This window comes from Eptesicus fuscus, chromosome 21 (assembly GCF_027574615.1).
Source record: "Eptesicus fuscus isolate TK198812 chromosome 21, DD_ASM_mEF_20220401, whole genome shotgun sequence".
Taxonomy (NCBI): Eukaryota; Metazoa; Chordata; class Mammalia; order Chiroptera; family Vespertilionidae; genus Eptesicus; species Eptesicus fuscus.
Window position 1 is genome coordinate 49,820,337 of NC_072493.1, and position 69,789 is coordinate 49,890,125.

Below are 69,789 nucleotides of genomic sequence, written 5' to 3' on the forward strand. Positions count from 1 at the left end.
TTAGAAGCCAGAGCTCTGGTAGAGACACATGGGGTTGACTTCCAGCTCTGCCTCTATTAACTCTACAATCAGTCAATTTTCATTGTGTCTCAAAGCTTGGATTTCCTCCCCATTAAATCGATATTTAAACCATCTCAGGTTGCAGAGAGAATTAAATGAAACAATAATGAAGGTAAAGCCTTGAATCCAAGGCCTGGCACCTGTAGTAAAACATTCAGTAACTGTTAGGTGCTGAGCTTGACATTGTGTACTGACCGCAGACATACAAACAATGTAGGAAATGTCAATGTGTTGGCCTATGTGTGCTTTTAAATTTTCTTTTTAAATGAGTAGGATAAGATTATGTATATTCTCTCATAGCCTGCTTTTTCTCTTAATAATGTCATATTTTCAGGTTAAAAGAATGATAGCCAGTCTTGAGTGGCTCAGTTTGTTGATCGTAGTGCTATGCACAGAATGTTTGCCAGTTCAGTGCTTATTTGAGGACACCTGCTATGGTAATGAGCGGCATCCCATTAGGGGTCATGTCAGAGGCAGCTAATCTGTATTAGTCTCCTTCTTCTCACTTTAAAAGTCAGTTAAAATGCTTTTACATATATTTATCCATTACATTTGTAGTCTTTAGGAATAATTGAAATATACTGAGGGAGCATTGTAAGCTTTGCAGATTCTGAAATAATGGTTCCAAAGATGAGTTTAGTTTTGTAGACTACACTCCGCAGAAACTTTTGACCAGCCTCTAAAACCTAATGTTGCCAGTTCCCAGTGTCACTTGGATGCCCCAGAACAATATTCACAATGGGCAGTGAGTAATTGGGATAGTAGTGCCCCATGGGAGACTAGATTGCTACATTACCCAAAGGGCCATGCGCTAAGGAAGGCCGGATTCATCCAATGAAAGCCCAGGACAGGAGCCTGATCACTGTGCTCATTGGTTGGATCTTGACGTGGTGGTGAATTTGAGCTTTGCAGTGTGTTCACAGAATCAGAGGCTCCAGAATCATGAGGCCTCAGAGGCAGTGTCCCCGCAGTGTCTGAGGCTGGTTGAGTTACAACAGGCTGGGATTGAGTACTCCGTGCCCCCCAAACTACTTTCTGCTTCCAAATTTCAACCCAGCCTCACCTCATTGGCCTCCAGCCTTGGGTGTGGGTGCCTGTCCCGTCCTGCAGCCCAGGTCTCAGAGCCACCAGAACAGTGAGTTGCTTCAAGGTGCCTCATGGTGTGACTGGTTTGGAGAGGGTGACATTCTGAAAAACCACCTTGTGAGGTCGTGGTGGTGCGACTGAGGAGGGAGGATTGGGGAAAGCTTGGCCTGTTTTATTTCTAAAGGCAACAACAAAGATGAAGCAAGGAGTTTTGTTTGAGGAGTTTTCATTTTCAGGAAGCTGCCACCATCAATGGCTGTGAACCAAAGCGGGACAAAGTGTGAGTTAGGGTTCTAAACTTGTCTCAAAACTTCTTAGACAAAGAACATACTAGAAGAGAGAGGATAGTAGGCCGGGACGGGAAGGAGAAATTCTATGAAAGCCCTGAGGTATGCAGCCACCACCCGGCCCCGGGTCTGGGCCAGGGCCCTGAGGAGCCTGAGCCCCTGGGTCCAGGCCGAGAGTGCAGCCCCTAAGTTTTCTGCACATGCAGAAGGGCTTAGGGGGACTGGGTTGTGGTGCTGATTTCAGGGCCTCACACTCTTGTGTCCTCTGAGGTAGTGGGGTCCTGGAATTATCCAGCCACTCTTCCACACCTGGGACCTGGGGACCTTGATGACACACCAAGCCCAGAATTCTAAGTCCAGGTCTAGTGTCATATGAATGGTTCCTGTTGTTGGCAACCAGTGGAATGGGATGTGAGTGTGTTTTTTTTTCAGGCATAGCGTCCTGTATATGTAACAACTTTGATTGAATACTTTGCTCATTCAGGAACCAGAAAGAGTTTTTTTAAACTAGTAACTGGTAACAAAGGACAGGAATTGTGACATGTTGGAAGTGTGTTCTGCAGGTGATGGGAACAATGGGAGGTTTGGAGCAGTAGGGGCAAGTCATGTGACCGAGGTCTCATTGGACTCTCCATGGCTGTAGCATCATGAATAATATAGATGGGGTGGAGGCGGTAAAAGACTAGGATGGAAGCCGCTGTGTTAGCCTTGGTGAATGTGATGGTAACTGGCCCATGATGGTAGTAGTGGAGCTGAAATATGCAGTTGAATTCTACATTAGTGTTTTAGGTGTGGCCACCTGGGTTACCTAATTTGGAGGTTGAGAGAGAGGTAATAGTCAGGGATGATGTGAAGGTTTGCATTTGGCAGCCTGAGGTATGTAAGGACCATCAGCTGAGATGCAGATATTCCTATTAGAAACTGTAATGTTATTTGGGGATACCAAAACTTCTATGTTTTACCTGTTAGGGTTTCTGACAATTCACGGAACAGTTCATGAGACTCTGAGATTCTGAGGAGCAGTTCAGAATAAAAACTTCTCTAAAATGTTGTTGGGGATGTAGGGACCACGGTGGGGTTGTAGATCATTTTCTTTCTTTTAATTGGAGACCAAAGAGTGAGTCAAACAAGATGAGACTGCAGCTGTTGCCTATTTACTTGTTAAACACACACCAGCATAGTGTTGTGAGCCTTAGTCTGGGGTGTTGTCGTAAGTCTGGCAGATTTGCTGAGTGGCATGAATGGGCATCTGTGAGACTCACTGGGCATTGGATAAGGGTCCTTAGGTGATGGGACATGAGGGCTGAAGGCTGTGACTGGTAAAGGGACATCGGGTGCAGCTGCAGTGGAAATGGCGTCTGTATATCTGAGATCTGATGCGGTTCTCGGTAACTGAGATTGAAGGAAAACAGAATCAGGGAGGTTGCCCTCCATGGCAGAACTCAAGGCTGCTTCAATCAGTGAGTGTGAACACTCACACTTGGTGTAGGACTTAATCCTGTTTGAGTTTTCCAAGCAGTCACTATACCACACATGCTGAGTAATGAGAAGGAAGGCAAGGAGATCACCATGGAGGCTGTGGGATTGCAGGTGTGAGATAGGTGTGGGAGAAAGAGTGATGTGCTCTTGGAGTAGTCATGTGTCTTCATAGTTAAAGAGCCCTGACATTGACATAAGAGGGAATTAAGGTTGAGTCCATCTTTGGTGATGTCTGGAAATATGATATGGGTAATGTCAGATGAATTTCTGTAAAGAGGCCATGTTGTGGTGGTACATTCCTGGTAGAGAGCTTTACGTGCACACCTGCCTTTTGTTGTTGAGGGCTATTACAGTGATCAATAGGAAGGAGGTAGCATACATCAATATTTCTGGGCTTGAAAATATCCATTAGCATGGAGAGGGGAGAAGGGTAAGAGAGATTTACATTACAGAGGTGGTGGGGTAGAATTTTGGAAACGAAGATGATTAGGGAATAAACTGTGGTCATTATGGCACATCTATGATACCTTTGAAGTTGTGCCTTTGGGAATGCAGCTGTGTGAGAGAAGTGTGGTTCAAAGAATTATGTGCAGCACGTAGTGCAAAGTGATGACTTCAGCACCTTGGGATTAGGTTCAAAAGTTTGAACAATGATGCCATAATGTTGTGAAACCCTGAATCGGGAGACAGCAAGCTGATTGCCTGTCAAGCACAGTGTCAAATCATTCACAGTCTCCTTATGCGCTCCATCTCTCCCTGCCTATGTTCATGACACCCACTGTATTGAAAAGGGGTGTGGTCTACATGTGAGTTCCAGAGCAGAGGTATTATCTACAAGATTATTTGCCCTTAATTGTGGGGGAATACACAGCATCAACTAGAACAGAAGGAGAGAATGGCTTTGACTGGACCAAGGCCTGGTATCTTTTCTGAGGTGGGGTGGTGAGGGAGCAGATGGATGTGGACATTAGGGAATTTTATGAACATGAAATCCTAGGAGAAGTGCTCATGATGGACTGAACTGTGCCAATTGTGACAGGAGATGAACTTTGAGGACGTGGCCATCACCTTCTCTGAGGAGGAGTGGGGGCTCCTTGATGAGGCTCAGAGACTTCTCTACTGCAAGATGATGGTAGAAGCTTTTGCCCTGGTCTCATCTGTAGGTAAGAACTTCACATCTCTCCTAGTGTCCTGAGGTGACGTCCTCTCTTCCTTTCTTCTCCGGATGTTGCTTTCACAGCCAAACCATGGGCTGTACCTGTTTTCCCCATTGCCCTGTCAATTGTACTGTGGCTGCGAGTGCTGAGTTTTGAAGAGACCTGAGCAGAGGATTCCATGACATCTCTCACACCCATTGCCTCAAATGGTGCAGGAAGTGTCTGGGAGTCATGATTGTTGCAAAAAGCTTAATGCACCCAAGCTTGTCTATGTCCACATGCATGGCTTCCACTTCTGCACCATTCCTCCAACTAAAGGCTCTTTGTGACTGCCTGTGCCAGGTGATGGTCTTTACTTGCATGAACCATGGGCAGTTCTTGTAAGATCTCCTTCCATTGTTTGTAATATTCTGTTGCCTGAATTCTACTGCATGCTGTCTTACTCAGGTCAGTGTTGGCTAATCACCTCTGTTGTGTTTCAATACAACTCAGAATATTGTTGTTCTATGTGCTTGTACTGTGGAAGGTGCAAGGAGAACCCTGTTTTTTCACAAGGTGAACATACAGGATGACATAGGGTTGCCTGGCCCTCCTGAGTTGCAGCTGGGGGAGGTATGACATAAGGATGGTGTTTAGATCATACCAGGAATGTGTTCATGTCCAACAAGTTTCGGTTGAGGTGCCACTAGCAGAAGCTCTTTTCTACATTTTCATTCCCGTGTTTGACACTTCGCTGACATATCTTTTAATCTGTGCCTTCCTGGGTTCTGGCCACCTTCACCGTCTTCCCTTTTCCATCACCTGTTCCACTGAACTACTCTATACACAGTTTTTTCCTTAGCTTTTTAAAAAAAATATATTTAATTGAATTTGATACAGAGAGAAAGTGAGAAGGATAGAAAAGTTTGAAAAATCAATCAGCTGCCTCCTTCACACACCGTACTGAGGATGTATCTGCAACCTAGGTACATGCCCTTCACTGGAATCTACCTGGAGGTCTTCAGTTCCCAGGCCAATGCTGTATCTACTCAGCCAAACCGGTTAGGGCTGCAGTATTTTTAAATATTGGCAGGTATATGTGCTTTGAGGTTCACAGAAGTGTTTCACTCTATGCTGACATAAGCTTCTCCTTTCTTGAATTTTAGCTGGAATAAGTTGTAGCCAACTTTCTGAACAGTTGGCACATGTCACCATCAGACAAGCCTTGTTGAACACTATTAGCAGACTCTTGAGCAGATGATCCAGGATCTGTTCCATGTGATGCTTGCCATGATTGTTTCATATTTTTTTTGAGGTCTTCCCTGTATGGTGATCTTCAGAGGCCCTGATCTTTAGAGCAGCATCTTATTAATATCTCCTTCAGATATTTTACTGTCTGACAATTTCATGGCAGCAACATGTTATGTGCGACACACTTTTGTAATGAGACTTCTCCCTGTCACCATAGTCGACATTCATTTCATCACCATTTTTCTGTTTTCAGGTTGCGGGCATAAAACGGATGATGAGGAGGTGTGTTCTGAGCAGAGTGTATCAATAGAAGGAGAGTCACAGGTCAGTGTTTCTAAGACAACTCCAGCAACCCAGAGGACCCATCTCTGCGGGAGGTGTTTCTCTGTGTTCAAAGAGATTCTGCACCTGACCGAGTCACAAGCATCAGATTTTGAGCAGAAAGCCTTCTTCTCCAATGCATGTGTGAGAGACTTCGGTTTCAGTGCAAACCCTCATCAGCAACAGGGGGAAGCCAATGGAGAGAAGCTCTGGAAAGGAATTGTGGACAGGGCCTCGTTTGTGACCAGGTTCATCTTCTACTTATCACAGCTGTGTTCCACTAGTAGGGAGGTTGGGGGACACTTCCCAGCCATGTCACGGTTTCTACAGCACCAGGCTCCCCTCAACACTGAGGAGCCACACAGTGGCAGTGAGATTTCAGAGGAATTTCTCAATAGAAAAAGGCATCACCAATGGGATGAATGTGACAAAGCTGAAAGCCCCAACCAGAACCTTGTTCAACATCCGGAGTTCAGCTCTGGAGAAGTGAAATATGAATATAATACATGTGAGAATATTTTCAGATATACCTTTAACCACAATAGACATAGGAGAGTTCACACTGGAGAAAAGTCCTATCCATGTGCTGACTGTGGGAAGTCTGTCAATCAAAGGTCTTCCCTCATTAAACACCACAGAGTTCACACTGGGAAAAAACCTTACAAATGTAGTGAATGTGGAAAATCATTTAGGCGCAATTATGACCTCTTTATCCACAAGAGTGTTCACACTGGAGAAAAACGATTCGAGTGTAGAGAATGTGGGAAATCTTTTCATGGAAATTCTCAACTCACTAAACACAACAGAGTTCACACTGGAGAAAAGCCACATAACTGTAGTGAATGTGGGAAATCATTTAGGCGCAATTATGATCTCTGTATCCACAAGAGAGTTCACACTGGAGAAAAACCATATGAGTGTAGTGACTGTGGGAAGTCCTTCAGCAGTAGCTCGACTCTCATTCGACACCACAGAGTTCACACTGGAGAAAAACCATATGAGTGTATTGACTGTGGGAAGTCCTTCAGCAATAGGTCTAATCTCATTCGACACCACAGAGTTCACACTGGAGAAAAACCTTACAAATGTAGTGAATGTGGAAAATCATTTGGGAGCAATCGAGACCTCTTTACCCACAAGAGAGTTCACACTGGGGAAAAACCATATGAGTGTAGTGACTGTGGGAAGTCCTTCAGCAGTAGCTTGACTCTCATTCAACACCAAAGAGTTCACACTGGAGAAAAACCATATAGCTGTAGTGAATGTGGGAAATCATTTAAGCGCAATTATGAGCTCTGTATCCACAAGAGAGTTCACACTGGAGAAAAACCATATGTGTGTAGTGACTGTGGGAAGTCCTTCAGCAGTAGCTCGACTCTCATTCAACACCACAGAGTTCACACTGGAGAAAAGCCATATAGCTGTAGTGAATGTGGGAAATCATTTAGGCGCAATTATGATCTCTGTATCCACAAGAGAGTTCACACTGGAGAAAAACCTTATGAGTGTAGTGACTGTGGGAAGTCATTCAGCAGTAGCTCGACTCTCATTCAACACCACAGAGTTCACACTGGAGAAAAACCATATAACTGTAGTGAATGTGGGAAATCATTTAGGCGCAATTATGAGCTCTGTATCCACAAGAGAGTTCACACTGGAGAAAAACCATATGAGTGTAGTGACTGTGGGAAGTCCTTCAGCAGTAGCTCGACTCTCATTCAACACCACAGAGTTCACACTGGAGAAAAACCTTACAAATGTTGTGAATGTGGAAAATCATTTCGGCGCAATTGTAACCTCTTTACCCACAAGAGAGTTCACACTGGAGAAAAACCATTCCAGTGTAATCAATGTGGGAAATCTTTTCATGGAAATTCTCAACTCACTAAACACCAGATAGTTCACACTGGAGAAAAACCATATAACTGTAGTGAATGTGGGAAATCATTTAGGCGCAATGTTGAGCTCTGTATCCACAAGAGAGTTCACACTGGAGAAAAACCATATGAGTGTAGTGACTGTGGGAAGTCCTTCAGCAATAGGTCTAATCTCATTCGACACCACAGAGTTCACACTGGAGAAAAACCTTACAAATGTAGTGAATGTGGAAAATCATTTGGGAGCAATCATAACCTCTTTACCCACAAGAGAGTTCACACTGGAGAAAAACCATATGGGTGTAGTGAATGTGGGAAATTTTTTCGGCGCAACAATCACCTCCTTATCCACCAGAGAGATCACACTGGAGAAAAACCTTTTAAGTGTAGTGAATGTGGAAAATCATTCAGGCAAAATTCCAATCTTATGCAACACCAGAAAATGCACACTGGAGAAAAGCCGTATGAGTGTAGTGACTGTGGGAAGTCCTTCAGCAGCAGCTCTACTCTCATTCGACACCACAGAGTTCACACTGGCAAAGGGACTTACGAGTGTATTCAATGTGGGAAATCTTTTTGCTCTAAATCTTTCCTCATTCAACATTTGAGAGTACACACTGGAAAAAAGCTTTAAATGTGCAGGGAATGTTTTACGTTGTCACTCAGAATAACAACCCCAGAGGAGAAAATTTTACCCAATTTACCTGAATGCAAGCCCCTTTATCAGAACATACACTGTGCTAGATGCCTCCTAAGTTTAAGGTATAAGTGACACTTTCAGAAACTATATTGCACTTGATAATCTACTCAGGAATAGAAACTGATGTCAGTAGAATTTGTCTGGAAGATATTTCACCCGTATCCCCTGGCTCACCTGACGAGTGTGAATCTGTCACCACCCCTGCATGTGCTTGAGAAAATTATGAATATTCTGAGCTCCTGGATCAATCTTCATTTCTTTATTTCTGACCAGAGAATTGACCTGATCCAGGTTTTGTCCGGAACCCACTTCATCCACTAAGAAGTGCTACCTCTTTCAGATACATTGTGGGTCTCACATTAGGCTGTGATGAAGTGTTTCAGGTTCCAATTCATCAGCCGGCAAACCTCTGGCTATCCTTTGCTGTGGTTTATGATCTTTATGTAAAAGTGGTTTTTTTGTTCTGTGTGTTTTTTTTTGTACTTTAATTTTGTTGGTTCTATTTTCTCCCTGGGATGATTGAAAGGAATGTTGTGTTCTGTCAGCATGGACAGGTGAATACTATGGTGTGATGTCAAACTTACTGTAACTTTGGAAGGCACAGCTTGATGTCATAAAATCACTCTGTTCAATATTGGTTGATTTTGTATTGCCGACCGAGGCCTTGAGAGAAAGTGTGCATGACTTTGTGGGTCTAATGATCTGTCTGGTGCCTCTTACTGTAGAGGTCAATGGTCGCCCTGAACAGGTGGCCTTTCTTGTGCTCCTGTGAACAAGATGAATTACATTCTCTGTTCACAGTATGTATTATATAAGTATCAGCGATGTTTTATGGAACTACACTCCACGTGCTCTGAAGAGGCCATGTGTCATGATGTATGTGATTTCATAGGCTGGTGTCATTTGTTGTAAGACTCAGAGGTGGAATTAGTTTGGGAGATAAAAACTGTTTTCATATTCATGGCAGACACTGTAGTTAAGCTGGATAAAAGTGCCTCTATTGGACATAAATCCAAATTTTTTCATGTCCTGTGGCTTGTATGATCTGAGAGAACTTCCATCACGAATTCTTGAAGCTGGCATCACTTGCAGAAAAAATAATCTCCTGGCTTTGTGATTTTCTTTGGCCCCTTAGCATATTCATCTCAAGGTTGTTGCCCAACAGGCAAGACCTCAAAGGTAGAGGAAGGTTAACCCTGTAATCAGTCCCAGGATGTGTCTGTTGTAACCAGTCAGCATTCCCGTTGGTTCCAATGGCAATAGTCTTCCCTGCTTGACAGCATTTGCTGCCACTGAGAAAAGGCTGGTCCTCCTAGGAAATGAGAACGGACTTGCAACAAAGGGCACCTTTCTCGTGTGTGCTATTTGGTGAGCCCTGACCTAGAGATAAAGCTGTGAAACTGTCACATGAAAATAAACCACCTGTAACTCACACACAGGGTGGGGACAATAATATGATCACAGTTGTATGTCTGGAAAACACAGAGATTGTTTAAGAAATTATTTTAGAAAATAATTTTATCCATTTTTTGGGAGAGAAAAGGTAGTACCATTGAAGAGAGAGGTAAATATAGATCTGCTGCCTCCTGCACACCACAACTGGAAATCCATTTGGGGATGTTCACTGACCTGGAATCAAACCAGAGACCTCTCCAGGAATGGGATGACACCCAACCAACTGAGGACACTGGCTGGGTCAGAGTATATTCCTGTATTATTATTAATTATTGTGTTATATTCCATACCAATAACTCTATACCTTCTTTTGTCACACCCACTGTTTTCCTACCTTCCTCTTATAATCTCTCTTTCTAACTTTCTTGGCCCTCCATGCACTCAGGAATTTTCCATTCTTTAAATGGAATAGTTCATACTGTTCTTAGTTTAATAGGCACTATTTGATGTGTACATTTTAACAGATACTGGTTTCCTCCATGCCACACAATCATTTGAGATTCCATACAAATGCTTGGGTGAAGAGTTAATTTTTTTTATTGCCGAGTAGTACTGGATTCTGTGAATTACCAGTTTATTAGTTGCTCTTTTTTTTGTTATTTCCAGGTTTGGCGTATTATACATAACTCTTCTGGGAATATTTGCACTCAGTTCTCTATATAGACATATGTTTTGCTTATCACACTGTTGTGTAGGTGAATGTTTTCATTTAAGATATGCAGAACTGTGACCCAAAATGGTCATTCCCTTTGGCTTACACTAACCCACAGTATATAAAAATCACAAATTTTCTGTTAACCTGCAAGGGCAAATAATGGTTAACCTTTTTAAATAGTAACCCCAGAAATGCATATCATGTTAACTTGCTCTATTTTAATTCCATGTACTGAGTAATATTTTACGGTGAACATTTTTATACAATTCTTTGTACTATATTTATCTGCCTTTTAAAATTATCTGCAGAGAATCTTTTTCAAAATGTTTAAATAAATTTATCATTTTAACCAAAGTAGGACTGTTCAGCATTTAAGACATCTGCTTCAACTTCCCACATTCCTCAGTGACTCAAGTGACTCCTTTGCCACATGGAACCATTGGTTTTGAGTACTGAAGGACAATTGTTTTATAGAGTGTGGAGGTGCTGTTTTGGGAGGACTCTAGGCCTTTGAGGATGATGGAGGATCCTTGTTTCCTGGAAATGAATAAATGGGTCGGTGCATATGAGGGATAGTATAGGGGGAAAGTTCCTGGGCTCCTGAGTCCCCTTTGCGAATGAGGAACTGGATAGCCCTAGAGAGCACTGAGGGTCCATTGGGTTCCTAATCCCTGGAGAGCAGGTCACCCCCTTACCCTGGGAAATCTCAGGTGCCACCTAATAGAGGAAGGTGCCTGGGCTGCTGGGACCATGACTCCCGGACCTCCAAACTATGGTCATCTCCTGAGTGTGCATGGCCTCCCGGTAACACTGGGGCCACGAGGCAATACAGGCTCAGTGCTCTCTGCAGTGGGGATGGGGAAAACCTGAAGGGACCACATTTAGCACTGGTTCCTGCACAGGATGAATGGAAAGCACAGGATCACCACGGGTGTTAATGTCAGCGTTTTCCCAATCAGCCCCACCTGATGGCGCACTCACCTGGGCACTGCAAGTGACAAAGAGGCTTGGAGGCAAGGTCGTTACTGATGTGAATTTAATATAGGTGCCAGGATGCGTTCACTCCTCTCCTATTCCCACTCTGCTCTTTTAACATGTGGGTTCCGCAGTGGGGGAAGCGAGACCGCAGGGATTTATTTACCCAGGGTCACAGTCAAAAGTGGGTTCTGAGTTTTCTGCCAATGACATCTGAGCAAACTCCCTTTACTGAAGTTCACTCCAGTAAATATTGGCTTTGGGGCAGCTGGGGGACAAGTCTCGGTGGATGAGGAGGATGTAAAACCATCCTGACTTCCACTGTCATTTCCTACCAATTCCCACTCCTCTCTGGTGCCCCTGCACAGTCCCCCAGAAGAGGCTGGCACCAGGGGGTCACCTTACTGGGGCCCATCAAGTAGGTCAGGTTCTGCTACTGACACCCTGATGTTGGCTGCAGCCAGTGATATGCTTTGACCAATGAAATGTGGTGGGATTCCAGCCTGTCACCTCTAACAGAAGAGTCTGGGACCAGTGAGATGGCCGCCCTCTCTGTCCATCTCTGATAATACCCAGCAGGAACCCACATGTTGGATGCTTCTTTATTCTGCCTTCAGAAGAACCAGGGTGTTCATGTGCTATGAACAAGAAAGATATCTTCTTTACTTTAAGCCACTAAAATTTGGGACTGATTGTAATACATTATAACATCTAGCTGGTCCTAATGGTACCCCATTCCGTATGCTATCCTCTAGGAGGCAGCAGAGCCTAACATTAGAAGCAAGAGCTCTGTTAGAGACACATGGGTTTGACTTCCATCTCTGCTTTTATTAACTCTAAAATCAGTCGATTTTCTTTGTGTCTCAAAGCTTGGATTTCCTCCCCATTAAATCAATGTTTGAACCATCTCAGGTTGCAGAGAGAATTAAATGAAACAATAATGAAGGTAAAGCCTTGAATCCAAGGCCTGGCACCTGTAGTAAAACATTCAGTAACTGTTAGCTGCTGAGCTTGACATTGTGTACTGACCGCAGACATACAAACAATGTCGGAAATGTCAATGTGTTGGCCTATGTGTGCTTTTAAATTTTCTTTTTAAATGAGTAGGATAAGATTATGTATATTCTCTCATAGCCTGCTTTTTCTCTTAATAATGTCATATTTTCAGGTTAAAAGAATGATAGCCAGTCTTGAGTGGCTCAGTTTGTTGATCGTAGTGCTATGCACGGAATGTTTGCCAGTTCAGTGCTTATTTGAGGACACCTGCTATGGTAATGAGCTTCATCCCATTAGGGGTCATGTCAGAGGCAGCTAATCTGTGTTACTCTCCTTCTTCTCACTTTAAAAGTCAGTTAAAATGCTTTTACATATATTTATCCATTACATTTATAGTCTTCAGGAATAATTGAAATATACTTTTCACCTGAGGGAGCATTCTAAGCATTGCAGATTCTGAAATAATTGTTCCAAACAATAGTTTAGTTTTGTAGACTACACTCCGCAGAAACTTTTGACCAGCCTCTAAAACCTAATGTACCCAGTTCCCAGTGTCACTTGGATGCCCCAGAACAATATTCGCAATGGGCAGTGAGTAATTGGGATAGTAGTGCCCCATGGGAGACTAGATTGCTACATTACCCAAAGGGCCATGCGCTAAGGAAGGCTGGATTCATCCAATGAAAGCCCAGGACAGGAGCCTGATCACTGTGCTCATTGGTTGGATCTTGACTTGGTGGTGAATTTGAGCTTTGCAGTGTGTTCACAGAATCAGAGGCTCCAGAATCACGAGGCCTCAGAGGCAGTGTCCCCGCAGTGTCTGAGGCTGGTTGAGTTACAACAGGCTGGGATTGAGTACTCCGTGCCCCCAAACTGCTTTCTGCTTCCAAATTTCAACCCAGCCTCACCTCATTTGGCCTCCAGCCTTGCGTGTGGGTGCCTGTCCCGTCCTGCAGCCCAGGTCTCAGAGCCACCAGAACAGTGAGTTGCTTGAAGGTGCCTCATGGTGTGACTGGTTTGGAGAGCGTGACAGGGTGAAAAGCCACCTTGTAAGGCTGTGGTGGTGCGACTGAGGAGGGAGATTTGGGGAAACCTTGGCCTGTTTTATGGGTAAAGGCAACAAAGAAGATGAAGCTAAGTTTTGTGTGAGGAGTTTTACTTCATTTTCAGGGAGCTGCTGCCATCAATGGCTGTGAACTAAAGTGGGACCAAGTGTGAGTTAGGGTTCTAAATTTTCTCAAAACTGCCCAGATGAAGAACAGACTAGAAGAGAGAGGATAGTATTCAGGGACGGATAGGAGAAATTCTATGAAAGCCCTGAGGGATGCAGGCATCACCCGGCCCTGGTGCTGGGTCAGGGCCCTGAGGAGCCTGAGCCCCTGGGACCAGGCATGGGTGCAGGCCGTAAGTTTTCTGCACATGCAGAAGCGCTTATGGGGACTGGGTTGTGGTGCTGATTTCATGGCCTCACACTCTTGTGTCCTCTGAGGTAGTGGGGTCCTGGAACTATCCAGCCACTCTTCTACACCAGGGACCTGGGGACATTGATGACACACCAAGCCCAGAATTCTAAGTCCAGGTCTGGTGTCATATGAATGGTTCCTTTTGTTGGCAATCAGTAGAATGGGATGTGAGTGTGTTTTTTTTTCAGGCATAGCGTCCTGTATATGTAACAACTTTGATTGAATAGTTTGCTCATTCAGAAACCAGAAAGAGTTGTGTTTTTTTTTTAATTAGTAACTGGTAACAAAGGACAGGAATTGTGACATGTTGGAAGTGTGTTCTGCAGGTGATGGGAACAATGGGAGGTTTGGAGCAGTAGGGGCGAGTCATGTGACCGAGGTCTCATTGGACTCTCCAAGGCTGCAGCATCATGAATAATATAGATGGGGTGGAGGCGGTAAAAGACTAGGATGGAAGCCGCTGTGTTAGCCTTGGTGAATGTGATGGTAACTGGCCCATGATGGTGGTTGTGGAGCTGAAATAAGCAGTTGAATTCTGCATTAGTGTTTTTGGTGTGGCCACCTGGATTACCTAATTTGGAGGTTGAGAGAGAGGTAAGAGTCAGGGATGATGTGAAGGTTTGCATTTGGCAGCTGGAGGTATGTAAGGACCATCAGCTGAGATGCAGATATTCCTATTAGGAACTGTAATGTTATTTGGGGATACCAAAAGTTCAATATTTTACCTGTTAGGGTTTCTGATAATTCAGGGAGCAGTTCATGAGACTGAGATTCTGAGGAGCCGTTCAGAATAAAAACTTTTCTAAAATGTTTTGGGATGTAGGGACCAGGTTGGGGTTGTAGATTATTTTCTTTCTTTTAATTGGAGACCAAAGAGTGAGTCAAACAAGATGAGACTGCAGCTGTTGCCTATTTACTTGTTAAACACACACCAGCATAGTGTTGTGAGCTTTAGTCTGGGGTGTTGTCGTAAGTCTGGCAGATTTGCTGAGTGGCATGAATGGGCATCTGTGAGACTCACTGGGCATGGGCTAAGGGGCCTTAGGTGATGGGACGTGAGGGCTGAAGGCTGTGACTGGTAAAGGGACATCGGGTGCAGCTCCAGTGGAAATGGCGTCTGGATATCTGAGATCTGATGCGGTTCTCAGTAACTGAGTTTGAAGGAAAACAGAATCAGGGAGGTTGGCCTCCATGGCAGAACTCAAGGCTGCTTCAATCAGTGAGTGTGAACACTCACAGTTGGTGTAGGACTTAATCCTGTTTGATTTTTCCAAGCAGTCACTACACCACACATGCTGAGTAATGAGAAGGAAGGCAAGGAGATCACCATGGAGGCTGTGGGATTGCAGGTGTGAGATAGGTGTGGGAGAAAGAGTGATGTGCCCTTGGAGTAGTCATGTGTCTTCATAGTTAAAGAGCCCTGACATTGACATAAGAGGGAATTAAGGTTGAGTCCATCTTTGGTGATGTCTGGAAATATGATATGGGGAATGTCAGATTAATTTCTGTAAAGGAGCCATGTTGTGGTGGTACATTCCTGGTCCAGAGCTTCAGGGAAATTTATGTGCACACCACCTTTTGTTGTTGAGGGCTGTTACAGTGATCAATAGGAAGGAGGTAGCATACATCAATGTTTCTGGGCCTGAAAATATCCATTGGCATGGAGAGTGGACAAGGGTAAGAGAGATTTACATTACAGAGGTGGTGGGGTAGAATTTTGGAAAAGAAGATGATTAGGAAATAAACTGTGGTCATTATGGCACATTTATGTTACCTTTGAAGTTGTGCCTTTGGAAATGCAGCTGTGTGAGAGAAGTGTGGTTCAAAGAATTATGTGCAGCAGGTAGTGCAAAGTGATGACTTCAGCACCTTGGGATTAGGTTCAAAAGTTTGACCAATGAAACCATAATGTTGTGAAACCCTGAATCGGGAGACAACAAGCTGATTGCCTGTCAAACACAGTGTCAAATCTATCAGTCTCCTTATGCACACCATCTCTCCCTGCCTATGTTCATGACACCCACTGTATTGAAAAGGGGTGTGGTCTACATGTGAGTTCCAGAGCAGAGGTATTATCTACAAGATTATTTGCCCTTAATTGTGGGGGAATACACAGCATCAACTAGAACAAAAGGAGAGAATGGCTTTGACTGGACCAAGGCCTGGTATCTTTTCTGAGGTGGGGTGGTGAGGGAGCAGATGGATGTGGACGTTAGGGAATTTTATGAACATAAAATCCTAGGAGAAGTACTCATGATAGACTGAACTGTGCCAATTGTGACAGGAGATGAACTTTGAGGACGTGGCCATCACCTTCTCTGTGGAGGAGTGGCGGCTCCTTGATGAGGCTCAGAGACTTCTCTACTGCAAGATGATGGTAGAAGCTTTTGCCCTGGTCTCATCTGTAGGTAAGACCTTCACATCTCTCCTAGTGTCCTGAGGTGACGTCCTCTCTTCCTTGCTTCCCAGGATGTAGCTTTCACAGCCAAACCATGGGCTGTACCTGTTTTCCCCATTGTCCTGTCAATAGTACTGTGGCTGCGAGTGCTGAGTTCTGGAGAGACCTGAGCAAAGTACTCCATGACATCCCTCACACCCATTGCTCAAATGGTGCAGGAAGTGTCTGGGAGTCATGATTGTTGCAAAAAGCTTAATGGGCCCAAGCTTGTCTATGTCCACATGCATGGCTTCCACTTCTGCACCATTCCTCCAGCTAAAGGCTCTTTGTGACTGCCTGTGCCAGGTGATGGTCTTTACTTGCATGAACCATGGGTGGTTCTTGTAAGACCTCCTTCCATTGTTTGTAATATTCTGTTGCCTGAATTCTACTGCATGCTGTCTTACTCAGGTCAGTGCTGGCTACTCACCTCTTTTGTGTTTCAACACAACTCAGAATATTGTTGTTCTATGTGCTTGTACTGTGGAAGGTGCAAGGGGAACCCTGTTTTTTCATAAGGTGAACATACAGGATGACATAGGGTAACCTGGCCCTCCTCAGTTTCAGCTGGGGGAGGTATGACATAAGGATGGTGTTTAGATCATACCAGGAATGTGTTCATGTCCAACAAGTTTCGGTTGAGGTTCCACTGGCAGCTCTTTTTTCTACCTTTTCATTTCCATGTTTGACACTTCCCTGACATATCTTTTAATCTGTGCCTTCCTGGGTTCTGGCCACCATCACCATATTCCGTTTTCCATCACCTATTCCTCTGAACTACTCTATATGCAGTTTTTTCCTTTCTCTTTTTTTAAAAAATATATTTAACTGAATTTTTTACAGAGAGAAAGTGAGAAGGATAGAAAAGTTAGAAAAATCAATCAGCTGCCTCCCTCACACTCCGTACTGAGGATGTATCTGCAACCAAGGTACATGCCCTTGACCGGAATCTACTTGGAACCCTTCAGTCCCCAGGCCAATGCTGTATCTACTCAGCCAAACCAGTTAGGGCTGCAGTATTTTTAAATATTGGCAGGCATATGTGCTTTGAGGTTCACAGAGTGTTTCACTCTACGCTGACACAAGCTTCTCGTTTCTTGAATTTTAGCTGGAATAAGTTGTAGCCAACTTTCTGAACAGTTGGCGCATGTCACCATCAGACAAACCTTGTTGAACACTATTAGCAGACTCTTGAGCAGATGATCCAGGATCTGTTCCATGTGGTGCTTGCAATGATTGCTTCATGTTTTGTTTGAGGTCTTGCCTGTATGGTGATCTTCAGAGGCCTTGATCTTCAGAGCAGCATCTTATCAATATCTCCTTCAGATATTTTGCTGTCTGACAATTTCATGGCACCAACATGTTATGTGCGACACACTTTTGTAATGAGACTTCTCCCTGTCACCATAGTCGACATTCATTTCATCACCATTTTTCTGTTTTCAGGTTGTGGGCATAAAACGGATGATGAGGAGGTGTGTTCTGAGCAGAGTGTATCAATAGAAGGAGACTCACAGGTCAGTGTTTCTAAGACAACTCCAGCAACCCAGAGGACCCATCTCTGCAGGAGGTGTTTCTCTGTGTTCAAAGAGATTTTGCACCTGACGGAGTCACAAGCATCAGATTTTGAGCAGAAAGCCTTCTTCTCCAATGCATGTGTGAGAGACTTCGGTTTCAGTGCAAACCCTCATCAGCAACAGGGGGAAGTCAGTGGAGAGAAGCTCTGGAAAGTAATTGTGGACAGGGCCTCGTTTGTGACCAGTTTCATCTTCTACTTATCAGAGCTGTGTTCCACCAGTAGGGAGGTTGGGGGACACTTCCCAGCCATGTCAGGGTTTCTCCAGCACCAGGCCACCCTCAACACTGAGGAGCCACACAGTGGTAGTGAGATTTCAGAGGAATTTCTCAATAGAAAAAGGCATCACCAATGGGATGAATGTGACAAAGCTGACAGCCCTAACCAGAACCTTGTTCAACATCAGGACTTCAGCTCTGGAGAAGTGAAATATGAATATAATACATGTGAGAACGTTTTCAGATGTACCTTTAACCACAATAGACATAGGAGAGTTCACACTGGAGAAAAGTCCTATCCATGTGCTGACTGTGGGAAGTCTGTCAATCAAAGGTCTTCCCTCATCAAACACCACAGAGTTCACACTGGGAAAAAACCTTACAAATGTAGTGAATGTGGGAAATCATTTAGGCGCAATGATGAGCTCTTTATCCACAAGAGAGTTCACACTGGAGAAAAGTCATATGAGTGTATTGACTGTGGGAAGTCCTTCAGCAGTAGGTCTAGTCTCCTTCGACACCACAGAGTTCACACTGGAGAAAAACCATATAACTGTCGTGAATGTGGAAAATCATTTGGGAGCAATCAAAACCTCTTTACCCACAAGAGAGTTCACACTGGAGAAAAACCATTCGAGTGTAGTGAATGTGGGAAATCTTTTCATGGAAATTCTCAACTCACTAAACACAAGAGAGTTCACACGGGAGAAAAACCATATAACTGTAGTGAATGTGGGAAATCATTTAGGGGCAATCATGACCTTTTTACCCACATGAGAGTTCACACTGGGGAAAAACCATATGAATGCAGTGACTGTGGGAAGTCCTTCAGCAGTAGCTCTAATCTTCTTCAACACCACAGAATTCACACTGGAGAAAAACCATATAACTGTAGTGAATGTGGGAAATCATTTAGGCGCATTAATGAGCTCTGTATCCACAAGAGAGTTCACACTGGAGAAAAACCATTTGAGTGTATTGACTGTGGGAAGTCCTTCAGCAATAGGTCTAATCTCATTCAACACCACAGAGTTCACACTGGAGAAAAACCATATAACTGTAGTGAATGTGGGAAATCATTTAGGCGCAATTATGAGCTCTGTATCCACAAGAGAGTTCACACTGGAGAAAAACAATATGAGTGTATTGACTGTGGGAAGTCCTTCAGCAATAGGTCTAATCTCCTTCGACACCACAGAGTTCACACTGGAGAAAAACCTTACAAATGTAGTGAGTGCGGAAAATCATTTGGGAGCAATCAAGACCTCTTTACCCATAAGAGAGTTCACACTGGAGAAAAACCATATGGGTGTAGTGAATGTGGGAAATTTTTTCGGCGCAACAATCACCTCCTTATCCACCAGAGAGTTCACACTGGAGAAAAACCTTATAAGTGTAGTGAATGTGGAAAATCATTCAGGCAAAATTCCAATCTCATGCAACACCAGAGAATGCACACTGGAGAAAAGCCGTATGAGTGTAGTGACTGTGGGAAGTCCTTCAGCAGCAGCTCTACTCTCATTCGACACCACAGAGTTCACACTGGCAAAGGGACTTATGAGTGTATTCAATGTGGGAAATCTTTTTGCTCTAAATCTTTCCTCATTCAACATTTGAGAGTACACACTGGAAAAAAACTTTAAATGTGCAGGGAATGTTTTACGTTCTCACTCAGAATAACAACCCCAGAGGAGAAAATTTTACCCAATTTACCTGAATGCAAACCCCTTTATCAGAACATACACTGTGCTAGATGCCTCCTAAGTTTAAGGTATAAGTGACACTTTCAGAAACTAGATTGCACTTGCTAGTCTTCTCAGAAATAGAAACTGATGTCAGTAGAAGAAATTGTCTGGAAGATATTTCACCCATATCCCCTGGCTCACCTGACGAGTGTGAATCTGTCACCACCCCTGCATGTGCTTGAGAAAATGATGAATATTCTGAGCTCCTGGATGAATCTTCATTCCTTTATTTCTGACCAGAGAATTGACCTGATCCAGGTTTTGTCCGGAACCCACTTCATCCACTAAGAAGTGCTACCTCTTTCAGATACATTGTGGGTCTCACATTAGGCTGTGATGAAGTGTTTCAGGTTCCAATTCATCAGACTGCAAACCTCTGGCTATCCTTTGCTGTGGTTTATGATCTCTGTGTCACGGTGTGTGTTTTTGTGTGTGTGTGTGTTTTTTTTTTGTACTTTAATTTTGTTGGTTCTATTTTCTCCCTGGGATGATTGAAAGGAAAGTTGTGTTCTGTCAGCATGGACAGGTTAATACTATGGTGTGATCTCAAACTTAATGTACTTTGGAAGGCACAGCTTGATGTCATAAAATCACTCTGTTCTATATTGGTTGATTTTGTATTGCCGACCGAGGCCTTGAGAGAAAGTGTGCATGACTTTGTGGGTCTAATGTGCTGTCTGGTGCCTCTTATTGTAGAGGTCAATGGTCGCCCTGAACAGGTGGCCTTTATTGTGCTCCTGTGAACAATATGAATTACATTCTCTGTTCACAGTATGTATTACATAAGTATAAGCGATGTTTTATGGAACTACACTCCACGTGCTCTGAAGAGGCCATGTGTCATGATGTATGTGATTTCATAGGCTGGTGTCCTTTGTTGTAAGACTCAGAGGTGGAATTAGTTTGGGAGATAAAAACTGTTTTCATATTCATGGCAGACACTGTTGTTAAGCTGGATAAAAGTGCCTCTATTGGACATAAATCCAAATTTTTTCATGTCCTGTGGCTTGTATGATCTGAGAGAACTTCCATCACGACTTCTTGAAGCTGGCATCACTAGCAGACAAAATAACCTCGTGGTTTTGTGATTTTCTTTGGCCCCTTAGAATATTCATCTCAAGGTTGTTGCCCAACAGGCAGGACCTCAAAGCTAGAGGAAGGTTAACCCTGTAATCAGTCCCAGGATGTGTCTGTTGTAACCAGTCAGCATTCCTGTTGATTCCAGTGCCAATAGTCTTCCCTGCTTGACAGCATTTGCAGCCACTGAGACAAGGCTGTTCCTCCCAGAAGATGAGAACTGACATGCAACAAAGTGCACCTTTCTCATGTGTGCTATTTGGTGAGCCCTGACCTAGAGATAAAGCTGTGAAACTGTCACATGTGACTTAAACCACCTGTAACTTACACACAGGGTGGGGCAATAATGTGATCACAGTTGTATGTCTGGAAAATACAGAGATTGTTTAAGAAATTATTTTAGAAAATAATTTTATTCATTTTTTGGGAGAGAAAAGGTAGGACCATTGAAGAGAGAGGTAAACATAGATCTGCTGCCTCCTGCACGCCACAACTGGAAATCCATTTGGGGATGTTCACTGACCTGGAATCAAACCAGAGACCTCTCCAGGAATGGGATGAAGCCCAACCAACTGAGGACACTGGCTGGGTCAGAGTATATTCCTTTATTATTATCAATTATTGTGATATATTCCATACCAATAACTCTATACCTTCTTTTGTCACACCCACTGTTTTCCTACCTTCCTCTTATAATCTCTCTTTTTGCCTTTCTTGGCTCTCCATGCACTCAGGAATTTTCCATTCTTTAAATGGAATAGTTCATACTTTTCATAGTTTAATAGGCACTATTTGATGTGTACATTTTAACAGATACTGGTTTCCTCCATGCCACACAATCATTTGAGATTCCATACAAATGCTTGGGTGAAGAGTTAATTTTTTTTATTGCTGAGTAGTACTGGATTCTGTGAATTACCATTTTATTAGTTGCTCTGTTTTTTGTTATTTCCAGGTTTGGCATATTATACATAACTCTTCTGGGAATATTTGCACTCAGTTCTCTATATAGACATATGTTTTGCTTATCACACTGTTGTGTAGGTGAATGTTTTCATTTAAGATATGCAGAACTGTGACCCAAAATGGTCATTCTCTTTGGCTTACACTAACCCACAGTATATAAAAATTACAAATTTTCTGTTACACTGCAAGGGCAAATAATGGTTAACCTTTTTAAATAGTAACCCCAGAAATGCATATCATGTTAACTTGCTCTACTTTTAATTCCATCTACTGAGTAATATTTTATGGTGAACATTTTTTATACAATTCTTTGTACTGTATTTATCTGCCTTTTAAAATTATGTGCTGAGAATCTTTTTCAAATTGTTTAAATAAATTTATCATTTTAACCGAAGGAGGACTGTGCAGCATTTAAGACATCTGCTTCAACTTCCCACATTCCTCAGTGACTCAAGTGACTACTTTGCCACATGGAACCATTGGTTTTGAGTACTGAAGGACAATTGTTTTATAGAGTGTGGAGGTGCTGTTTTGGGAGGACTCTAGGCCTTTGAGGATGATGGAGGATCCTGGTTTCCTGGAAATGAATAAATGGGTCGGTGCATATGAGGGATAGTATAGGGGGAAAGTTCCTGGGCTCCTGAGTCCCCTTTGCGAATGAGGAACTGGAAAGCCCTGGAGAGCACTGAGGGTCCATTGGGTTCCTAATCCCTGGAGAGCAGGTCACCCCCTTACCCTGGGAAATCTCAGCTGCCACCTAATAGAGGAAGGTGCCTGGACTGCTGGGACCATGACTCCCGGACCTCCAATCTATGGTCATCTACTGAGTGTGCATGGCCTCCCGGTAACACTGGGGCCACGAGTCAATACAGGCTCAGTGCTCTCTGCAGTGGGGATGGGGAAAACCTGAAGGGACCACATTTAGCACCGGTTCCTGCACAGGATGAATGCACAGGATCACCACGGTTGTTAATGTCAGCGTTTTCCCAATCAGCCCCACCTGATGGCGCACTCACCTGGGCACTGCAAATGACAAAGAGGCTTGGAGGCAAGGTCGTTACTGATGTGAATTTAATATAGGTGCCAGGATTCGTTCACTCCTGTCCTCTTCCCAATATGCTCTTTTAACATGTGGGTTCCGCAATGGGGGAAGCGAGACAGCAGGGATTTATTTACCCTGGGTCACAGTCAGAAGTGGGTTCTGAGTTTTCTGCCAATGACATCTGACCAAATTCCCTTCACTGAAGTTCACTCCAGTAAATATTGGCTTTGTGGAAGCTGGAGGACAAAGTCTCGGTGGATGAGGAGGATGCAAACCATCCTAACTTCCACTGTCATTCCCTACCAATTCCCACTCCTCTCTGGTGCCCCTGCACAGTCCCCCAAAAGAGGCTGGCACCACGGGGTCACCTTACTGGGGCCCATCAAGTAGGTCAGGTTCTGCTACTGACACCCTGATGTTGGGTGCAACCAGTGATATGCTTTGACCAATGAGATGTGGTGGGATTCCACCCTGTCACCTCTAACAGAAGAGTCTGGGACCAGTGAGATGGCCGCCCTCTCTGTCCATCTCTGAGAACACCCAGCAGGAACCTACATGTTCAAAGCTTCTTTATGCTGCTTCCAGAAGAACCAGGGTGTTCATGTGCTATGAACAAGAAAGATATCTTCTTTACTTTAAGCCACTAAAATTTGGGACTGATTGTAACACATTGTAACATCTAGCTGGTCCTAATGGTACCCCATCCCGTATGCTACCCTCTAGTAGGCAGCAGAGCCTAACATTAGAAGCCAGAACTCTTCTAGAGACACATGGGTTTGACTTCCAGCTCTGCCTTTATTAACTCTCCAATCAGTCAATTTTCATTGTGTCTCAAAGCTTGGATTTCCTCCCCATTAAATGGATGTTTGAACCATCTCAGGTTTCAGAGAGAATTAAATGAAACAATAATGAAGGTAAAGCCTTGAATCCAAGGCCTGGCACCTGTAGTAAAACATTCAGTAACTGTTAGCTGCTGAGCTTGATATTGTGTACTGACCGCAGACATACAAACAATGTAGGAAATGTCAATGTGTTGGCCTATGTGCGCTTTTAAATTTTCTCTTTATATGAGTAGGATAAGATTATGTATATTCTCTCATAGCCTGCTTTTTCTCTTAATAATGTCATATTTTCAGGTTAAAAGAATGATAGCCAGTCTTGAGTGGCTCAGTTTGTTGATCGTAGTGCTATGCACGGAATGTTTGCCAGTTCAGTGCTTATTTGAGGACACCTGCTATGGTAATGAGCTGCATCCCATAAGGGGTCATGTCAGAGGCAGCTAATCTGTATTACTCTCCTTCTTCTCACTTTAAAAGTCAGTTAAAATGCTTTTACATATATTTATCCATTGCATTTGTAGTCTTCAGGAATAATTGAAATATACTTTTCACCTGAGGGAGCATTCTAAGCATTACAGACTCTGAAATAATGGTTCCAAACAAGAGTTTAGTTTTGTAGACTACACTCCCCAGAAACTTTTGACCAGCCTCTAAAACCTAATGTTGCCAGGTCCCAGTGTCACTTGGATGTCCCAGAACAATATTCTCAATGGGCAGTGAGTAAATGGGATCGTAGTGCCCCATGGGAGACTAGATTGCTACATTACCCAAAGGGCCATGCGCTAAGGAAGGCTGGATTCATCCAATGAAATCCCAGGTCAGGAGCCTGATCACTGTGCTCATTGGTTGGATCTTGACTTGGTGGTGAATTTGACCTTTGCAGTGTGTTCACAGAATCAGAGGCTCCAGAATCACGAGGCCTCAGAGGCAGTGTCCCCGCAGTGTCTGAGACTGGTTGAGTTACAACAGGCTGCGATTGAGTACTCCGTGCCCCCCAAACTATTTTCTGCTTCCAAATTTCAACCCAGCCTCACCTCATTGGGCCTCCAGCCTTGGATGTGGCTGCCTGTCCACATTGTGGACAGCCCAGGTCTCAGAGCCACCAGAACAGTGAGTTGCTTGAAGGTGCCTCATGGTGTGACTGGGTTGGAGAGGGTGACAGGCTGAAAAGCCACCTTGTGAGGCCGTGGTGGTGCGACTGAGGAGGGAGATTTGGGGAAACCTTGGCCTGTTTTATGCGTAAAGGCAACAAAGAAGCTGAAGCTTAGTTTTGTGTGAGGAGTTTTACTTCATTTTCAGGAAGCTGCTGCCATCAATGGCTGTGAACTAAAGTGGGACCAAGTGTGAGTTAGGGTTCTAAAGTTTCTCAAAACTGCCCAGACAAAGAACAGACTAGAAGAGAGAGGATATCAGGCAGGGACGGGAAGGAGAAATTCTATGAAAGCCCTGAGGGATGCAGGCATCACCCAGCTCTGGGGCTGGGCCAGGGCCCTGAGGAGCCTGAGCCGGTGGTTCCAGGCTGTGCGTGCAAGGCCTAAGTTTTCTGCACATGCAGAAGCGCTTAGGGGGACTGGATTGCGGTGCTGATTTCAGGGCCTCACACTCTTGTGTCCTCTGAGGTTGTGGGGTCCTGGAACTATCCAGCCCCTCTTCTACACCTGGGACTTGGGGACCTTGGTGACACACAAAGTCCAGAATTCTAAGTCCAGGTCTAGTGTCATATGAATGGTTCCTTTTGTTGGCAACCAGTGGAATGGGATGTGAGTGTGTGTTTTTTTTGTTTTTTTTCAGACATAGCATCCTGTATATGTAACAACTTTGATTGAATACTTTGCTCATTCAGGAACCAGAAAGAGTTTTGTTTTTTTTTTAATTAGTAACTGGTAACAAAGGACAGGAATTGTGACATGTTGGAAGTGTGTTCTGCAGGTGATGGGAGCAGTGGGAGGTGTAGAGCAGTAGGCGCAAGTCATGTGACCGAGGTCTCATTGGACTCTCCATGGCTGCAGCATCATGAATAATATAGATGGGGTGGAGGTGGTAAAAGGCTTGGATGGAATCCGCTGTGTTAGCCTTGGTGAATGTGATGGTAACTGGCCCATGATGGTGGCTGTGGTGGTGAAATAAGCTTTGGATTCTGGATTGGAGTTTGAGGTGTGGCCACCTGGATTTCTAATTTGGAGGTTGAGAGAGAGGTAATAGTCAGGGATGATGTGAAGGTTTGCATTTGGCAGCTGGAGGTATGTAAGGACCATCAGCTGAGATGCAGATATTCCTATTAGGAACTGTAATGTTATTTGGGGATACCAAAACTTCTATATTTTACCTGTTAGGGTTTCTGATAATTCAGGGAGCAGTTCATGAGACTCTGAAATTCTGAGGAGCAGTTCAGAATAAAAACTTCTCTAAAATGTTGTTGGGAATGTAGGGACCAGGTTGGGGTTGTAGATTACTTTCTTTCTTTTAATTGGAGACCAAAGAGTGAGTCTAACAAGATGAGACTGCAGCTGTTGCCTATTTACTTGTTAAACACACACCAGCATAGTGTTGTGAGCCTTAGTCTGGGGTGTTGTCGTAAGTCTGGCAGATTTGCTGAGTGGCATGAATGGGCATCTGTGAGACTCACTGCGCATGGGCTAAGGGGCCTTAGGTGATGGGACGTGAGGGCTGAAGGCTGTGACTGGTAAAGGGACATCGGGTGCAGCTCCAGTGGAAATGGCGTCTGTATATCTGAGATCTGATGTGGTTCTCGGTAACTGAGGTTGAAGGAAAACAGAATCAGGGAGGTTGGCCTCCATGGCAGAACTCAAGGCTGCTTCAATCAGTGAGTGTGAACACTCACAGTTGGTGTAGGACTTAATCCTGTTTGATTTTTCCAAGCAGTCACTACACCACAAATGCTGAGTAATGAGAAGGAAGGCAAGGAGATCACCATGGAGACTGTGGGATTGCAGGTGTGAGATAGGTGTGGGAGAAAGAGTGATGTGCCCTTGGAGTAGTCATGTGTCTTCATAGTTAAAGAGCCCTGACATTGACATAAGAGGGAATTAAGGTTGAGTCCATCTTTGGTGATGTCTGGAAATATGATATGGGGAATATCAGATGAATTTCTGTAAAGAGGCCATGTTGTGGTGGTACATTCCTGGTCTAGAGCTTCAGGGAAATTTATGTGCACAGCACCTTTTGTTGTTGAGGGCTGTTACAGTGATCAATAGGAAGGAGGTAGGCTACATCAATGTTTCTGGGCTTGAAAATATCCATTGGCATGGAGAGTGGAGAAGGGTAAGAGAGATTTACATTACAGAGGTGGTGGGGTAGAATTTTGGAAAAGAAGATGATTAGGAAATAAACTGTGGTCATTATGGCACATTTATGTTACCTTTGAAGTTGTGCCTTTGGGAATGCAGCTGTGTGAGAGAAGTGTGGTTCAAAGAATTATGTCCAGCAGGTAGTGCAAAGTGATGACTTCAGCATCTTGGGATTAGGTTCAAAAGTTTGATCAATGATACCATAATAATGTGAAACTCTGAATCGGGAGACAACAAGCTGATTGCCTGTCAAGCACAGTGTCAAATCATTCACAGTCTCCTTATGCACACCATCTCTCCCTGCCTATGTTCATGACACCCACTGTATTGAAGAGGGGTGTGGTCTACATGTGAGTTCCAGAGCAGAGGTATTATCTACAAGATTATTTGCCCTTAATTGTGGGGGAATACACAGCATCAACTGGAACAGAAGGAGAGAATGACTTTGATTGGACCAAGGCCTGGTATCTTTTCTGATGTGGGGAGTCTAGGGAGCAGATGGATGTGGACATTGGGGAGTGTTATGAACATAAAATCCTAGGAGAGAAACTCATGATGGACTGAACTGTGCCAATTGTGACAGGAGATGAACTTTGAGGACGTGGCCATCACCTTCTCTGAGGAGGAGTGGCGGCTCCTTGATGAGGCTCAGAGACTTCTCTACTGCAAGATGATGGTAGAAGCTTTTGCTCTGGTCTCATCTGTAGGTAAGACCTTTACATCTCTCCTAGTGTCCTGAGGTGACGTCCTCTCTTCCTTTCTTCTCCGGATGTAGCTTTCACAGCCAGACCATGGGCTGTACCTGTTTTCCCCATTGTCCTGTCAATAGTACTGTGGCTGCGAGTGCTGAGTTCTGGAGAGACCTGAGCAAAGTACTCCATGACATCCCTCACACCCATTGCTCAAATGGTGCAGGAAGTGTCTGGGAGTCATGATTGTTGCAAAAAGCTTAATGGGCCCAAGCTTATCTATGTCCACATGCATGGCTTCCACTTCTGCACCATTCCTCCAGCTAAAGGCTCTTTGTGACTGCCTGTGCCAGGTGATGGTCTTTAGTTGCATGAACAATGGGTGGTTGTTGTAAGACCTCCTTGCATTGTTTATAATATTCTGTTCCCTGAATACTACTGCATGCTGTCTTACTCAGGTCAGTGCTGGCTACTCACCTCTGTTGTGTTTCAATACAACTCAGAATATTGTTGTTCTATATGCTTGTACTGTGGAAGGTGCAAGGAGAACGCTGTTTTTTCACAAGGTGAACATACAGGATGACATAGGGTTTCCTGGCCCTCCTGAGTTGCAGCTGGGGGAGGTATGACATAAGGATGGTGTTTAGATCATACCAGGAATGTGTTCATGTCCAACAAGTTTCGGTTGAGGTTCCACTGGCAGCAGCTCTTTTCTACCTTTTCATTCCCATGTTTGACACTTCCCTGACTTATCTTTTAATCTGTGCCTTCCTGGGTTCTGGCCACCTTCACCGTCTTCCCTTTTCCATCACCTGTTCCTCTGAACTACTCTATATGCAGTTTTTTCCTTTCTCTTTTTTAAAAAATATATTTAATTGAATTTTTTACAAAGAGAAAGTGAGAAGGATAGAAAAGTTAGAAAAATCAATCAGGTGCCTCCTTCGCACCCCGTAATGAGGATATATCTGCAACCAAGGTACATGCCCTTGACCGGAATCTACCTGGAGCCCTTCAGTTCCCAGGCCAATTCTGTATCTACTCAGCCAAACCAGTTAGGGCTGCAGTATTTTTAAATATTGGCAGGCATATGTGCTATGAGGTTCACAGAAGTGTTTCACTCTACGCTGACACAAGCTTCTCATTTCTTGAATTTTAGCTGGAATAAGTTGTAGCCAACTTTCTGAACAGTTGGCGCATGTCACCATCAGACAAGCCTTGTTGAACACTATTAGCAAACTATTGAGCAGATGATCCAGGATCTGTTTCATGTGATGCTTGCCATGATTGTTTCATATTTTGTTTGAGGTCTTCCCTGTATGGTGATCTTCAGAGGCCCTGATCTTCAGAGCAGCATCTTATCAATATCTCCTTCAGATATTTTGCTGTCTGACAATTTCATGGCACCAACATGTTATGTGCGACACACTTTTGTAATGAGACTTCTCCCTGTTACCATAGTCGACATTCATTTCATCACCATTTTTCTGTTTTCAGGTTGTGGGCATAAAACGGATGATGAGGAGGTGTGTTCTGAGCAGAGTGTACCAATAGAAGGAGAGTCACAGGTCAGTGTTTCTAAGACAACTCCAGCAACCCAGAGGACCCATCTCTGCGGGAGGTGTTTCTCTGTGTTCAAAGAGATTTTGCACCTGACGGAGTCTCAAGCATCAGATTTTGAGCAGAAAGCCTTCTTCTCCAATGCATGTGTGAGAGACTTCTGTTTCAGTGCAAACCCTCATCAGCAACAGGGGGAAGCCAGTGGAGAGAAGCTCTGGAAAGTAATCGTGGACAGGTCCTCGTTTGTGACCAGGTTCATCTTCTACTTAGCAGAGATGTGTTCCACCACTAGGGAGGTTGGGGGACACTTCCCAGCCATGTCAGGGTTTCTCCAGCACCAGGCTCCCCTCAACACTGAGGAGCCACAGAGTGGCAGTGAGATTTCAGAGGAATTTCTCAATAGAAAAAGGCATCACCAATGGGATGAATGTGACAAAGCTGACAGCCCCAACCAGAACCTTGTTCAACATCAGGACTTCAGCTCTGGAGAAGTGAAATATGAATGTAATACATGTGAGAATGTTTTCAGATATAAATTTAACCACAATAGACATAGGAGAGTTGACACTGGAGAAAAGTCCTATCCATGTGCTGACTGTGGGAAGTCTGTCAATCAAAGGTCTTCCCTCATTAAACACTGCAGAGTTCACACTGGGAAAAAACCTTACAAATGTAGTGAATGTGGAAAATCATTTAGGCGCAATTATGACCTCTTTATCCACAAGAGTGTTCACACTGGAGAAAAACGATTCGAGTGTAGTGAATGTGGGAAATCTTTTCATGGAAATTCTCAACTCACTAAACACAACAGAGTTCACACTGGAGAAAAGCCATATAACTGTAGTGAATGTGGGAAATCATTTAGGCACAATTATGATCTCAGTATCCACAAGAGAGTTCACACTGGAGAAATACCATATGAGTGTAGTGACTGTGGGAAGTCCTTCAGCAGTAGCTCGACTCTCATTCGACACCACAGAGTTCACACTGGAGAAAAACCATATGAGTGTATTGACTGTGGGAAGTCCTTCAGCAATAGGTCTAATCTCATTCGACACCACAGAGTTCACACTGGAGAAAAACCTTACAAATGTAGTGAATGTGGAAAATCATTTAGGAGCAATCAAAACCTCTTTACCCACAAGAGAGTTCACACTGGGGAAAAACCATATGAGTGTAGTGACTGTGGGAAATCCTTCAGCAGTAGCTCGACTCTCATTCAACACCACAGAGTTCACACTGGAGAAAAACCATATAACTGTAGTGAATGTGAAAAATCATTTAGGCGCAATTATCAGCTCTGTATCCACAAGAGAGTTCACACTGGAGAAAAACTATATGAGTGTAGTGACTGTGGGAAGTACTTCAGCAGTAGCTCGACTCTCATTCAACACCACAGAGTTCACACTGGAGAAAAACCATATAACTGTAGTGAATGTGGGAAATCATTTAGGCGCAATTATGAGCTCTGTATCCACAAGAGAGTTCACACTGGAGAAAAACCATTCCAGTGTAGTGATTGTGGGAAATCTTTTCATGGAAATTCTCAACTCACTAAACACAAGAGAGTTCACACTGGAGAGAAACCATATAACTGTAGTGAATGTAGGAAATCATTTAGGCGCAATGATGAGCTCTTTATCCACAAGAGAGTTCACACTGGAGAAAAACCATATGCGTGTATTGACTGTGGGAAGTCCTTCAGCAATAGGTCTAATCTCATTCGACACCACAGAGTTCACACTGGAGAAAAACCTTACAAATGTAGTGAATGTGGAAAATCATTTGGGAGCAATCGAGACCTCTTTACCCACAAGAGAGTTCACACTGGAGAAAAACCATATAACTGTAGTGAATGTGGGAAATCATTTAGGCGCAATTATGAGCTCTGTATCCACAAGAGAGTTCACACTGGAGAAAAACCTTATAGGTGTAGTGAATGTGGAAAATCATTCAGGCAAAATTCCAATCTCATGCAACACCAGAGAATGCACACTGGAGAAAAGCCGTATGAGTGTAGTGACTGTGGGAAGTCCTTCTGCAGCAGCTCGACTCTCATTCAACACCACAGAGTTCACACCGGAGAAAAACCATATGAGTGTAGTGATTGCGGGAAGTCCTTCAGTAATAGCTCTAACCTCACTGTACACCACAGAGTTCACACTGGAGAAAAACCTTATGAGTGTAGTCAATGTGGGAAATCTTTTAGGCGGAAAAGTCACCTCATTATCCACCACAAAGTTCATATTGAAAAAAAAGCCATATGAAAGTAGTGATTGTGGGAATTGCTTCCAAGATAACTCTACCCTAATAAAACACTACAGAATTTACACTGGAGGAAAACCCTATGAGTGTAGTGAATGTGGGTAGTCCTTTCATGAAAGTTCTCACGTCACTAAACACTACAGAGTACAAACTGTACAAAAACCTTATGAGTGTATTGAATGTGGGAAATTCTTCCATGGAGGTCTTTCCTCACTAAACACCACAGAGTTCACACTGGAGAAAAACCTTATCAATGTAGTGATTGTGAGAAGTGCTTCAGTCAAAAATCTAGCTTCATTAATCACTACAGAATTCACACTGGAGAAAAACATTATGAGTGCAGTTAATATGGGAAGTCCTTTCATGATAGTTCTAACCTAACACAACAGAGTTCACAGTAGAGAAAAACCTTATGAGTGTAGTGAATTTGGAAAATGTTTTAGGCGCAACCATCACCTCCTTATTCACCAGAGAGTTCACAATGTAGAAAAAGCATATGAGTGTAGTGACTGTAGGAAGTCCTTTGGCACAATCTCTATTATCATTCAACACCACAGAGTTCACACTGGAAAAGGGCCTCATGGGTGTATTGAATGTGGGAACTCTTTTCGCTACAAATCTTTCCTTATTCAACACTTGAGAGTACACACTGGAGAAAAGCTTTAAATGGGCAGGGAATGTTTTACTTTCTCACTCAAAATTACAACACCAAAGGAGAAGGTTTTACCCCCATTTACCTGAATGCAAACCCCTTTATCAGAACATACACTCTGCTAGATGCCTCCTAAGTTTCAGGTATAAGTGACACTTTCAAAAACTGGATGCCACTTGCTAATGTACTCGGGACTACAACCGGATTTATCTCAGTGGAAGGATTTGTCTGGAAGATATTTCACCCATACCACCTAGCTCACCTGAAGAGTGTGCATCCGTCACAACCCCTGCATGCTCTGGGGTTGTGCTTGAGAAAATTATGAATATTCTGAGCTCTTGGGTGAATCTTTATCCTTTATTTCTGACCAGAGATTGACCTGACCCAGGTTTTGTCCAGAGCCCACTTCCTCCACCAAGAAATGCTACCTCTTTCAGGGATATTGTGGGTCTCACATTAGGCTGTGATGAAATGTTTCAGGTTCTAATTCTTCAACCTGCAAACCTCTTACTGTCTTCTGCTCTGGTTTTTGATCTTTATATAAATGAGGTTTTTTTCTTTTGTACTTTTATTTTGTTGGTTCTATTATCTCCCTGGGATGATTGAATGGACGTTGTGTTCTGTCAGCATGGACATGTGAACAATATGATGTGATCTCAAACTTTCTGTGCTTTGGAAGGCACAGCTTGATGGCAGAAAATCACTCTTTGTTCAATATTGGCTGATTTTGTATTGCTGACTGACGCCTTGAGAGAAATGTTGTGTGACTTTGTGGGTCTAAAGTGCTGTCTGGTGCCTCTTTTATTGTAGAGGCCAATGGTCGCTTGAACATGTGGCCTTCATTGTCCTCCTGTGAACAATATGAATTATATTCTCTGTCACAGTATGTATTACATAAGTGTCAGCAATGTTTAGGGGAACTAGTCTCCACCTGCTCCAAAGAGGCCATGTTCCACGATGTATGAGGTTTCATAGGCTGGTGTCATTTGTTGTCAGACTCTGAGGTGGAATGAGTTTGGGACATAAACACTGTTTTCATAGTCATGGTAGACACTGCAGTTTAACTTCAAAAAAAGTGCTTCTTTGGACCTAAATTCAAATTATTTCATGTCCTGTGGCTTGTAGGGTCTGTGAGAACTTTCTGAGGACCTCCATCACTATGTCCTGTAGCTGACGTCACTAGCAGACAAAATAATCTCATGGTTTTGTGCATTTCCCTGGCCCCTTAGGATGTTCATCTCAATGTTGTTGCTCAGCAGGCAATACCTCAAAGCCAGAGGAAGGGTAATACTGTAATCAGTACCAGGACATGTCTTTTGTAACCAGTCAGCATTCCTGTTGGTTCCAATGGCAATAGTCTTCCCTACTTGACAAGATTTGCTAGTACTGTGGTATTTGGTGAGCCCTGACCTAGAAATAAAGCTTCAAAACTGTCACATGTAAATAAGCCCACAAGTTACTCATACACAGGGTGGAGCAACAATAGGCTTACAGTTGTATATTTGGAAAACACAGAAATTATTTTTTAAAAAAACTATTTTAGAAAATAATTTTAGTCATTTTTGGGGAGAGAGAGTAAGAGAGTGGAAGAGAGAGGTAAACATAGATCTTCTGCCTCCTGCAAGCCACAACTGGAAATCCATTTGGGGATGTTCACTGACCTGGAATCAAACCAGAGAGCTGTCCAGGAATGGGTGACACTCAACCAACTGAGGAAACTGGACGGGGCAGAATTTATTCCTGTTTATTATTAATTAATGTATTGTTTTCCTTACCAACAACTCTAAACCTTCCTTTGCCACAACCTCTGTTTTCCTACCGCCCTCTTATAATCTCTCTTTCTGCCTTTCTTGGCCCTCCATGCACTCAGGGATTTTTCATCTTTTACAATAGAATAGTTCATATTGTACATAATTTTATACTATTTGATGTGTACTTTTTAACAAATACTGGTTTCCTCCATGCCACAGAATCTTTTTGAGATTCAATACAAATGCCTGTGTGAAGAGTTAATTTTTTTTATTGCCGAGTAGTACTAGATTCTGTGAATTATCAGTTTATTAGTAACTCTATGTTTTTTGTTATTTCCAGGTTTGGGTATTATACATAACTCTTCTGGGAATATTTGCATTCAGTTCTCTATATAGACATATGTTTTGCTTATCATACTGTTGTGTAGGTAAATGTTTACATTGAAGATATGCAGAACTGTGACCTAAAATGGTCATTCCCTTTGCCTTACCACAAATCCACAGTATATAAAAAATTTCAAATTTTCTACTATGCTGCAAAGACATACAATGGTTAATCATTTAAAATAGTAACCCCAGAAATGCAGATAATATTATCTTGCTCTTGTTTTAATTCCATCTACCGAGGAATATTTTATGGTGAACATTTTTTATACATTTCTTTGCACTGTATTTATCTGCTTTGTTAAAATGTCTGCTGAGAATCTTTTTCAAATTGTTTAAATAAATTTATGATTTTAACCGAAGGAGGACTGTGCAGCATTTAAAACATCTGCTTAAGTTTCCCTCATTCCTCAGTGACTCAAGTGACTCCATTGCCATATGGAACCATCGGTTTTGAATCCTGAAGGGAAATTGTTTTACTCATTTTTAATGCTATGTACCACTGAGGCAAAATTATAACATATACATAGAAAATTTAATCTTCATTGTGAAAGTTCAGAGCCACTCTTAAGTCTAAGCATTTATTAATATGTTAAGTGAAGTGTAGGTTTGTAGTATTTGTCAATTTTCCTGGCATAAATACTCTCACCATGGTCCGTTTTAAACTGCCAAAGAGATAGCAGTGAATATGCACATGATAAGATATTTCAGTAGCTCATCCTTGTATTTTATTTCCAAAATACTGATACAGTTGCAAAAAAAATATCCTCCAGAACTTCCATAATAACACAGAAAAACCTTTGGAACCCCTCAATTTTTAAACCTTTTTTAAATTTTCATTTAAGTACAATTCATTGAAATCATAAATTCAAAAATATTTGTATTGATTTCAGGGAATAAGGGAGAGGAAGAGAGAGAGAAACATCAATGATGAGAGATAATCACTGATAGGCTTCTTCCTGTACCTCCCCTCTCCCTGGGAATTGAGTCTGCAACCCATGTATGTGCCCTGACCATGAATAGCACCATGTCCTCCTGGTTCATAGGTTGGTGGTCAACCACTGAGTCACACCAGCTGGGCTATAGTATTTGCAAAAAGAAATTTTAATATTTGTATTTTTTATTGTTGATAGTATTACATATGTCCCCCATTTCCCCCTTATATATATTCTTTGGTGGGTCTGTCAGTATGGACCAGGTAAGCAGACCTCCAGGCCCATCTCCTCCTCCAGCACCACTTGTGGGGCCTCAACACCAACACTCACCAAGGTCATTGGCTGGGATGAGGCCTCCTCTGGGCCTTTGAAAAAACTACATTACCCAGAAAGCACTGCCCCAGAGGTACAGGTGGTAAAGAGCATTTTGGTGGCTGCACATCCGGTTAGGGTGGGACTTCCGGTATTTACCTGGCGCAGGTTTTGGCTTCCTTCAACGGTCATGCAGGGTTCAGCGCGCCGGTTGGGCGTTGGTCGCGCGTAAGAGGAGCCGTGGGAGGCCGCGTCCCGCCGGGCAGGGGTGTCTGAGGCGGGTTGACCCCCAACCGGCGGGATTGGGGTCCCCGTGCCCCCCGCCTCCTCTCCGCGGACAGAGCTCCCTCAGCGTCACCCCATCGGCCCTCCCGCCTCGGGGCCGGCGCCGCTCAGCCCCGCAGCCCAGGCCGCAGCGCCCAGAGCAGTGAGTGCCCGTGGGGGGCGCAGGGGGAGGGGAGGGCGACGGGCTGCGGTGCCGCCGGGGAGGCCGTGGGGGCTGAGCCGGGAGGGGGAGAGCCAGGCCTGTGTGTGTCTAAAGGCGACAGAGAGGAGGAGCGGCGGCTCCGGGAGGAGGGTCCCTTCCTCCTCCGGGGACGGGCTGGGGGCTGTGAACACAGAGGGACGCGGCCTGAGATGCGGCTCTAACGTCCCCACAACTGCCCAGAGGAGGAGCCGACCACAGGGGAGAGGACAGCAGGGAGGGGGACCCTGTGACCACAGCCCCCCAGCAGGAGTGCGCCCTGAGGACCCCCTGAGGGGTGCAGGCCTCTCCTGGTCACGTGACCTCGGGCCTGAGCCCCGGGTCCTGGCGGTGGGTGCCGGGCCCTCCACAGACCTTCAGTTCCACAGGTTCCTGCAGGTGCAGAGCCGCTCAGGGGGCTGGGCTGTGGGGCTGATGTCAGGGCCTCACACTATCGGGGCCTCTGAGGTAGGGGGGTCCTGGGACTGTCCAGCCCCTCCTCCTGCCCCGGGACCTGCAGACACTCAGCCCCGAGTCCTGAGGCCACGACTAGGGCTTTAGGAAGTGGATTCTGGTTTTGGGAACGGGTGGAGTGAGATGTGGGGGATCCTCCCAGGCACAGGGACCAGAATGGGCAAAGGCTGGGAGTGAAGACTGAGCTGGCTCAGGAACGAACAAGTATTCTTTTAAAAATATATAGTTTTATTGACTTTAGACATAGAAAGGGACAGGGAGAGAGACAGAAAGATAATCCATGAGCGAGAAACAAGGATCGATCAGTTGCAGGCATGTGACCTGACCACGACTGTTGCCTGTAAACTCTCAGTGCATCATGGGTCCGTGCTCAAGCAACTGAGACACATCAGCCGGGGCTATAGATCAGTTTAATATAGGGAATCATGGGCCCTAGCTGGTTGGGCTCAGTGGATAGAGTTCGGCCTGTGGACTGAACGATCCCAGGTTCGGTTTTAGTCAAGGGCACATGCCGGGGTTGTGGGCTGGATCCCCAGTAGGGGGGCGTGCAGGAGGCAGCCAATCAGAGATTCTCATTGATGTTTCTCTCTCCCTTCCTCTGAAATCAATAAAAATTTATTTAAAAATATTTAGGGAATCATGATCAGGATGATAATGGTCATAGTAGCTCACATGGGACAGTGTGGGCCTAAGTACTGGCTTACCTGCTGGGGCCCCTGTTGTGGGAGGTGGGTGTCACAACACAGCAAAGGGACAGAGTGGTCGTGTACAGTGTTGGGGGATAATGGTTTCCCAGCGGCCAAGGCTTTAAAAGATGAGTGGACATGAGATGAATTGGAGGCTGAAGAGTAAATCCAACAAGAGGAGACTAGGGCTGGTACATATTCTCTAAACATTCACCAGGGTTTTGCTGTGACCCTGGGTGTGGCCTGGGGGTTGCAGTCAGTCTTGTGGGTGAGCTAGAGGCTTGAGTGCTCATCTGTGAGACTCACTGGGGTTGGTCCACAGGGCCATTGGGGCTGGGACTTGAGTGACGGGTAAGTGGAGAGATATTGGCTGTGACTGCTAAAGGGACATCAAGTGCAGCAGGGGAGGTGCGCTGTGGATATCTGAGATCTGATTGTGGTTCTTTTGTGTGTTTTTAAAAATTCTTTGTTGTTGAAAGTATTATATATGTCTCCTTTTTCCCTATTGACTTCTCCCGCCCACTCTCACCCTCGGCACAGGCCTCACCCCCCCACTATCTGTGCCCATTGGTTATGATTATATGCTTCCATACAAGTACTTTGAATGGTCTCTTTCCCCCCCTCCCCTTCTTTACATCTGAGGTTTGACTGTCTGTTCAATGCTTCCATGTCCCTGGATCTATTTTTGTTCATCTGTTTATGTTGATCGTTATATTCTACAAATGAGTGAGATCATATAATACTTAATCTTTCTCTGATTGGCTTATTTCCTTCAGGTCCACCTATGCTGTTGCAAATGGTAAAAGTTCTTTCTTTTTTATAGCAGCGTAGTGTTCCATTGTGTATGTGTACCACAGTTTTTTTAATCCACTCATCTGCTGATGGGCACTTACGCAGTTTCCAAATCTTAGCTATGGTAAATTGTGCTGCTATGAACATAGGGATTTATATATCCTTTCTGACTGTTGTTTCTGAATTTTTGGGATATATTCCTAGAAGTGGAATTACTGGGTCAAATGCAATTTCAATGTTTAATTCTTTGAGGAAACTCCATACTGTTCTCCACAGTGGCTGCACAAGTCTGCATTCCCACCAGCAGTGCACGAGGGTTCCTTTTTCTCTGCATCCTCACCAGCACTTGTCGTTTGTTGATTTGTTGATGATAGCCATTCTGACAGGTGTGAAATGATATCTCATTGTCATTTTGATTTGCCTCTCTAGGATGATTAGTGACTTTGGGCATTTTTTCATATGTCTCTTGGCCTTCTGTATGTCCACTTTGAAAGTATCTATTTAGGTCTTTGCCCATTTTTGACTGGATTGTTTATCTTCCTTTTGTTAAGTTGTATGAGTTCCCTATAAATTTTGGAGATTAAATCCTTATTGGATGTAACATTGGCAAATATATTCTCCCATTCAGTGGGCTCTCTTGTTGTTTTGTTGATGGTTTCTTTTGCTGTACAGAAGCTTTATATTTTGATGTAGTCCCATTTGTTTATTTTCTCTTTAATTTCCATTGTCCTAGGAGATGTATCTTTAAACATATTGCTACGAGAGTTGTCGGAGATTTTGTTGCCTATGGATTCTTCTAAGATTTTTATGGTTTCCTATCTTATGTTTAAGTCCTTTATCCATTTTGAGTTTACCTTTGTGTATGGTGTAAGTTTGGTGGTCTAGTTTCATTTTTTTTGCATGTATCTGTCCAATTTTCCAAATACCATTTATTGAAGAGACTGTCTTGACTCCATTGTATGTTCATGCCTCCTTTGTCAAATATTAATTGAGCATAGTGGTTTGGGTAGATATCTGGGTTGTCTATTCTATTCCCTTGGTCTATATGTCTGTTCTTGTGCCAGTACCAGGCTGTTTTGAGAACAATGGCTTTGTAATACAGCTTGAAATCTGCATTACTTTGTTCTTCTTTCTCAGGATTGCTGCAGCTATTCGGGGTCTTTTTTTATTCCAGATGAATTTTTGGAGAGTTCTTTCTAGGTCTGTGAAATATGCTGTTGGTATTTTAATGGGAAATGCATTGAATCTATAGATTGCTTTGGGTAGTATGGACATTTTAATGATGTTGATTCTACCAATCCATGAACATGGTATGTTCTTCCATCTGTTTACGTCTTCCTCTATCTCTTTTTTCAGTGTCCTGTAGTTTTCTGCGTATAGGTCTTTTACTTCCTTAGTTAAGATTATTCCTAGGTATCCCAATTTTTTTGGTGCGATTGTAAGTGGAATTGATTTTTTAGTCTCTTTGTCTGTAAGTTCACTATTGGTATATAGAAATGCCATAGATTTCTTGGCATTAATTTTGTATCCTTCTACATTGCCAAATTCATTTATTAAGTCTAATAGTTTTTTTATGGAGGCTTTAGGGTTTTTTATGTACAATATCATGTCATCTGCAAAGAAGGACAGCTTTACTTCTTCTTTTCCAATTTGGATGCCTTTTATTTCTTCTTCTTATCTAATTGCAATGGCTAATACTTCCAGTACTATGTTGAACAGGAGTGGTGAGAGTGGGCATCCCTGTCTTGTTCCTGTTCTTAGGGGAAATGATTTTAGTTTTTGCCCATTGAGTATGATGCTGGCTGTGGGTTTATCATATATGGCTTTTATTATGTTGAGGTATGATCCTTCTATTCCCACCTTGCTGAGAATTTTTATCAAGAAAAGGTGTTGGATTTTGTAAAATGCTTTTTCTGCATCAATTGATATGACTATGTGATTTTTCTCCCTCAATTTGTTAATGTGATGTATCACGTTTATTGATTTGCGGATATTACACCATCCTTACATCCCTGGGATAAATCCTACTTAGTCATGGTGTATGATCTTTCTGATGTACTACTGGAGCCGATTTGCTAGAATTTTGTTGAGGATTTTGGCATCTATGTTCATGAGGAATATTGGCCTGTAATTCTCTATCATTGTGTTATCTTTACCTGGTTTTGGTATTAGGGTGATGCTGGCTTCATAGAATGAGCTTGGAAGTGTTCCTTCCTCTTGAATTTTTTTGGAATAGTCTAAGGAGGATAGGTTTTAGTTCTTCCTTGAATGTTTGGTAAAACTCCTCTGTGAAGCTGTCTGGCCCCAGGCTTTTGTTTGCTGGAAGCTTTTTGATGACTGCTTCAATTTCTTCCATAGCTACTGGCCTGTTGAGCTGTTTATATTCTTCCTGATTGAGTTTTGGATGGTTGTATTTTTCTAGGAATATGTCCATTTCCTTCAGGTTTTCCATTTTGTTGGAATAGAGTTGTTCATAGTATATATTAACAATCCTTTGTATTTCTGTGGGGTCTGTTATTATTTCTCCTCTTTCATTTCTGATTTTGTTTATTTGGGTCCCCTCTCTCTCTGCTTCTTGGTGAGCCTGGTTAGAGTTTCATCAATCTTGTTTATCCTTTCAAAGAACCAGCTCTTGGTTTTGTTGATCTTTTGTATTGTGTTTTGTGTGTGTGTGTGTGTGTGTGTGTGTGTGTGTGTGTGTGGAGGGGGGGTTTTGTGTTTTTGTTTTGTGTTTTTTTTTTGGTGTCTATGTCATTTATCTCCACTCTGATCTTTATTATTTCCTTCCTTCTGCTTACACTGGGATTTTCTTGTTGCTCTCTTTCTAACTCTTTGAGTTGTAGGGTTAGGTAATTTATTACCATTGTTTCTTGTTTTTTGTTTTTTTTTTTCAGTAGGTTTGTAGAGCTATGAACTTTCCTCTCAGGACTGCTTTCACTGTGTCCCATAGATTTTGGATTGTTGTGTTTTCATTGTTGTTTGTTGCCGTGATGTTTTTTATTTCTTCTTTGATCTCTCTGTTAACCCAGTCATTGTTTAATAGTATGCTATTTAGTCTCCATGTGTTTGATTTTGTTGGATTCTTTTTATTGTAGTTGATTTCCAGTTTTATGCCATTGTGATCTGAGAAGATGCTTGATAGGATTTCTGTCTTCTTGAATTTGAAGAGAATTTGCCTGTGACCCAATATATGATCTGTCTTTGAAAATGACCCATGTGCACTTGAAAAGGATATATATTCTGTGGCTTTGGGGTGAAATATTCTGAAGATGTCAAATAATTTCACCTGGTCTAGTGAGTCATTTAGGACTGATGTTTCTTTGCTGATTTTTTGTTTCGAGGATTTGTCCAATGGTGATAGTGGGGTATTAAAGTCTCCAACTATGATTGTATTGCTATCAATCTCTCCCTTGATATCCTCCAGGAGTTTTTTTTATGTATTTGGGTGCTCCTGTATTCGGTGCATATATGTTTACCAGAGTTATTTCTTCTTGTAGGGTTGCTCCCTTTAGTATTATGAAGTGACCTTCCTTATCTCTTTTTATGTCCTTCACTTTGGCACCTAATTTGTCAGATATAAGCATTTCTACCCCAGCTTTTTTTTTTTTTTTCATTTGCCTGAAAAACCTTTTTCCATCCCTTCACCATCAGTCTGTGTGCATCTTTCTTTCTGAGGTGGGTTTCCTGCAGACAGCTGATATATGGGACATGTTTTCTTATCCAATCAGTTACCCTATGTCTTTTGATTGGAGCACTTAGTCTGTTTACATTTAAAGTTATTATTGATAGGTACTTGTTTGTCGCCATTTTTATTCTTTACCCGTGTGTTCCTTCTTTGCTTCCTATTTCTTCTTTTTACAGCAGACCCTTTAGCATTTCTTGCATTGCTGGTTTGGTGGTAATAAACTCCTTTAGTCCTTTTTTGTCTGTGAAGCTCCTGATTTCACCCTCAATTTTGATTGATAGCCTTGCTAGGTACAGTATTCTTTGGTTCAGACCCTTCCTTTGCATGACTTTGTTTGCCAATTTAATTATAATGTGCCTTGGCATTGGTCTTTTGGGGTTCATTTTGTTTGGGACTCTGTGAGCTTCTTGGATTTGTGTGGGTTTGTTCTTCCTTATATCAGGGAAGTTTTCTGTCATTATTTCTTTAAACAGGTTTTCTATTCCTTGCTCAGTTTCCTCTCCTCTGGCACCCCTATTATGCGGATGTTGTTTTGTTTCTTGTCGTCTCAAAGTTCCCTTAGGCCAGTGATGGCGAACCTGTGACACGCATGTCAGCACTGACACGCGTAGCCATTTCTGATGACACGCGGCCACTGAGGTGGCCGCATGCCAAAGATGAAACATTTGCTGCTCCTGAGGATGAAACATTTGCAAAATAATGTTTTTTCCTCAAAGTGACACACTACCCGAGTTTTGCTCAGTTTTTTGGTGAAGTTTGACACACCAAGCTCAAAAGGTTGCCCATCACTGCCTTAGGCTCTCCTTCTGCTTTTCAATTTTTTTTCTAGAAGCTGCTCTACTTGGGTAATTTTTTCCTATCTTGTCTTTTGTTCACTGATGTGGTCCTCTGGTTCTTTTATTCTACAGTTGATGCTTCCTATTGAGTTCTTTATAGCAGCGATGTCATTTTTCATTTCTTCTTTGTTATTCTTCATTTCCTCTTGGTTTTTACACATATTGTTGCATTTGTCTTCCATTCTTTTCATCCACCTTATGACCAATTTTCTGATATCTTTCTCTGACAGATTGCTTGCCTCCATTTCACTTACTTCCTTTTCTGTTGATGCCTGCTTTTCTTTCATATGTGGGCTGTTTCTTTGTCTCCCTAGATCTCTCTTTTCTGGGTTTCTGGATATGTAGTGCGCTCTCTCCTGTGTTGATTTAAAGGCACAAAATGCAACACAACAAGGCACAATGCACGAGGCACTGAACACAAATGTATTCACAATATTAATAACCACAAATAAAGGTGACCACCAGAGAAAGGCGAATTAGAGGATCAGAAAGAAAGAAGAGAAAAAAACGGAGTGTAAAAATGAAATTGGGAAAAGCGGGGGTGGGGGGAGTAAGAGAGAAAAGAAAGAGCATAAGAAAGAAGAAGGGGAAAAAACTATATATATAGGGAGAAAACTCCAATAGAACAGCCACTAATCCCAACAAATGCTAGCAACAAATACCTAGAGATGAATGTAAACTACAAACTAATATCAAGTGAGGCAAGGGAAACAGAAGCAAAAAACAAACAAAAACAAAACGAAAAAACAAAAAGAAAAGGCAAAACAATCTCACAAACAAGCATAAAAACCCCGATATGATCAATAATCAAGCAAACAACAACAGAAGTACAGAGAGGGAAAAAATTTTGGATAGTGAAGAAAGAGAAGAGAGAGGTGAGTATGGACTTGGAGCAGGGGATTGGAAATTAGATATATAACTAAGATGACATTTTTTTCTATTTTTTAAAAACAATCAGAAGTTTATTAACATGTATACTTCGTGTATACATGGGAGATACCTAGGGGGAAAATGAGTAAGTCCCTGAAGTGGCCTAAAACACCCACTTTAATACCACCTTCTGCTAAAGACGGGAGAAAGTGAGGGGCCACCAGGAACAGCAGGTAAACACGGGCACGGGCTGTTAGCTCTCAAGGGCACCTTTTCCACTGAAGACCCTTTAGCATTTCTTGCATTACAGCAGATTAGTCATCCTTTTCCTGTTACAAAGAGGGGGGCACCCTTACAAATGGAGATTTCCTTTATAATATAAATCTCCCTTACAAAAGGGTAACTTGTACTCTGTTCTCAGAGCTTCTCCTGTTTCTCAAAACAATCAGCTTAAAATAACCCTTATGTCCAAAAGGCATATTTGGGGTTGGCATATTCTGTTGCCCTTGTCCCTTAGAAGGTAGCGAAAGCAGACGTGATGAAGAGCAATAAGACCAGGGGACCCGGTTTTGGGCTTGGCACTCATGGAGATGAGAAACACCATGGGGTCAGAACTGGAGAAAGATGAGGAAGCTCAATTTTGAACAGTGTCTGAGGTGTCCGTGAGCCATTTGTAAAAAGTTGCATCTACAGGAGGCAGGTCTGGAATTTAAGGGGCTGAGCCGAAAAGTACAAGTGTAAATGGGGTGGGTGAGAGTGCCCAGGGACCCGAGATAGAGTTAGGGTAAGGTGCCAGGGAAAACGATTTTGGTTTTCAGCATAGCCAGGAGGGTCGGCCCAGCTCACGTCCGAGCCCTTTCCGCCCCTCCTCGGCCCCGACCACAGAGCTCTGCGCCGGGCTGACCGGGTGCTTCCCCACTAAGTGCTTCCCGCGCCCCGCTCGCCAAGCATGGTGGGAGCGGAAGCCTGCTCAGAGGACCAAGCGTGTCTGGAGATGTAGTTTAGGAGAGGCCCAGCATTCCTCGGGAGACCTGGCCTTTGGTCACTTTAAGGGCAGGTCCAGAGAGCGGCGATGCTCCCGGGGCAGGGTTCCCCTCCAGCCGCAGCACGTAGCACCTTGGGCCGCATCTCCTCTTCGCAGAGCGTGGCCTCCACGATCTGCTCCACCGGGATGAGTGGCTCCCTCCGGTTTTGCTCTTCCAGGCACTCAGCTCTGCTAGGGCCAGCAGGGCCAATCTCAGCTCCCGCACCACTGGGGCTGCTACCTCGGCCACAGGCCTGTCCGGTGCCAAGCTCCCGGCTGCCAGGACGAGATCAGCCTCATCCACGCAGAGCTTGTCACTGCGCAGCAGGAGCAGCAGCACGGGTGCTGACAGCTCCAGGAAGCCACGGGTCCGAAGTGCCTCCTGGCTGTGGGCCTCTATGGAGGCTATGCAACGCTCCTGCAATGGTCCCAGGCCAAAGGTTACAGGCGCCTCACAAACCTGCAGGGCCTCACAAACCTGCTCCACGTCCAGCACCTTCACCACCAACTCCAGACATAGCTCTCTCAGTTCCTCCAGCCCATACTCCACAGCTGCTGTCAGCACCTCCACACAGAATGGCGGTGTAGCTTGACACTGTTGGTATACAAGAACTCCAGCACTGCCAGGAAGGCCTCAGCTGGTACTGTGCTTAGCACCACTGGGCCAGGCACCCCGGGGCCTGGCTCTGGGCCCAGAAGTCGCTGGAAAAAGTTGCATCTACAGGCCAGCAAGCACCGATGGGCAAACACCTCCTGCCGCTCTTGACCAACCACAAAGCGAACATCACTGTATAGGCGATAGTTGACAAGGCTTCAGAGTGCTTTGGAAAAGGGCTCAGCTTCCCCACGCACCAGTCCAGGGGTCTCCATGGAGTCTAGGATGAAATTTTAACGGGGTAAAAACAAGGAATAGGAAGATTTAAAGCAGGTATAGGGTAAGAGAAACAGGACAACAAAAGGGGAAAAGTGAGGAAGAGTGTTGGCATAAAGGTAAAGTTGAGATAGAGGAAAATGTTGCTAAAGGTAACATGAAAATAGCATGTAGAACACTAATCTCAAAGTAAAATAAAGAGAAAATAAAATTACCTTTTTAAAAAAAAGGTAAAATAGTAGTAGTAGTAATGCTGATTGAAAATAAAAATGTAATAAGAAAGTAAAATCAAGTAAGGAAAAAAAATTAGTTTCTTAAGTAAAAGATGAAAAAAAATGTGCAGTAGTGAAGGTCATTCACTTCCTCTCCTGTTCTGTTTGGCACGCCTGTTTCCCAGTCAGGACAGTATTGAAGTTCCCTGCGTTCCACTGCTCCTCAGTGTTGTAGGCCACAGTCCTGATTTTCAAGCAGAGAGTACGTCTTTATTTCTTATACTCCTTTATTTGTGTTTACACAGGAGTCAATTTGTGAATCAACCCCTGGGTGGCAGTGTTTCTGGATTGACCTCTGGGTCTATAGGTTCTCTAGCTAGTGTTTAGATTTTGTTTTCCCTGTGGCACTTAATACTGGTTTGGGGGACTGGTTTACCCCAGAGCTAGTGCTCTGATGGTTATTCCCCGCTCTGATCCCCAGGTTCCACAAAAACAACTTTCCCCTGCAGTCTCTTTGAATGTCCCAAATTGGGTGACCTTATGTATTGGGCTTAGTAATCAAAAGCAAGGATTTAAACAGAGAGAAAAAAAGAGAGAGAGAAAAGAGCCAGAGTAAGTGCACAAACTCCGGCACTGCGTGCAAGTCTGTGCAGTCTTTTTTCTCCTTGGGTCGAAGCAGCCAGCATAGTTTTAAAATTTTTAGGGTATCCTTTTGCGCCCAGTTCATCTACGGTTTGCTTTTTTGAGTTCCCTTTGGTTAGCAGCTCTGCAGATCCCCTTCCACATTCGCGGATCACGCCAGCCCCAATGGCCACGGATTTTTCTGGTCACAGACATCCCCAGGTCATCCAACTCCTGAGTGCAAGTTTTTCTCTCCTGCCTGGACCACAGACCTCACTTATCCCAGGAAAAATCTGACCTTTCTGTGAGGAGGTGCAGAGCTCCTCTGAATCCATGTGCTCGCGCCACTTGGAAACCAGTGTTCTTGAATTTGCAGCTGTTTGCTGGGTGTTGTAGTTTTAGATTTTCAGGCTTCCCATTCAAGATGGCTCAGTCTCTGTGTCAGAGCTGGTCGCTCCAGGATGAAACTCATGAGCAGTGCGGGCTGCCCAGTCAGGGGTACCCCGCCCGTCCAGCCCCCACAGTCTTCTGTAGTATAGCTGTCCCTCAACTCACCAACAAACACTCCCTGTGTGACCACACACTCCCCTTTGTCCTCGCACTCACACACTGTCTTGCAGTCTGCCCTCCCATCGGCAGCCATCTCCCTCTAAACTTCTGGGTATTGGGGTTTACGACGAAAATATAAGCCTAGGAGAGAAGCTAATCAAGGACTGAACTGTCTCCCTTACGACAGGATATGGACTTTGAGGACGTGGCCATCACCTTCTCCCAGGAGGAGTGGGGGCTCCTTGTTGAGGCTCAGAGACTTCTGTACTGCGAGGTGATGCTGGAAGTGTTTGCACTTGTCTCATCTGTAGGTAAAGCTTCACATTGTCCCAGTGTCCTGAGGTGATTCCCTCTCTTCCTTTATTCAAAAAACAGCTTTCCTTCTCGCACAGCCAGACCATGGGATCTTCCATTTTATCCCATTATCCTGTCAAATGTGCTGTGGCTGAGAGTGCTGAGTGTGTGGGGAGCTCGGGAAAAGGACTCCATGAGTATCCCTTGAACCCATAGCCTCTGATAGGGCAGGGAGTGTCTGGGGGTCAGGATTGTTGCAAACAGCTTAATGGGAGGGTGTCTATGTCCACATCCATGGCTTCCACTTCTGCACCATTCCTCCAGCTACAGGCTTTTTGTGACTGACTGTGCCAGGTTATGGTATTTTCTTGCATGAAACATAAGTGGTTCTTGAAAGACCTCCTTCCATTGTTTGTAATATTCTGTCCCTGAATACTACTGCATGCTGTCTTGCTTTGAGCCAGTGCTGCCTACTCACCACTGTTGTCTGTCAATAAAATTCACAATATTAGTGTTTTATGTGCTTGTACAGTAGAAGGTACAAGGAGAGCCCTGTTCTTTTCACAGGTTGAACATACACATGATCTAAAGGGTTGCCTGGCTCTCCTGAGTTCCAACTTGCAGGAACTATGACATAAGGGTGGTGTTTAGAGATCATACTGGGAACTTGCTCATGTCCAACAGAGTTTAGGTTGAGGTGCTACTGGCAACACCTGATTTCTACACTTTCATTCCCATGCTTGACACTTCCCTGACTTATCTTTTAGTCTGTGCCTTCCTGGTTTCTGGCTACCTTCACCGTTTTGCCCCTTTTCCATCATCTGTTCCTCTGAACTGCTCTCTGCAGTATTCTCAAATATTGACCTGCACATGTGTTATGAGGTGCACAGACATGCTTCACTAGACCTCGACACAAACTTCTCGTTTCTTGAATTTTACTTGAAATAAGATGTAAGCAACCTTCTGCACAGCTGGCCCATGTCACCAGCAGACAAGCCCTGTTGAACACTGTTAGCAGACACATGAGCAGATGATCCAGCTTCTGTTCCATGTGGTGCCTGCCATGTTAGTTTCATATTTTTTTGGACATTTTCTCAGTATGGTAATCTTCAGTGGCTCAGAGTATCACAGCAGCATCTTAGCAATATTTCCTTCAGATATGTTACCCTCAGACATTTGCATGGAACCAACATGTTATGGGCAATACACTTTTGTAATGACACTTCTCCCTGTCACCACAGTCGACATTCATTTCATCACCATCTTTCTGTTTTCAGGTTGTTGGCATAAAACGGATGATGCGGAGGCCTGTTCTGAGCAGAGTGTATCTGTACAAGGGGAGTCACAGGTCAGTGCTTCTAAGAAAGCTCCAGCAACCCAGAGGACCCATCTCTGTGGGAGGTGTTTCTCTGTGTTCAAAGGTATTCTGCACCTGACTGAGTCACAAGCAGCAGACTTTGAGCAGAAAGCCTTTTTCAGTGATGTATGTGTGAGAGACTTTTGTTTCAGTGCAAACCCTCATCAGGAGCAGAGGGAAGCCAGTGGAGAGAAGCCCTGGAAAGAAGCTGTGGACCTGGCCTCATTTGTGACCAACTTCAGCTTCTCCTTATCAGGGCTGCCTTCAACCAGTAGGGAGGTTGGGGAACACTTCCCAGCCATCTCAGAGCTTCTCCAGCACCAGGCCCCTCTCACCACTGAGGAGCCACACAGTCATAGTGAGATTTCAGAGGAATTTCTCAATAGAAAAAGACTTCACCAATGGGATGAATGTGAAAAAGCTGCCAGCCACAATCAGAACCTTGTTCAACATCAGGGCGTCTCATCTGGAGAAGGGAAGTATCAGTGCAATACATGTGGGAAAGTTTTTTCACGTATCTTTAACCTCAATAGACATAGGAGAGTTCACACTGGCGAAAAGCCCTATGAGTGTACTGATTGTGGGAAGTTCTTCAGGCAAAGCTCTAACCTCACTCAGCACAAGAGAGTTCACACTGGTGAAAAGCCCTATGTCTGTGGTGATTGTGGGAAGTCATTCAGTCAAAAGTGTAGCCTCAACAGTCACCAGAGAGTTCACACTGGTGCAAAACCGTATGTGTGTGGTGAATGTGGGAAATCATTCAGTCAAAAGTGTAGCCTCAACAGTCACGAGAGAGTGCACATTGGTGCAAAGCTGTATGAGTGTAGTGAATGTGGGAAATCATTTGGGTCCAGTTACCATCTCCTCAACCATAAGAGAATTCACACTGGAGAAAAGCCATACGTGTGTTGTGATTGTGGGAAGTCATTCGGGCCAATGTGTTCCCTCAAGGGTCACCAGAGAATTCACACTGGAGAAAATCTTTATCAGTGTAGTGATTGTGGGAAGTCATTCAGGAAAAGCTGTACACTCATTCACCACCACAGAGTTCACACTGGAGATAAGCCTTCTGAGTGTAGTGATATTGGGAAGTCATACAGGCAAACCTCTGCTCTTACACATTCTCAGAGAGCTCCCACTGGTAAAAAGCAGTATGAGTGTAGTGAATGTGGGAAATCATTTGGGTCCAGTCATCATCTCCTTAACCATAAGAGAATTCACACTGGAGAAAAGCTGTATCAGTGTAGTGATTGTGGGAAGTCATTCAGGGAAAGCTGTAACCTCACCCGACACCGCAGAGTTCACTTTGAAGACAAACCTTATGAGCGTAGTGATACTGGGAAGTCATACAGGCAAACCTCTGCTCTCACACATCATCAGAGGGTTCACACTGGAATAAAGCCATATGAGGGTAGTGATGGTGGGAACTCCTTCAGCCAAAGCTCTATGCTCATGGGCCAAAATACAACCCTGTTATTAGACACCTGTGTGTTTGTCTTCCAGCCCTGCCTTTTATTGACTCTACCACCAGGCAATTTACATTGAGTCTCTGAGCCTGGTTTCCTCCCTAGGAAATAGATGGTTAAGCCATCTCAAGTTGTGGAGAGGATTAAATGAAATAATTTTTTTAAATGCATTGTTTACAGAGAGGAAGGGAGAGGGACAGAGATCTAGAAACATCGATCAGCTGCCTCCTGCACACCTCCCACTGGGGATGTGCCCAAGACCAAGGCACATGCCCTTGACCAGAATCGAACCTGGGACCCTTCAGTCCGCAGGCCAACGCTCCATCCACTGAGCCAAACCGGTCAGGGCTAAATGAAATAATTCTTGAACGCATTGAATCCAGTGCCTGGCACGTGTAGTGAGCATTCAGTAACTGTTTGCTCCTTAGCTTCACAATGTGTACTGACTGCAGACATGCAAACAATGTAGGAAATGTCGACTTGTTGGTCTTTGTATCCTTTTAAATGTTTTTACATGTATAGGATAGGGTTATGTATGTTCTCAGCCTACTTTTTCTCATAAAAGTGTGAAATTTGTAAATTAAAATTAAAGCTCTGGCAGCTGGAGTGGATCCATTGAGTGAGTGTCATCTCATGCACTGAAAGGTTTCCAGTTCGTATCCTGTTGAGGGCCCAAGCCAATTTCCTGGTAGATGCCATTGAGGGAGGCAGGGGGAGAGTGCAGGAAGCAGGCAATCAGTGTTTCCATCTCATTTCCTCTCTCTAAATAATAAATTAAAAATCTCCATTTCGGTTTGTAGAGTCCAGGAATAATAGAAATAACACTTTTCACCCTGAGGAGCATTCTGAGCTTCACGTAATCTAAAATATTTCAAAACATGAGATCAGATGCAGACAATACTCCCCAGATTCCTGAGTCAACACCCCAAATCCTAATGTTTTCATTTCCCAATGCCACTGCCTCCCCCCCGCCCCTAACACCAGCATTTTCCATGTTCTCATCATGCCATCTGCACTGCCTGAAAAGTACATTACCCAAAGGGCAATGCGCCTAATGATGGCTGGGTTTAGCCAACGAAAACCCAGCAGAAGCACATGATGCCCGTGCACATCGGTTTGGGCCGGACTTCCATTGTCTCCCCTTGGTGGTCATTTTGACCTCTGTTGTGTGGGTCAAGGCAGAGGCTCCAGGATTGGGTTACAGCCACCAAGAGGCATCATGGGCTGTTCAGGGTGTGTTAGGCTTGTGGAGCCCCTACAGGTGGGATTTAGGCCTCTGTGCCTCCCAGACTCCACTCTCCTTAAAGGGTCCAACTCAGCCTCATCCCACTTACCCTCCATCCGACGGTGCTGGCCTGTGTCTGGTCCTGCAGCCGACGTCACAGTGTCCGGAACAGTGAGTCCTTGTGGGTGATAGACCCTGTGATGGGGGGAGGGGGGCGGGCTGCAGTGCCCCTGTGTGAGGACGCGGTGGTGTGGCTGAGCTGAGAGGATTCAGCAAACCCAGGTCTGTTTTGTGTAAAGGCAACAGCAAGAGGAGGTGAGGTTGTGCATGAGGAGTTTTACTTTCATTCTCAGGAAGCTGGGTCATCCATTGCCTTGATCAAGAGATGGACACTGTGTGAGGCCCCGCCCTCCTCGCGCCCTCGTCCCGCTCCCCACACCCCACCAGCCCGCCGGGTAACCGCCAGGAGAGCGCCCTGCTCAGGCCCAGCGGCGAGTCTGACACCTGCTGGCCCTTCCACCCCATAAAACACACTGTGTTGGTTTCAGAGGGAAGAGGGGACCTTCCGCCCCATAAAACACATTGTGTTGGTATCAGAGGGAAGAGGGGACCTTTCGCCCCATAAAACACATGGTGTTGGGTTCAGAGGGAAGAGGGGACCTTTCGCCCCATAAAACACATGGTGTTGGTTTCAGAGGGAAGAGGGGACCTTCCGCCCCATAAAACACATGGTGTTGGGTTCAGAGGGAAGAGCGGGGAGAGAGAACCACCGGGGACGGGAGAGGGTCCCTGGTCAGCGGCCTCCCGCCAGGGTCACTGGTCCGCCGCCCACTGGACACTGAGCCTGCGGTCCGTGCTCGCGCGTGACCCGCGATGCAACCTGGTCTCCCGGGTCCTAGGTCGGTGTCAACCACTGAGCCGCCCAGCTGAGCTTTATTATAGTTTTTAAATAGAACGTAATGTGCACTTTCCATTGTAGAAGGTGTTACAGATGTCCCCCATCTCCCCCGTGTGTATGTGCTTTGGGGGATCTCTCCCAGTCCCCCTCCCCCGGGAGGTCTGTCCGTCTGTCCCAGGGAACCAGGCCCCTGGTCCCAGCTCCTCCTTCCCCAGCGCCACTGGCAGCGCCACACCTTTACTCACCAAGGTCACGGCCTGGATGGACTGCGCGGGAAAACTACATCACCCAGAAGGCAATGCGCCTGCTTCCGTAGAGGTCTACGCGTTTTGGTGGTTTTGGTTCTGCGCACATGGTTAGGGCGGGACTTCCGGTATTCTCCTGGTGGCCTTTTTGGCTTCGGTTAACGGACCTGCAGGGTTCAGCGCGCTGGTTGGGCGTTGGTCTCGGGGAGGAGGAGCCGTGGGAGGCCGCGTCCCTCCGGGCAGGGCTGTCTGAGGCGGACTGACCCCCAACCGGCGGGATTGGGGTTCCCGTGCCCCCCGCCTCCTCTCCGCCTACAGAGCTCCCTCAGCGTCACCCCATCGGCCCTCCCGCCTCGGGGCCGGCGCCGCTCAGCCCCGCAGCCCAGGCCGCAGCGCCCAGAGCAGTGAGTGCCCGTGGGGGGCGCAGGGGGAGGGGGGGCGACGGGCTGCGGTGCCGCCGGGGAGGCCGTGGGGGCTGAGCCGGGAGGGGGGAGCCAGGCCTGTGTGTGTCTAAAGGCGACAGAGGAGGAGCGGCGGCTTCCGGGAGGAGGGTCCCTTCCTCCTCAGGGGACGGGCTGGGGGCTGTGAACACAGAGGGACATGGAGCCCCGAGGGATGCGGGCATCACCCGGCCCGGGGCTGGGCCAGGGCCCTGAGCAGCCTGAGCCCCTGGGTCCTGGCGGTGGGTGCCGGGCCCTCCACAGACATTCAGTTCCACAGGTTCCTGCAGGTGCAGAGCCGCTCGGGGGGCTGGGCTGTGGGGCTGATGTCAGGGCCTCACACTATCGGGGCCTCTGAGGTAGGGGGGTCCTGGGACTGTCCAGCCCCTCCTCCTGCCCCGGGACCTGCAGACACTCCTGAGGCCACGACGAGGTCTTAGGAAGTGGACCCTGGTTTTGGCAACGGGTGGAGTGAGATGTGGGGGGTCCTCCCAGGAAAAGGTACCCGGATGTGCAAAGGCTGGGAGTGAAGACTGAGCTGGCTCAGGAACGAACAAGTATCCTTTTAAAAATGTATACTTTTATTGATTTTAGACATAGAAAGGGAGAGGGAGAGAGACAGGAAGATATCCATGGGCGAGAAACAAAGATCGATCAGTTGCAGGCATGTGACCTGACCAGGATTGTTGCCTGTAAACTCTCAGTGCATCATGGGTCCGTGCTCAAGCAACTGAGACACATCAGCGGGGGCTATAGATCAGTTTAATATAGGGAATCATGGGCCCTAGCTGATTTGGTTCAGTGGATAGAGCTCAGCCTATGGACTGAACTATCCCAGGTTCGGTTTTAGTCCAGGGTACATGCCCAGGTTGTCGGCTCGATCCCCAGTAGGGGGCGTGCAGGAGGCAGCCAATCAGTGATTCTCACTGATGTTTCGCTCTCCCTTCCTTTTTGAAATCAATAAAAATTTATTTAAAAACTAGTAGCCCGTTTGCACGAAGATTCGTGCAATAGACCTTCATTCACTTGGCTGCCTGCACCAGTTTTCTGCTGGCACCGGGGACCCAGGCCTTGGCTGTGGCCACTGCCCTCTACCTTCTTTCAGGGTCCAGGCTTGGCCCTGGGCGGTGGCCTTGGGCTCAGCTGCACCCAGCGTCCCTGCGACCCGATTGCAGGAGCAGACCCCCAGGTTGGCTCGCTCCTGCCATCGGAGCAGGCACCCGGCTGGCGCCCAAGGCCCGGAAAGCCCCGGGCGGCTTTCCGGGCCTTGGGCTCGGCCGCACCGCACCCCAGCCGGGTCCCTGCTCTGATCGCAGCAGGCACCCGGCTGGCGCCCAAGGCCCGGAAAGCCCCGGGCGGCTTTCCGGTCCTTGGGCTCCGCCGCACCGCACCCCAGCCGGTCCCTGCGATGGGAGCAGGCGCCCGGAAAGCCACCGGCCCCAGCGTCCCTGTAACGGTTTCCTGGTGGGCGTGGTTGATGGGCGTGGCTTGGTTGGTGGGCGTGGCTTGGTTGGTGGGCGTAGCGAAGGTACGGTCAATTTGCATATTTGTCTATTATAAGGTAAGATATATAGGGAATCATGATCAGGATGATAATGGTCATAGTAGCTCACATGGGACAGTGTGGGCCTAGTACTGGCTTACCTGCTGGGGCCCCTGTTGTGGGAGGTGGGTGTCACAACACAGCACAGGACAGGGACAGAGTGGTCATGTAGAATATCGGGGATGGATAATGGTTTCCCAGCGGCCAAGGCTTTAAAAGATGAGTGGACATGAGATGAATTGGAGGCTGAAGAGTAAATCCAACAAGAGGAGACTAGGGCTGGTACATATTCTCTAAACACCAGGGTTTTGCTGTGACCCTGGGTGTGGCCTGGGGGTTGCAGTCAGTCTTGTGGGTGAGCTAGAGGCTTGAGTGCTCATCTGTGAGACTCACTGGGGTTGGTCCACAGGGCCATTGGGGCTGGGACTTGAGTGACGGGTAAGTGGAGAGATATTGGCTGTGACTGCTGAGGGGACATCAAGTGCAGCAGGGGAGGTACGCTGTGGATATCTGAGATCTGATTGTGGTTCTTTTGTGTGTTTTTAAAAATTCTTTGTTGTTGAAAGTATTATATATGTCTCCTTTTTCCCTATTGACCTCTCCCGCCCACTCTCACCCTCCAGCACAGGCCTCACCCCCCCCACTGTCTGTGCCCATTGGTTATGATTATATGCTTCCATACAAGTACTTTGAATGGTCTCTTTCCCCCTCTCCCCTTCTTTACATCTGAGGTTTGACTGTCTGTTCAATGCTTCCATGTCCCTGGATCTATTTTTGTTCATCTGTTTATGTTGATCGTTATATTCTACAAATGAGTGAGATCATGTAATACTTAATCTTCCTCTGATTGGCTTATTTCCTTCAGGTCCACCTATGCTGTTGCAAATGGTAAAAGTTCTTTCTTTTTTATAGCAGCGTAGTGTTCCATTGTGTATGTGTACCACAGTTTTTTAATCCACTCATCTGCTAATGTGCACTTAGACTGTTTCCAAATCTTAGCTATGGTAAATTGTGCTGCTATTAATATAGGGATTTATATATCCTTTCTGACTGTTGTTTCTGAATTTTTGGGATACATTCCTAGAAGTGGAATTACTGGGTCAAATGCAATTTCCATTTTAAATCTTTGAGGAAACTCCATACTGTTCTCCACAGTGGCTGCACAAGTCTGCATTCCCACCAGCAGTGCACGAGGGTTCCTTTTTCTCTGCATCCTCACCAGCACTTGTCGTTTGTTGATTTGTTGATGATAGCCATTCTGACAGGTGTGAAATGATATCTCATTGTCATTTTGATTTGCCTCTCTAGGATGATTAGTGACTTTGGGCATTTTTTCATATGTCTCTTGGCCTTCTGTATGTCCACTTTTGAAAAGTATCTATTTAGGTCCTTTGCCCATTTTTGACTGGATTGTTTATCTTCCTTTTCTTAAGTTGTATGAGTTCCCTATAAATTTTGGATATTAAATCCTTATTGGATATAACGTTGGCAAATATGTTCTCCCATGCAGTGGGCTCTCTTGTTATTTTGTTGATGGTTTCTTTTGCTGTACAGAAGGTTTATATTTTGATGCAGTCCCATTTGTAAATTTTCTCCTTAGTTTCCATTGTCCTAGGAGATGTATCTTTAAACATATTGCTACGAGAGTTGTCTGAGTTTTTGTTGCCTATGGATTCTTCTAGGATTTTTATGGTTTCCTGTCTTACGTTTAAGTCTTTATCCATTTTGAGTTTATTCTTGTGTATGGTGTAAGTAGGTGGTCTAGTTTCATATTTTTTGCATATATTTGTCAGGCATAAGTATTGCTGCCCCAGATTTTTTTTTAAGCTTTTTAAAAACATTTTTATTTATTTCACATGGGAAGGGAGAGGGAGAGAGAGTTAGAAACATCAATGATGAGAGAGAATCTGCTGCCTCCTACACACCCCCAAATGGGGATCAAGCCTGCAACCCAAGCATGTGCCCTTGACCAGAATCAAACCCGGGACTCTTCAGTCCAAGGCCAATACTCTATCCACTGAACCAAACCAGGTAGGGGTGTCCCAGATTTTTTTTTTTTTCATTTACCTGAAAATAATTTTTCATCCTTCACTTTCAATCCTTTGTTCTTAGTCCTTTGTTCTAAAGTGAGTCTTTTGTAGGCAGCATATATATGGGTCATTTTCTTATCCATTCAGCTACCTATGTCTTTTGATTGTAGCATTTAATCGATTTACATTTAAGGTTATTATTGACATAGCCTTGTTTGTTGCCATTTTCCTTTATGCCTGTGTTCCTTCTTCCCTTTCTATTTCTTCTTTTTACAGCTTTCCCTTTAGCATTTCTTGTATTGCTGGCTTGGTGGCAATAAACTCCCTTAGCCTTCTTTTGTCTGTGAAGCTCCTGATTTCACCTTCAATTTTGAATGATAGCCTTGCTGGATAGAGTATTCTTGGATTTATAATTTTATTCTCCTGTTTTATAAGGTTTTTTCCCTGTTATTGCTCTCCTTGGGTTTTTTTCTACCTTGTCCTCCAACTTGCTAATTCTGTCCTCAGTGTCTCCTATACTGTTGAAACCTTCCATTGTGTTCATTATTGCAGCTGTGCCATTCTTCATTTCCTCCTGATTCTTACACATATTGAATTTCTCATCTGGTTGTTTGAACACCCTTATAACCATTACTCTGAATTGTTTCTCTGACAAATTGCTTGCCTCCATTTCATTTACTTCCTTTTCTTGTGATACGTCCTTTTCTTTCATATGGGGGTTGTTTTTTTGTCTCCCATTTTTGTTGTTCCTTTGTGACTGTTTCTGTGTATTAGATCAAACTACTATGCCACCCAGAGTTTTTGAATTTGTCTTATGTAGTAGACGTTTTGTGGGACCAAGTGGTGCAGTCTCTCAGTTCTTTTGGGCTGGGTATTCTAGGGATGCCTCCTACTTGAGATATTTGGGTTCTTCTGATGCAGTTGAGTCTTAAATGTTGGCCTGTTTATGGATGGAATTTCCGCTGAGGGTATCTGATTATGTGGCTCACTCCCTACCATGTAGTGCCAACCGTTGTGGAGGTGCTGACCAAACAGCATAAAATACAACACGAGAAGACACAACACAGAAGGAACAGAACAGATTGTATGCAAGACACCTTTGACCACCAGAAGAAAGAGAATTAGGAGAGAGTAAAGAGAGCAAAAATGATAGCGAGAACAGGAAAGAAAAAAAAAAGAAAAGAAAGAGTATGGGGAGAAAACACCAAAAAAAAAACAGATAAACCAAAAAAACACAATCAAAAGACACCCAGAAAAGGAATTGGATGAATAGGGGAAGGACCACAGTTTAGTATAGAGAAAGTAAGAGAATGAGTGGACAAGAAGAAAAATAAAAAATTATTCATTTATTTATTTATTGAGAAAGAGAATGGAGGGGAAAGAGCAGATAGGCCTGAATTTAGGAAGTGAAACTAATTTAAAATTAGAAGAGCAAGAGAGGAGAGGAAAACACATTGAGTAGCAAATAAAGAGAAAAGAGAAGGGGAAATGGAGTAGGAGCAGGAAGAGGAAATTAGATATATGAATAAGGCAACAGAGACTACAATAGTAATGCATCAATAAGACAGGTAAAGACGATCCATTTTTAAAAAAGGAATAAAAAGAAGGGAAAATTGAAAACTAAAATGGGGAAAGAAGAAAAACAGGATGATAAAAAGGAGAAGCGAGGAAGGAAAAGGTGAAAAGAATCCAACTAACAATAGAAAAATAAATTAAGGTCATTTTGAAATAAAAAAATGAAGTGTTTATTTTAGTTGTTTTAATGCCCAATGGGGGATGGTTTTGGACCCCTTCTTCTGTCTGCCAATTCTGGGCTTCCGGTTAGGTAGTAGTTGCTGACCACTGTCAGGCACTGTCTGGCGTTTAGCACCATGTTGAAGCTCCAAGTGATCCACTGCTCCTCTGCTGTGTCTGTCTCCACAGGCCTGGCTGCAAGCAGGCGAGACCAGTCTGTCTGCTTTGCCTGTCTGCCAGCTGTCAGTCTTACTCACTCAGGGTCTGTTTCTGACAGGACTTTAGGTGGGGTGGTGCTGTTTCACTTTCCAGGAATCAGATGAGTGTTTTTGTGCTGACTCAGAGCTACGCCTCCACGAGAGGCCAAAAGTAGAACTCTGGCCTTGGTTGGTCAGAGATCCTGGTATGGAGACCAGTGGGGTTGGCTGGCAACCTGGAGTTTTTATCAGTCTGGTTCTTAGAATAGCAGGGCAAACTGGCCCCTCTTCCAATCCACTCACTAAGGGCTTGTTCAGACCTGTAAACTTGGCCTCTGCCTTTGTTTCCTTTGTGTAGCTCAAAAGGCAGGCAGGGTGTGGCATTTGGAAGGTTCAGAATGTCCCAGGGCCCCAGTCCTGGCCACATCTCCCTGCCCTGCTTCCTTCCCCAGCTTCTCCTCGGCCACCTCAAGTCTGTGCCTCTCCCTGCGCCACAGCCTTGGGTGAGTGTTTGTAGTTGAAAAGTCCTGTGTTCTGGGCTTAGCAAAGATAAAACAAAAGCAAAACAACCATGAAACTGGGTTTCTCTCCCGCTGGCACCGAGCTGCTCAGGCTGCCTTTTTAGGGTGCAGCCTTTTGCAGCTGTGGCCTCAGGTCTACATTCTCTGGCCACAGCAGCCTTGTTGCTCTCCTTTCCAGAGTTGGGTGTTCCGCCTGTTGCCAAGGGAGCTGTGGTTCCAGGCAGCTTCCTCACCCTCTGGGCCTGCTGGCTGGGTGTGCCCCCCAGCCCAGGTCCCTGTCCCTACTACTGTTCTCCAGGCGTCCTCTGCCCTTGCTTGTCAGTTGTTTCCTCAGCTGTGCCTAGTTTGTTAATTCCAGGTGGACGTTCTCCGATTTTTTTGCTTTGCCACTTTGGCCTTGGGACAAGGTGCATGTCATGTCTGCCTATTTGGCCTCCATTTTCCTCCCCTTGATTGTGGTTCTTAATAGATGAGTTTGAAGGAAAAAACAGTTGTGGAGAGAGGCCTTCAAGGCACGACTCTAGGCTGCCTCTGTGAGTGTGGACTATCAGTGTCTGGGCAATAATTGGTCTCATTTGAATTTGGCAAGCATTCTCTGGACCACACTTGCTGAGTAGTGAGAGGCAAATGACACGACTCTGTGGCCAGAACTGGGAGTGCAGGTGAGAGAGGTGTGGTAGAAAGAGTGCTGTGCCCCTGGCGAGGGAGTGAATTCATGGCCACAGGGCCCTGACCTAAACCAGAGAGTGAATGAAGGGAGTCCATTTCTGGTAGTGTCTGGATGATACAATCAGGGCAATTTTAGGGTACTTGCCTGAAAAGAGGGGTGTTGAGGTGCTACATGCCAGGTCCAGAGCTTAGATGCCATTTGTCTACCCACCTGCCTGTTGTTTAGGGCTGTTAGAGTGACCAATAGGAACGAGGTAGCATACATCAGTGTCACTCAGGCTTGAAAATCTCCACTGGCATGGGTAAGGGAGAAGGGTGAGACAGAAATACATTAAGGAGGTGGTAAACTATAATTTGGAAAAGAAGGTGTTAGGAAACAACCCGTCCTCACAACAGCAGATTTGAGTTATCTCTGAAGTTGTGCCTCTGAGAATGAAGCCGTGTAAGAGAAGTGTGTATCAAAGAATTATGTGGAGCAGGTACTGCAAAGTGATGGCCGTAGCAAACTGGGGGTTGGGCAAAAGGGTGAAATATAAGAAGAAAATTACTTCGACAAGACCAAATCCTGGCATCTTTTCTGATGTGGGGAGTAGACGGAGCCACCGGATGTGGAGGATGGGGAGTATGATGCAAATAAAATCCTAGGAGAGCAGCTGATCGAGAACTGAAATGTCCCCATTACGACAGGACGTGGACTTTGAGGACATGGCCATTGCCTTCTATCACGAGTGGGGGATCCTGGATGAGGCTCAGAGACTTCTGTGATGTGATGCTGGAAGTGTTTGCACTTGTAGCATCTGTAGGTAAGAACTTCACATCTCTCTTAATGTCCTAAAGTGATGTCCTCTCTTCCTATGTTCTCTGACGTAACTTTCTCTCTCCCACAGCCAGTCCATGGACTCTGCTGATCACCCACTTTCTTGTCACCTGTGCTGTGGCTGCCGGTGCTGAGCTGTGTGGAGAGTCCTGAGCAATGAACTCCTCGACCATCCCTAACACCCATTGTCCCACAGTGCAGAAAGTGTCTGGAGTCATGAGTGTTACAGACAGCTTCCCCTCAGTGGTATTGACAGTCACTCTGAGGGGGCACAGAGCTGGAGGGCATCCTGGCCCCTTCTCTCCTGGCAGGTAGGCCGGCTGGCCTCCTGTTATCGGGAGAGCGTGGTCTTTCTGAAGAGGTCACTTAGCGCGTCATCCCGGCAACTGGGGCGTGTCCTACAGAGAAGAGAGGAAGAACTAAAACGCAGGCGTGAGGGCAGGAGTGTCCTCGGAGAGCCCTCCCTTTCCCTACCTCCCCCCCTTCCCCCCCCCCCCCAGATGTCCCCATGCAGGCCACATGGCCCGGACCAAACTTTCCGCTCCTACTCGGCCTGTTCACAGCCTAGCATCACCCCAACACACAGCGCCCTGGTCAGGATGACTAGGGCTTGGTGGCTGGGTCAGCGGAGGCACCTGTGTGGTCAAGGCTGCCTCTGTGGGGGGCCCCCTCCCTTTGGTATTAGGTGCCCAGGGCCTGGGACAGAGAAGGACTGTGACAAATGGGGCTGCAACATCCCATGCCAAGGCGGGGCGATCACACCAAGGCCTAGAAGCAGAGGCAGCAGGGAACACGGAACCCAGGGGGAAAGCGGGGCTGCGTACCTCACAGGCTGTGGTCTGAATGGGAGCCCCTGGCTGCAGACCTGAGCTGGAGGCCCTGGGAAGCCAGCCCTTGCTCTAACCATGACTCATGGGGCGTGAGCCCTGAGGAGCTGGGAGAAAATCCTCATCTCTGCATGGTGATTTTTACTGCAAAATCAGTTTTCCCTTGTATTTTGTGCTTTTCTGCAATCTCTGATTGTTCTACCATGAACATAAAACTCTTGTCAAAGGTAATTGAAGAAAAAAATTAGGGAAAAACCCCTAAAAGACCGTCAACTACCTCGTAGTAAGACAGGGGATGGGCTCTCCAAGTGCAAGTGAAAAATGCATGCGGTTGGAGTTCTGGGAACATTAGGACAAGGCTGTTTTGCACAGTGTCTGACCCCAGGCCGCCTGAGGACTGTGGGCCCAGAGCCACGCCCACTGCTGGAATTCCTGCCCCTTCCACACACACCTAGGACCTGACCCCCCTGCCCCTCAGCCACTCAATGTCTGCACTCACCGTGAAGCACCCACATCTTATGACTTGAAATCAGGGGAAAATGGCTTTAAGTCTGGCGCAATGACCCGGACAAGGATCCACTGTACAGAGTCGGCATGAGGAGCAGAGAAGGTAGAGATGTGCAGACAGCAGCAAGGCGGAGAGAGCCCGGGTTTGCCGCAGCACGCTCGGGAGACAGGCGGAGGGCAGGCCAGGACTTGGCAGCCCAGGAATCAGAGCAGGTGCATGAGATCAAATCAGTGCCACTTCCACCGAATGGGACAGTGTGATGGTCATGCATTTACTTTTCTGGTGACCTTGTTTTTATGGTGATACCGCTTTGCCATTTACAGGACCGATGATAACCTTTCCTTTTAAAATAAAGGTAAGTGGAAATGGTGAGTCGACTTGAGGGAAAATATGTAAGTCATCACAGAGGTGATATAGCATGGCACAATCAGAGAGATGGTACAAGGACAGCTGGAGACAAGGCAGTAGCTCAAGGCCTCTGGACCAGCACTCCCAGCTCTGACAGCGACTGTGACCTGATGTTCTGTCTGCCCGCTGCTGCTCTCACAGCAGCATCCAAGATGTGATAGGACCTTCCCACGGCCCTCATGTCACTCTGGGCTGAATCCTGGGTCGGTAACATCGATCCAATTATTTAAAATGCTTGAGTGGAGCAATAAATACTTCAAAACATAAAACTATCTAAAAAGGAACTTATCTGCAAAAGCCAACGATTCCATGCTCTGACAATGAACTTGGAATAAAGGGCAGCGGTTTTTAATTTAGCTGCTCAAAAAGAACTCTTAAAAAACCTTCCAATGGAGTGCACATGTGAGGAAGCATCATGACCACCGATGAGCTGTCTGCACACAGGCATGATCTTCACGCCTGCAGGTTCTTGAGAGGGGGTAGCGGTCAGCCAGGGACTTACTGAGCACGGACATTTTGGCCTAAGTGCCTGTGTGTATGTCCGAGGCTTCGTAAACTGCGCTGTGCTGGAGTATGGCCCAGAGGCTGTGACAACTCATCTCTTTTGAAGTCAGAACCCACATGGGCTACTTAAACTTGGGGTCAGGAGGAGGCGTCCACTCTGTGTCATCTGGCCTTTAGATACGGGTTTTTTGTTGTTGTTTTTTGGCAGTTTTTTGTTTTGTTTTTTTTCCAGAAATGAAGGAGTGTATATGGTGAGGACACTGATAAAGGGAAAGGATTGGAAATCCTTAGTGTCAGAAAAACAGAGGTTTGTTAGGAGAGGGTGGCATGTCAGCGTAAGACCAGAATCCTAGACGTTTAGACAGAGCTGGGCAGGCTACAGGAGACTTGTCCTTGTCCTTGCTTTTGCTTCTCCAAACGTGACGCTTTTTGCACCCAGTTGCTAAATTGTTTTCCCCGAATAACCCAAGAGGGGAAGGAAAAAAACAAAACACCCACACAATAACAAATGACGGCACATTAGCTAAATGTCCTTGGCAAATCAGAATCCTCTCCAGCCCAGGAGTGATGGAAACATTACCCACGGCAAAACCAGAATCAGGACTCTGTGAGTCATTTATGCTCTGACTCCATTTAATGAATGCAGTGGCACCTTGTGCCAATGCTTTACTTAGCACGTGAGGGAAATTCTGTATTTCTCAAGGAGTCCATGCGTTAGACTATTTTTCAATTTCAGTGGGTTAAATTATTAAACAATGATGTTTATTAATTTAGGGCATGGCTTTTCTTACTCAGACTTTTTTTTTTTTTTTGTCCACAGAAGGGAGGGGAGAGGAAGAGAGAGAGAGAGACACAGACATCAACGATGAGAAAGATGGATTGATGCCTTCTACACTCCCCCTACTAGGGATCAAGCCCATATTGCGGGCATGTGCCCTTACCAGGAATCCAATGGTGACCTCCTAGTTCATGGGACAATGCTCAACCGACTGAGCCACACCAGCTGGAGCCCACTGCAGGCTTCTCACCCCTCCACCCAGTATGAGCATGACAGGATGGCTTCCAAGGGCCCACGAGGATGGTCTGGGATTGACTTCACTCATTCTCTGCAGCCTTCTTTCTTTGGTGTGGAAAATTTTACGAAGGCTTTGGCTCTAATCCAGTGCTTTTTCCTATTAGAAGTAGACTTTTAGGACACGGCCAACCCTCATGCCCCTCTAGCCGGGGAAGTGGCCTTAATTTGGGGTTCATAAGGATAGTGCTCTGCGTGAGCCTCATGATAATTGTATGTGGGGCTAAAGGGGGGAAGACAATTTGCAGTTACAGGTGCCTCCGCTGACCCAGTGAATTTAAAGGGAAATATATTGCAGCTAACCGGAAATGGAGGCATTCTAATGTCACAAGGAGGACCTCATCTGAGTTCTAATTCTGCCTCTGCCACGGAGTAGCACTAAGCTTACTCAACTCGCTTCCTTTCCTCATCGATGCCTCAATGTCCCTGTCAACAGAAGGGACAGGTTGGGGGTCGGAAAGTCTGTGGTTCTGTGATTTCAACAGAGAGGCCTTGCAGGATTCATGGTGATTGGACCTCAAGGCTGGGCTAGGACAGGACAATGTGAAGGCCCAGCACCTGGGGCTCAGGCACCAGCCTCGGGGAAGCCTTGCAGGACAGACCGGAGGTCTTAGGGAACATGTTTGTGAAGCACCCTTGGGCCCAGTGACTCCAGAAGAATGTAGGGGAGACCAAGCCGCCTGCTGGTCCAGGTGTCTGGCTCCAGCTTCCTTCCCAAACAAACACATGGTTTCCTAGGTCCTGAAACCTTGAGACAAAACCTGATACTCCTGCTTTAGTGGCTCTAAACCACAGACTCTCGGTCCCCTTAAACAGGCTCATGGCCAGCTGGCACCCACCATCCCTCACAGGCTAATAACCCTGAGGGCAGGACTGAAAAAAACCTCTAAATTTGTTCAGTGCTGGGAGGGACCTGCCATTGAGTAGAAGATGTAGGCCCAACCAACTGGTCACTCTAGATGGCTACAGCTTTCCCCACTCGTGAAAATGCAAGCTCCCTGTTCTGTGTTTAAGTTACTGCTGCTTGAATGAACTCACGTCTTGGGAATAGGATCCTGGGACTTGTACTGATCCCTAATTGTGTGCTCCTCTTCTTCCTTTATTGTATGTAAGGCATTGAACTGGTCTCTATAAACAGAGGCGAAAGAAAAAACAGTCTTGTGTTTAAAATAAAACACGTAAATTGACTCACCGCCTCAGGCTGGGACCTGGCCAAGAAAGGCCGGCATTTTTCTGAGACTCGGACATCACGGGGCTCATGACCGTCACAAACACGGAGTTGGGAAAATGAGGATCAAAGCACGTGACGTGGGTCTGGGAACCCTAAATGTCGACAAGACCTGCAGAAGCATCGGGGATCAGGCTGTTCATCATCTCAGGAGAGCAAACCTTGAACCATCTGAACCTCAGTTCAAATGCGTGGGCCTTGACAGGTCAGACCCTGGTGTTCTTGCTTGAAAACAAGTCTGCTGGATTGCGGCAGCTGCTCAGACTCCTTCAGCCATGAAGCTGATGAGGTCCCACCTAATACGAGGGCTTTTCTGAGAGCTCATCGTGAAGTGAGCAGCCCGTGAACAGTGATGGCTCACAAACCGCTGGGCCCCTGACCACTGACGTTGTTCTGCTCCCAGCGCCCTTGGCTCGGCATCTGGTCTTCTAGTCTGTGGTGGTCTCTTCCCACAGCCCTGCTGCTTGGCCTTGTGCTACAGTGCTTTCCTGTCTGGCTCTGACCGACCCCCACCCGTACACACACAAATTCACGGAGGGCAGGCCCCACAACCTTCCCCGTGCTGGGGAAGACTCTGCTCGGAGTAGGCTCAGGAAGCTTGCCTGCTCCCTGGCCCCCTGCAGACACTGTCTAATGCAGAACCATCATCAGATCATCCTCCTGGGTACCAGGCCCTGCTCTTCTAGTTGGCACCTGCCTGCCCTCTGTTGTTCATTTTTACCAGCTGCATTATAGAGAGCCAATTTCAGGCCACCATCATTTCTATTCCAAAACTATAGTGTGGTTTTCAATGTAAACCATCCTTGGTAGGGGGTGAGCCACTTGTAGACGAGAAGAATCCAGGAGAACAGTAAAGCAGCACTGTGACCCCAGGGGCTGGGCCAGTGCCCTTGTGGTCACTGTGACCATGTCTCTCTGTCCCTCATGGCCAGCCATTCCCGATCACAAGCAAGGACAGTCCAGCGGCACAGCACCGAGGAGTGAAGACCACCCTGGACACCCCCAGATGCATCTCGGATTACTTAACGTCCAAACCAGAAGGTTTCCAGCACCAAGCCTCTTCCTCCTGCCTCATTTCTGGCAGCTCCCTCAGACTTGTTGACCAGCATCTCTTAAACACTCACTCCCAGTGAATCCAAATCATTAGTGAGGCATGGAGGCCTTCCACAGCTGAGCACCGCCTGCTCCAGCCTTCCCTTCTGCCACTGCCTGCACTTCCCTACACGCAGACCACACCGTGCTCCAACCTCACCTCCCCCACCTCCTGCCCCACTGGCTAGCCTTGTCCCCATTCGGGTTGGCAGCAGAATTCCAGCTCCCACAACCCTGCTGCCTTCTACGCCTCCTTGGAGCTCCTCAACACCTATCTGGTGTGCACACAGCTCTGCTCACATCCCATCACGCCTCCTGGTTCCTGGCCATCAGGCCACTGGTTCTGTGTGCCTCACAGAGCCGACACCACAGCCAGGTCCATGTCCTGTCGGCAGAGGGAGGACAACCATGGCGTATCCACAACCCTCCCCCAGCCCATTAAGGGGAAATCAGACTCAGAAAGGGCTCAGCCTGCGATCTGAATTCCTTCCCTAGGTACCTCTGTCATATTTTTACATTGAACTGAATTCCAAAAGCAGATTAAGAATTGCCTGGCAATGGGCCGTGTCTTTGAAAAGCCAACAAAAGCCAAACACCCCTCCTTGCGGAACGCTAGAACCATTCCTGGCAAGGAGAGAAGGATGGGCTGAGAAGATGGTCTGTCCCTTGCCCTTGGGACACCAGTGCACCAGGGGGCTCTGCCCAGAATGTGGAGGCCTGGGCGTGGAGCTGGAAGCCAGGAGCCTTTGTGGACAGGCGTCAGTCAGCCGCCCCTTATATGCACTGAGCCTCGTTCTCTGCACTCTCTTCTAGAAGGCTCCGGTTCTGCTTGGCCAACATCTTGATCTGGCTCCTGAAGTGATGTTTCTCTTCCTCCAAGGTCTGCCTCACGCGGGTGAGCACCTAAAACCCAGATCAGCAAAGTCTCACACCACACGCCCCTGGGACTCCACTGCTGGGAATCTGCTCCCAAAAGAGGAAAAAGACCACGTCACAAAGAGGCCATTTCGGTGTGATCTACACGAGTCGGAAGGGCCAACACCACCAATGACATGGGGATGGCCAAGTGCGCTTTCCAATCAGGCAGCCACTGCCTCGTGTGGCCACTGAGCACTGAACACGATGCCAGTCTGAGCTGAGACCCGCCATCAGTGCAACATATACAACAGGTTCTGGGGACTTAATGTAAACTCACTAATAAGCTGCCTGCAGGGGCGAAGGCCGTTCCCTGTCTGTAGAGGGCCGCCTGGGAAGACACATGGGCATTTTCCTTTAATTATCATCAGCAGAACTCAGGGTGTAGGCAGAGCCACGCCCTGGGAACATGCTTCCCCAATCATAGCAGCCTAGGTGTGGGCAGGGGCAGGACTAGATATGTAAATCTAGGCCTATAAAGTCAACGCGCTGCATGGCTTAGGTCGTCATCCTCGTGGTCATCATCTCTCCATCAGAGAGGAAAGATGGCGTCCCACCCAGCACCCAGCATTCAAATCTCTGTGTTTTCTCTCTTTATTAACATTTCTCAATCCCTGGCCGCCTCCCCTTAGAACAGGTTCATTCATCTCTTCCTGCGCGGGACACGGAAAAGGGACATCCCTGCCATGTTTTGCCCCCGCCGCATTCAGGCCCCCGCACCTGTCCACCTCCAGCCGCAGCCTCTCGTTCTCTCTCAGCAGCCAATCAATGATTCCCTCTCATTATTGCTGTTTCTATCTCACTCTTCTCCGTACCTCTCTGAAATCAATAAAACTATGTATTTTTTAAAAATTAAAAAATAATAGTAAAGTAAAAGCCGACGGAAAAAGAAAGTACATAGCCGAAAGCGGTTTGGCTCAGTGGCTAGAGCGTCGGCCTGTGGACTGAAGGGTCCCAGGTTTGATTCCGGTGAAGGGCATGTATCTTGGTTGCGGGCACATCCCCAGGGGAGGGTGTGCAGGTGGCAGCTGATCGATGTTTCTCTCTCATCGATGTTTCTAGCTCTCTATCCCTCTCCCTTCCTCTCTGTAAAAAATGAATAAAATATATTTTAAAAAAAGGAAAAGTACATAGAAAATCAGTAAGGATACAGAAAATCTGAACAACACTGCCAACCACTTTAATCTGATGTTTATGGAACAAGCATCCACCCAGCACAGCTGGCAGCACTTCCCTTTTTTGTAGTGTAACCCCCATCTTACAAAGGATGTCTCAAAAAAGTCGAATTATGGAGTCATTTATTAAGAGCTGGCGCATGCCCTAACCGGTTTGGCTCAGTGGATAGAGCATCAGCCTGCAGACTGAAGGGTCCCAGGTTCGATTCTGGTCAAGGGCATGTACCTTGGTTGCGGGCACATCCCCAGTAGGGGGTGTGTAGGAGGCAGCTGATCGATGTTTCTAACTCTCTATTCCTCTCCCTTCCTCTCTGCAAAAAACAAAATATATTAAAAAAAAAAAAAAAGAGCCACCTCATACGAGGGAGCAAACATACTCCAGACCTCAAAGCCCCGAACAGCTTGCCACGCCTGGCTTATATTGGCAGAATATCATAAAAGTATCGATTATATCTTTGGGACTGGAATGAGGAACCTGTTTCGAGAAAAAGCATTTTTACAGAAGCAGAATTTGACAAACTAAGTTATCTACTAATGACTGAATCAACAGAAACGCATTATCTGGGACCACCGGGGCAATTTAGTATAATTGTGCTGTCCAGATTCTGGGATCACTGAGTCAACAGGAATGCATTATCTGTAGCTACTGAGATAATTTAGGATAATTGAGCTGTCCTGGGTACCAGAAGAATGTGCTTCGATGGGGCGCTGAGAAATCTGGCAACACTAACTTTGTGATTCGTGTCCTGACTTCAAGGCTACTAGACACTTCATGTTCTCCTTGGGGAGAATGGCAACGGAACAGTTCCAAATGGCCCTTGAATAAAACCCTATTGAGTTGTTTGAGGATGAGCTGACCCAGGAGATTCAGAGCCCAGGGCTCAGCTCCCTGGGTGAGGGAGAAGCCGCAGCCAGGCTGGCTCCCTGGCACCAGGGCTGCTGCCTACCGTCTGACAGCTGCTCCAGCTCCCAGCTCAGGTTCATCCTCTGGACCTGCGAAGCCACAAGGGCCATTTTTACCCCCAGCAGCTCCTTGAGGCACTTCTGGGAGGTGTCCAGAGTCCGAGTGCAGGAAGAGGGGAGGAGTGAGGATGTTCCCCGGGCACCCTCTGGGCAGGCCCTGTCCCCATGCATCTACCCTCCTTCCCCCAGGATGAAGGGCCCCCGTGCACTGCTCACTTCCTAAAGCACAGCTGCACAGAAGTGACTCCCCGAAGCTGGGAGACCTACAGCCACTGAAGGACCTGCTGACCCAGTGACCTCGGACGTGGTGAAGACACCCGAGGACTCTGAGTGGAGTGTGAGCAACGTGACGCACAGCACAGGGCTGTAAAGCAAGTGATAGGATGCCGGCAGCTCTGGTCCCTGAGCAGGTTTATCACGTCTCGGAAAGGTCGTATGGACTCCCAAATCACAGCTCAACCCACACCCTAAACACCAGCAGAGACCCTTTTTACAACGACATCCACCTACATCCATCCTTAGAGAAAAGCAACACAAGTCAGGCCCTATCTATTTTTCTAACATATATATTGATCTCAGAGTGGAAGGGAGAGGGAGAGATAGAAATATCAATGAGAGAGAATCATGGATTGGCTGCCTCCCTTAGGCCACCCCTGGGGATGGAGCCCACAACCTGGGCATCTGCACTGGCTGGGCAGGCCCTGTCTGTCTGGAGGGCTTTAAGTGGTGCCCACTCAAGGCGCTGAGCTAAGCAAGCGACTCTGCCATCAGCAGGTCACTGTATTGGCAGCAGCACCAACCCAGTAGCGGAAAATGAGAGAAGAACATGACATAAACCTAAAAATGCCCCCATCCATTGTACACGTGGTGCTAGAGTGAGGGTACAGCCCCGCCTGGTGGGAGGAGTGCACCTGCTGGCAGGTATGGGACTTGGCTGAGCCGTTTCCTTAACAAGGAAGGGGTGGGGCTGAGTCTAGGCCTCCCAGTTCCACAGTCCCTCCACTGATGTGGGGCCTGGAAATTAATGGCTATTTGGGCGAGCTTTTGTTCAACACACAGTTCCTATATGATTAAAGGGAAAATT

General features: G+C 45.6%; 5 protein-coding genes, 2 long non-coding RNA genes and 1 pseudogene across 8 annotated transcripts in view; 6 read left to right on the forward strand and 2 right to left on the reverse strand.

Moving 5' to 3' along the window:
• Positions 1-4,398, forward strand: part of LOC129147569 (zinc finger protein 239-like) — an 11,931-nt gene extending 7,533 nt beyond the window's left edge. Inside the window, exons 5-6 of the mRNA XM_054710110.1 lie at positions 3,952-4,071; positions 4,285-4,398. Of these exons, the coding sequence (XP_054566085.1) occupies positions 3,952-4,071; positions 4,285-4,398 (234 nt within the window). The remainder of the gene's footprint in view (positions 1-3,951; positions 4,072-4,284) is intronic.
• Positions 4,399-5,932: 1,534 nt separating this feature from the next.
• Positions 5,933-8,131, forward strand: LOC129147570 (zinc finger protein 850-like). The gene is made up of 2 exons (XM_054710111.1): positions 5,933-7,404; positions 7,573-8,131. The coding sequence occupies exons 1-2, from the start codon at positions 5,933-5,935 to the stop codon at positions 8,129-8,131; spliced, it is 2,031 nt and encodes a 676-aa protein (XP_054566086.1).
• A 7,897-nt stretch (positions 8,132-16,028) lies between these two features.
• On the forward strand, positions 16,029-19,615 carry LOC129147571 (zinc finger protein 501-like). Its single transcript, XM_054710112.1, has 4 exons — positions 16,029-16,149; positions 17,625-17,695; positions 18,518-18,888; positions 18,973-19,615. Exons 1-4 carry the CDS (start codon positions 16,029-16,031, stop codon positions 19,613-19,615), a joined length of 1,206 nt encoding a protein of 401 aa, XP_054566087.1.
• A 7,920-nt stretch (positions 19,616-27,535) lies between these two features.
• On the forward strand, positions 27,536-31,462 carry LOC129147572 (zinc finger protein 345-like). Its single transcript, XM_054710113.1, has 4 exons — positions 27,536-27,652; positions 29,133-29,161; positions 30,061-30,648; positions 30,901-31,462. The coding sequence occupies exons 1-4, from the start codon at positions 27,536-27,538 to the stop codon at positions 31,460-31,462; spliced, it is 1,296 nt and encodes a 431-aa protein (XP_054566088.1).
• A 4,259-nt stretch (positions 31,463-35,721) lies between these two features.
• Positions 35,722-49,773, forward strand: LOC103304054 (zinc finger protein 551-like). Its single transcript, XM_054710230.1, has 3 exons — positions 35,722-35,921; positions 46,765-46,888; positions 48,149-49,773. The coding sequence occupies exons 2-3, from the start codon at positions 46,768-46,770 to the stop codon at positions 49,771-49,773; spliced, it is 1,746 nt and encodes a 581-aa protein (XP_054566205.1). The 5' UTR covers positions 35,722-35,921; positions 46,765-46,767.
• LOC103304053 (BTB/POZ domain-containing protein 19-like) lies at positions 44,343-45,194 on the reverse strand (annotated as a pseudogene).
• Positions 47,790-52,135, reverse strand: LOC129147604 (uncharacterized). 2 transcript variants are annotated; one of them, XR_008554906.1, is made up of 4 exons: positions 52,063-52,135; positions 51,029-51,292; positions 49,547-49,618; positions 47,790-48,199 (listed from the first exon to the last, which is right to left on the reverse strand). It is a non-coding gene; the product is annotated as an uncharacterized LOC129147604 (long non-coding RNA). The 2 variants fall into 2 exon arrangements; XR_008554905.1 differs by having other exon boundaries at positions 49,547-50,555.
• A 131-nt stretch (positions 52,136-52,266) lies between these two features.
• On the forward strand, positions 52,267-60,490 carry LOC129147103 (uncharacterized). The gene is made up of 3 exons (XR_008554903.1): positions 52,267-52,466; positions 59,884-59,999; positions 60,084-60,490. It is a non-coding gene; the product is annotated as an uncharacterized LOC129147103 (long non-coding RNA).
• The last annotated feature ends 9,299 nt before the right edge of the window (positions 60,491-69,789 follow it).

What these genes read in the sequence shown, in the direction of transcription:
- LOC129147572 (XM_054710113.1), top strand. Translation starts at nt 27,536, where the DNA reads ATGAACTTTGAGGACGTGGCCATCACCTTCTCTGAGGAGGAGTGGCGG. An exon ending in CTTTTGCTCTGGTCTCATCT is followed by an intron (nt 27,653 to 29,132) that starts GTAGGTAAGACC and finishes TTCTGTTTTCAG; the next exon opens with GTTGTGGGCATAAAACGGAT. An exon ending in GAATGTGGGAAATCATTTAG is followed by an intron (nt 30,649 to 30,900) that starts GCGCAATTATGA and finishes GAAGTCCTTCAG; the next exon opens with CAATAGGTCTAATCTCATTC.
- LOC129147570 (XM_054710111.1), top strand. Translation starts at nt 5,933, where the DNA reads ATGTCACGGTTTCTACAGCACCAGGCTCCCCTCAACACTGAGGAGCCA. An exon ending in GAATGTGGAAAATCATTTCG is followed by an intron (nt 7,405 to 7,572) that starts GCGCAATTGTAA and finishes GAAATCATTTAG; the next exon opens with GCGCAATGTTGAGCTCTGTA.
- LOC129147571 (XM_054710112.1), top strand. Translation starts at nt 16,029, where the DNA reads ATGAACTTTGAGGACGTGGCCATCACCTTCTCTGTGGAGGAGTGGCGG. An exon ending in TGCCCTGGTCTCATCTGTAG is followed by an intron (nt 16,150 to 17,624) that starts GTAAGACCTTCA and finishes TTCTGTTTTCAG; the next exon opens with GTTGTGGGCATAAAACGGAT. An exon ending in CAATAGAAGGAGACTCACAG is followed by an intron (nt 17,696 to 18,517) that starts GTCAGTGTTTCT and finishes ACTGGAGAAAAA; the next exon opens with CCATATAACTGTCGTGAATG.
- LOC103304054 (XM_054710230.1), top strand. Translation starts at nt 46,768, where the DNA reads ATGGACTTTGAGGACGTGGCCATCACCTTCTCCCAGGAGGAGTGGGGG. An exon ending in TGCACTTGTCTCATCTGTAG is followed by an intron (nt 46,889 to 48,148) that starts GTAAAGCTTCAC and finishes TTCTGTTTTCAG; the next exon opens with GTTGTTGGCATAAAACGGAT.